The sequence below is a fragment of the Sylvia atricapilla genome, chromosome 6, assembly GCF_009819655.1.
Source record: "Sylvia atricapilla isolate bSylAtr1 chromosome 6, bSylAtr1.pri, whole genome shotgun sequence".
Taxonomy (NCBI): domain Eukaryota; kingdom Metazoa; phylum Chordata; class Aves; order Passeriformes; family Sylviidae; genus Sylvia; species Sylvia atricapilla.
In genome coordinates, this window is record NC_089145.1 from 29043704 (window position 1) to 29100877 (window position 57174).

At 46.4% G+C, this 57174-nt stretch overlaps 2 protein-coding genes across 2 annotated transcripts; one reads left to right on the plus strand and one right to left on the minus strand.

The window, feature by feature from the left end:
- The first annotated feature begins 2941 nt into the window (after positions 1-2941).
- CCDC177 (coiled-coil domain containing 177) lies at positions 2942-5750 on the plus strand. Its single transcript, XM_066321351.1, has one exon. The coding sequence runs from the start codon at positions 2973-2975 to the stop codon at positions 4869-4871; it is 1899 nt and encodes a 632-aa protein (XP_066177448.1). The 5' UTR covers positions 2942-2972; the 3' UTR covers positions 4872-5750.
- A 19201-nt stretch (positions 5751-24951) lies between these two features.
- Positions 24952-53196, minus strand: PLEKHD1 (pleckstrin homology and coiled-coil domain containing D1). The gene is made up of 14 exons (XM_066321352.1): positions 53059-53196; positions 52568-52922; positions 45341-45434; positions 44328-44417; positions 43738-43814; positions 39591-39682; positions 36776-36828; positions 34596-34690; positions 33577-33670; positions 32186-32361; positions 31575-31707; positions 29661-29805; positions 27595-27744; positions 24952-27197 (listed from the first exon to the last, which is right to left on the minus strand). The coding sequence occupies exons 2-14, from the start codon at positions 52714-52716 to the stop codon at positions 27037-27039; spliced, it is 1509 nt and encodes a 502-aa protein (XP_066177449.1). The 5' UTR covers positions 52717-52922; positions 53059-53196; the 3' UTR covers positions 24952-27036.
- Between the last annotated feature and the right edge of the window lie 3978 nt (positions 53197-57174).

Here is a 57174-nt window from a genome sequence, read left to right on the forward strand (position 1 = left end):
GTGCAAATTACTTAAAGACAAAACAAAGAGAGGGAAAACCGAAGCTGAAAGTAAGTCAAAAGCTTTTATCAATGAGCTGTAGTAGATTGTGAAATAGCTCTCATGAAGAGAGGAGAGAAGAACTCAGGTATGGGTAGTTTTAAAGGTGGATGGGAAGAAAGTAAATAATGCATGAGCAACGGAAGGCATACGGAAGAATTTGTTGAAGTGATACAAAAATTTCCACCCGCTCTATCTGTAGTCCAGTTTTCCACTGCCCTGCATCTCTTGCTATCATTAGTAACTGAAAAATGTTATTAAACTGAAACTGAAAAATGTTTATTAAAGCGTAACCTTAGAGCACTGCTCCACCTGAGCACATAGATTTCTAGACATATCTAGCCAACAGAGAATAAGGCTTTGTAATTGTGTCTGGGGAAATGGCTCACTAGCAGCAATCCACTTAAACTCCCCCAATGATTTCCTCCTTCCTCATCCCAAAGCTCCTTTAGTCTTGATGAGGTAGGGATATGACTCCGTGTTTGCATAGTGTACGTTAATGTCTCCTAAAGTCACATCCAACTGCTGCTAAAAATCTCCTGATAAATCCCTTTTTAATTGCATTTGGGAGACCATTTACAGGGCTCCCAAAGATCCACACAAAAACCTGAAAATATCAAGGCCCAAATACAGTCCTGATGAAGGCTGCAATAACAACATGCCAAAAGCTTGGAGGAGCCACCTTACCTGGCATATACACTTACCAGCTTAATACTTCCCAAGAGGAGGGAACATGGCCACAGCTTGACAGCTAAGGTGCTACAGCAAGTATGAATGGTTAGCCCCATCAGCCAGAAGGCTGAGCTCTTCATACAGCAGGGCTGTTCTCTGGCCTGAGGATTTTTCACATGACTAATCACCAAGCTTTATAACTGTCCCCTGCAGACTATCACGATGATGAATGAATGAGATCAGACTAGTAAATATAGCTTATTGGTGGAGTTTGCTCACTTGCTGAATGCATTGTTACCTGGTGCATTTATCAGCACAGCCTTTCCGTACAATATGAAATAACAACCAACCTGCAGTTCCTCAGCTTTCTGCTAAGAACTCCCAAGCCTTTTTGGGTCCTTCTTTTGCTCTGTATCCTTGTCCTGGGCCATCCTGGAAAGTTGTTTGGTGAATATCATATCCTCCATTATTAAAGCAAAGCATATTAAGGTGTACCTGTAGAAGTTAAATGAGAAATTGCTGAAAAACATCAACTTCATAACACAGTGACTAATGGCACATTTACTACTCCTGTCTTCTGCCTGAAAAAAACCAGAGTTGCTCCACTAAGTGGCACAGATGCTCTGCAGCTCCACAAGCAGCAGTGATCCTCTTCTGGCTGAATGATATTTCCAGAGCAAAGGATTTCTCAACTCCACTGAGGCTGTTGAGCCCAGGATTCCTGTAGAAACCAGGGATATTTCAAAGTAACTACAAGCACCATATTCAAAGTGAGTGCTCAAAAAGGTGTACAGTATCGCTTGATGCATCCCTGCATCAAGCAATACCGTACTTACACTAGCACAAAAGGGAATAAGGTTTCATGGCTGGAAACTGCTCTGAAATGAAATCTGAGAGCTTTACCATTCCTTTCCAGCTCTGGCGTGAATTCCTCGGTGGCCCAAGGCAGGCACCTTCAACTCCCTGGGGCTCAGTTTGCCATCTGTAAAACTGGGTTAGCATCTCCTGTGCCTTCTTACATCCCTTTTATCCTTGTCTGAATTAATGGTAAATGCAATGGGCTTGTTTGTGTGCAGGAGCAGCGCAAAACAGGGGGCACGACCGTGAAAGTGCCGCTCATTTAGTGAGGGTATGCAGGGAAAGACCCCTCGGAGGGGCAGGTGCAGGGCAGGACGCACGGATGAAGGGATGCGCACACAAGGAGTAGGGACGCCCGCAGGGAAGGACACTTTCCTGGCGGGCCGGGCGCTTCCCAGCCACCCGAGCCAGCGCCGGGCCCGGCCCCTCGCGGCGGGGAGGCGGGGGCGGGTCCCCGCCCGGCCGCAGCGCTGCCCCCGGCCCGGCGGGGCTGCGGGGCGGGCTCCCCCCGCGCCCGCCTCCGCCCGCCCCCCGCGCGGGGCTGCAGCGGGCAGCGCGGGGCGCCGCAGCCTGCGGGCGGCCGCCGTGCCCGCCGCCGCCGCCCCGCAGGTGGGGGCGCCGCGCGGGGCCCGGGGTGCCATGGAGGAGCCGCCGCCCGCCTGATCCCCGAGGCCGCCGGCACCGAGACAAAGAGCGGGGCTGCGGCCGCGCCCGCCCGGTGAGTGCCGCGGGAGACCGGGGCGGGCGGGGGGCTGCGTCTTGCGCCGCGGGCGGCGGCCCGGGAGTAGGTCTCGGTCCCGCTACCAGCCCTGCCTGACACCCCCGAGCACCCCTTTCTCCGTTCACCCATTTGTGCGCGGACACCCTCGTCCGCCGCTCCTCCAAGCCCAGCGCACCTAAAGCATCCTCGTTCACAGCCCGGGCACCCTCAGCCCAGACTGCCCTCCCGGCCCAGACACACGCCGTGCCCCCACCCAGCATCCCCGTTCCTTGCCGAACGATTCTGCGCCCACTGCCCAAACCTGCCGGGGGACTCTGAACGCCCCCCTCGTCACCCCGAACACCCCCGTCACCCCGAACGCCCCCGCGCGCACCACGGGGCACAGCCCGCGCGTCCCAAAGACTCCCCCACCACGCCCCTGTGCCCGACCGCCCAAACACGGCTCCCCGCCCCGGCCACCCCCTCCCCGGACACCCCCGCCCCGGACCTGCCCCTCCGCGCCCAGCACCTGCCGCTACCCGGCCCGTTCCCGCACAAACACAGCCCGGCCCAGACGCCCCCGGTGCGCACGCCGCCGCCCCCTCCCAGCCGCTCCTGGCCCCTGCCCGGGGACACAAAGGGGTCTGAGGGCCCGCTGCCCGCCCGCTCACCCGCCGCCGCTCTCTGCCCCGCAGGCCGAGCCATGGTGGAGCCGCCGGCCGAGCCTCCCCCGCAGCCCTGCCCGGCGCCCGGGGGGGCAGCGGGGGGAGAGCCGGCCCGTCCTGGAGAGCAGTCGCCGCTGCTGCACCTGGACCTGTACAACTTCGACTGCGCGGCGGCGGAGGGCAGCCGGTACGTGCTGACCAGCCCGCGGTCGCTGGAGGCCTGCGCCCGCTGCGCCGTGCGGCCCGTGGAGCTGCTGCCGCGGGCGCTGGGGGACCTGCTGAGAGAGGCGCCCGGGCGCTCCATGAGGGTGGCCGCCGGCCTCTACGAGGCCTACGAGCGGGAGCGCCGCCGCAAGCTGCAGCAGTGCCGGGAGGAGCGGGAGAGGATTATCCGGGAGGAGAAGAGGCGGATCCTCGCGCCCCTCGGCAGCCTGCCGCCTTCGCCCGCCGCCCGCGTCTCCTCCCGGGCTGCGGCCGCGGCTGCCGGCGGGCCCCGGGCCCATGGCGGGGGGAAGGGCAGGGCATCGAGGGGTGCCAAGGGCAAGAGCCACTCCCTGGACTCGCTGCAGAAGCGCCGGGAGGGTAGCTGGGGCAAGACCTCCTCTGAGTCGGGCGCTTCGTCGTCCTACAGCGGGGAGAGCCTGCGGGAGCGCGGGGGCAAGGCGTGCAGCCGGGGCCGGGGGTTGGCCGCCGCCAATGGGACTCTGCTGGGGCGCAGCTTCAGCCTGGGCGACCTCAGCCACTCACCACAGACTGCCCAGAGAGTCGAGAGGATCGTCAGGGAGGTGAAGAGGAAGAAGGGTCTCTCAGAGGTGCCGGAGAGAGACAAGAAGATCGCGGCACTAATGATCGCCAAGCACCAGGAGGCTAACCTCCTGCGGGAGCAGCGGCAGGCGGCTCATCTGCAGTGGGACAGCCAGCGGCGCCTGGCTGAGCAGCGGAAGGAGCAGGAGGAGAAGGAGAAGCAGAGGGCCCTGCTGCAGGGTCAGCGGATGTGGGAGAGCCAGGTGGAGAAGCGGCGAGGGAGGCTGAACCAGGAGCAGGAGGAAGCCGCCCTGGTGAAGCAGAGGCAGCTCCTGGTGTGTGAGGAGAGGTGGCGAGAGCAAGCGGAGAAGCAGGAGCGGCTGCGGAGGGAGAGGCTGGAGAGGGCCATCAAGGAGGACAAGCAGAAAAAGCTCCATCAAGAGCTCAACCTGAAGGCAAAGGAGGAGGTCAAGAAGGAGCACCAGGAACGAGAAGAGCAGCTCCTGCAGGAGAAGCTGTCCACAGCTGCACAGAAGAGGCTGAAGAAGGAGGTGCAGCTGCAGAAGGAAAAGAGACTGTTCAACCAAGCAGAGAAGCTGAAGCATGAGGCCTTGCTCAAGGAACTGGCCAGGCAAGAGGCAGAAGAGAAGGAAATGCTGAAGGCATCCCTGAAGATGAGTTTGACAAAGGCTCAGGAGAACTATGAGCAGCTTGTAGAGAAGAGGAACCAGGAGCTGAGGGAGAAGGCCAGACGTGAGGACATGCAGATCCAGAGAGCTAAACTGGCAGCAGAGAAGAGGGAAAGAGAGCAGAGGGAGCACTTGGAAGCACTGGCTAGAGAGAGAGAGAGAAGGCTCCAGCATGCTGCACAGGTGGCTGAAGAGGTTGTCCAAGAAAAAGCCCGCAAAGTGGTCTTGAGCCGTCTGGAAAAGGAAAAAGTACAGAAGATGAACAAGCAAAAAGTGGAGCAGTATGAGGACCTACGGCGCAGGGAAATTCTCCTCTCTATAGAGAGGAAGCTGGAGAGAAGTGAGCAGATCTTCAAGGAGAAGAAGACTGTCTTAGAAAATGCCAGGTCTGTTGCTCGAGCATCCTTCCACGTCCGGGAAAAGGTGCGGGAGGAGACGAACATGCGCACCTTTGACAAGATGGCGTTCGAAGCAGAACTGCATGCTCACCTTAGTAAGAAATGAAAGATCTTGGCATGGAGGAGTGAGGATGTACCACTGGTTGTCCGTTATAACGTGACAGAAAAGCTCCTCAGCATGAGCATTTAAAAAACAACAAAAACCAACATCCACCCTAATTTCGTATTTTGGGGGAGCAGGGTACCGCACAAAAATGTGGCAGCTATTTCACATACTGTTTTAAATATATTTTTCATCATGGGTGTGTTTTAAAGACTGACCTCAGTCATCTTTACAGAGAGGAAGCAAGTTTTTGTGTCCTCCACCCCACAAGCACATGCATTTTTTTCAGAGAGGGCTGCAAAATCTGCTTGAAGCCTCTGAGTTACTGATTGATTGTTTACACCAGAGATGACTACAGCTGCACTCTCCAGCTGGAAGTGCAGACAGAGGTTTCTGACTACTAGAGCCTGCTGAATAAGAACTGAAACCACCCAAGCTGATTCTGCCTGGAGTGACAGGCAGAATCCCATAGTTTAAGTTATGGGATTGTATTTTCAAAGCTGCTGCAGTCCCATGCTAAAGGTGAAGGAAGGCTGGAGTACAAAATGCCATATGCCCTGGGTGCCCCTTGTCTGCTGCTAGTACTAAGCTAGGGAAAGCACAGATCAAGGCCATGTAAGTAGACATTATGATCAGAGCTGGGCAGAAGCTGTCTGAAAGTGCTCACAAACACAACTTCATTTTTGCTGTTTGTAACTATTACCTCTCCCAGGTATCCTCACCTCTCCTTCTTTCCAAGTTTCTCTTATAAACATCTGTAGAATTCCTCCTTTTCTTTTGGAGGAGGGAGAAAAGGAGAGAAATTTGTGGACAGTCCACAAACTGATGAGCACCCACAAAAGCCACGTGTTCGCTAAGATGTAAAAATGAATGAACCTGTGGAATCTGATATGGAGGTCACTTGTAAATGGAGATCACCACCCTTAGAAATTCTCAAAACTCAAGAAGACCCTCAGCCATCTTACCCAATTTGCCCTATCTTGAGCATGATGTTGGACCAGATGTTCTCCGGAGTTCCCTTCCAACCTTACAGTTCTCATGAGCTGCATGCAATGAGATGTTCACCCAGCTCTTATCATTGTCTACTGAGCAGGGCAGCATTTCTCTGCCACTGGTGCTAAGAGTCGTATTCTTATATAGAGCACAAGAAAGAGTAGATGCACAAAATAAGGTACATTACAGATTCTCTTAGATGAGGATCATGTCTCTTTTATAAGAGTTAGCTCAATGCTGTTTAGAGGGAACTGAGTCCTTCTGCAGTTAAATAAACCAGAAATGTGAAAAGCCTACCTGTGCCCTGTGCACAGTATTCAAGTACAACAGTGTTCTGCTCCAGGTTTCCACATTTACTCTTTGTTGAGTTGGAGTTGCAAGCACACATCCAAAGCAGGCACTTTGGCTTGGTATTTTTCTGGCTCTGGGCAGTGTCAGCTCTCTGTTCCACCATCCGTGACGCCGTATTGCTCTGGTGGTAGCAGTCAGACCTGGAGCATGGAGGAGAAGCAGCAGGAAAAGACAGGATCTTGTTTCTGTGCGGATGTCTCTGACGTACAACACAGTGGAAGAGACAACCAGAAGAGGGATGACATATGGCACAGACATGCAGTCTTGCATGCATAGATTGCTTACCAGAATTTCCCAGGAGGTAACAGCAGGTCAGAACCCTCCTAGAAGGCTTTAAGGACAGTGTTAAATGAACACTAACAGTAACGATATACCAAATAGACCTTGCAGGTGCCCTGCAAGGCTAAAGACATTACACAAACAATGTTGAAAATGAAGAAGTAGGTATTTTTTTTTATTTTTATAGAACTTGCTCTTCTTTGAACATGGTACAAGTGGTGGTGTTAAGGGCAGGCACCTGAGCAATGTTTGCTCTGTCATTGGCTCATTGTGTAATGCCAGGCAAGTCCTCAGAGGCTGGACTTGCTCCTCTTGATTTAAATGGAAGCAGAGTTGGGCTTTTGGGGTTGCTGGAATTCACAGGAAATAGTAAGACTTGGCTTGGCAAAGCACTTCAAAGACTTGGGACAAATGTTGCTTATAAAGCACAAAGTAATATTTATTTATGTATGTGTTTATTTATTTATTTATTTATTTATTTGAGTGGTTATTAAAGTAAAACATCCCTTGGTGAAAAGCATTAACACCCAAATTTGGTAGCTGTGGAAAGGACAGCTGCATTACTGTTTCCAGCAGGGTGGCTGTCCTCAAAGCAGCAATTAGAACAGTGAAATGAATCCTGCTCTACCACTGGACAAGGTCCCTGAAAAAAACAGATTTCTCCATGTGTTGTCCATGCCGCAGTGATTATGTGTGCCCTTGTAGCTGTAAAGACCTAGAAAAGAGATGGCCAGTGGCCCAAATGCAGCCAGTGCAAAACTGCCCTTGTCCTTGACAGCACTAGAGATGAGATAAAACCTGCAGTGACTCCAGCATAGCTAAAGTTTCACCTGGTTTGTAGCCTTTGGGGCTGCAGAGAGCCAGCATGGAAATGAGGACTTTTGCTTCCTGTGTTGTTGCACTGCAGTTGAAATTCACTGCTTGATCCATTTAGCAGAGGGACAATGGGGAAAGCTGGGAAAAAATGGAAAGAAGGCAAATGGTGGTGAGTGAATGGGCAGGCAGGCTCTCACTGGAGCAGCATGTTTTCCCTAAAGCTCTACTGCAATCTACCTGAGGACTGTCCAAACCTCCCTCTGACAAGGGCATTTCCAGGCGGAGAACATTCTACAGCCCAGGATCTATGTCTTGGCCACTGACTGTAATTACACCTGGGGTCCATCTCTTGCTGCTGACTGAGTTTGACACCTTGGGGCTACAGCTGAACTAATCAACACAAACCTACATGATGGTAATTGGATTGGCAAACTAGTGTTCCTATACCGTGCAGTGTACAGCTCAAGTTTTGAATGTGCAATCTGAGAAAAAATATTTTTTTTCAAAAGACATTAATCTGTGTATGGATATTTTTTATTTCTGTAGTGGTTTAAGTCCATAGTCCATGCAATTCAGTGGAGTTTAGGAGTTTAAAATTGCAGCATGGAAAATTTAAATAAGCAGTTTGGGTGGAAGCATGAGAGGTATTTCTTGGGTCTGCTTATGCTTCTGTTTATTTGAGAAGGAATTCTACTGCTGGATTTCTTTATGAACAGAAATTAGACCGTGGGTCACATGTAAAAAGTATGGCCCTTTTAGATGAGGCTTATTTGGTGTTTTTGCTATTGACCTGCAGGTTAGGGAAACTTAAAAAGCAATCAACATGGAGCAGAAACGCTGACTGAGGAGCAGTTTCTTTTGGCTGAGCTCTGGAGGAATTTTGGAACCTAATGGAACACATTTTGTATGTTCAGAAACTCTTTTTTATGTGGATTGCCTATTTTTTAATGGCATCTGTGCTGAAACTGTAGCCCTTCAGTGACAGAGAGAGTGCCAACAATCTTACCTGTGTGCTTCCTCTTCACCCAAAATTCATCACTAAAACACATTCACTCTGTCAAGATTGAATTTGGCAGATACGTCTAAAAGCTATTAGGAGGAACAGCTGCACCACCACTAGTTAATATTTTACAAGGTAAATTTTAAGCCAGTTTATACTAAGTTCTTTCACCACATGAATAAGAAGGATATGAGGATTAGATTTCCTGCCGTGGTTACCTACTATCTTCCTCTCAGGATGCTTGTGGAGCTCCAGAATCATTCTGTGTTAAAATTTCTCCCAATGCCAGGGGAATTTTGTTCACTAAACAAATGCTGAATATACAGTGCTCACAGGTTTGAGAGGGGACTTAGTTTGATTTATATCTTTATTAAGCCAAGGCTGGACAAGGAGGCATGAGAAACAGAATTTGCAATACACAGCCAAGCTTATTGTATCCTACCTGAGGATGGCTTCTCATTGCTGCAGCTGTTCCATCAAAGAAAGACTTGCTTTCAGCTGTGAGTGTTCTTCTGCTGGTAAAGACAAAAATGTAGTAGTTGAAATGCTATTTGGAACATGGTTTTTTTGGTTTGGGATATTTTGTTTTGTTTTGTTGGGGTTTTATTTTAAAGCAGATGCAGGGAGATGCAAGGATGAGATACAAAGCTAGTTAGATCTGGCACAATTCAGATGGTAACTGTGTCTTCCCACATAGTTCTGCTCTGTGGACCTGGGACTGTGCTGTTGTTTAGTAGAGCAGCCACTACATCCAGGAGAGCAGAGGTGCTCTGTGATCTATTCTCAGGTCACAAAGGCTCCCGTTGAAGCAATCAAATGTAAGCTCTAATGCTTTGCTGAGTCAAGGGAATATAGTTTGTTATGACTGGACTTGGCCGGCGTAGTTGTAGAAGAAGGCTGTCATAGACAAAGAAGAGGAAGACACTGGCTTAGCCCAGTCCTTCTGGAAGTCAACCCCAAGGCACCTACTTTGCAGCACAGTACAGGGGTGTTGTGGTGGGAGCTGACAGAGCCACAGTACAACTACTTGGGGGAGTGCAGCCCCACAAATCCTTGGCAAGCAAAAGCACCTATTCTAAAGAGCTACAGTAATAAATCATAATGATTCTGCTTCCAGGCTGGCAGCAGCTCTCCCCTCCGTTTTGGTGAGATATTACTAGGTGGTGGTTTGAAGAGAAAACACTGGGAACAAGAAAAAAAAAATGGAAAACTCTTCCAACACAATATATCTGGAAACAGATTCTCCATTCATGGAGAGCATCCAGCACTCTGGGGAGGCCAGTCTTCAGTGCATAATGGAATAAGCCCCACATCCCACATGACTCTTAACACTAGGACATGAAAAAAAATCTGTTCTAGGTCTGACTTCTTTGTCATTAGCTCTTTTTTTTGAGCATGTATCTTTACTGTGAAACATTGCCTTGTTATTGCAAGATATTAGTCTGAAAGGACCCAAGTCTTTCTCTGGTAGCTTGGCACACATCTATATCCCTGCCATTCAGCAAAGAATCCTCTGCATTACAAAACCACTCTGGCAGTAAGAATCATCCTGTATTACAAAACCAAACTGCCAGTGCTATTTTGTTCTTATGTGCTTTACACAGCTCCCTGCATCTCGTCTCAGGACCTGGCTGTGAGGTAAACTAGTTATCGCCCCCAGCTGAAGTACAAGCAAACTGAAGCAGAAAGAACTGATGTGGTTTGCCCTGGGCCATGTTGGCTTCCCTGATCTAGCTGGAGCTCTCACTCACGTCCTCCCTAATCCCCATGCATCCTCTAATTAACCTCTCCTGGTTACAATGGAGGGATATCCCTGTGCCCCTGCTGTGGCAGCTCCCCTGACTCCTGATCTGCAGCTGGTGCTTCATGGAGCATAAAGGTCTTAAGCCACCAGCCACCACTTCTGGTCATTGCCCCCAAACCCTGAAACACTTTTAAATGAGGGGGGCTGAAGTTTACATAAGGCTGCATTGGGAGCCCAGGACAGGGGCAGGGTGAGAGGAAGGTCCATTAGAAGAAATGGGCAGGAGCTACAGCTGAAAATGTTAAATGAACAAGTAAACATGGACTGAGTATCCTTATACCATCCTGGCTAGCTAGAATCACTTAATCTCTATATATGACAGCATACAATAACACTTTCTTTCAGCACATTAAACTTACAGGGCCCAGTTCATCCCATTAGTTACCTCTCCAGGGCCAGCAGAGTTATTCCAGGAGTGAATACAGTCTAGATATTTTAAACATTTCATTATTTATGTAAATCACAGTGGCTTCGCAGAGCTTACGCTTTCAAGAGCTCGGTGGAAATTTCCTCCTGCCTGAGCAGTACCCAGGCAATGGGATCGGAGGGTCACATATCAGTTGATATTTTTAGACTGGGTGACAAATTTGTCAATACCCTGGTGCTGGACACTGTGTTCCTGGGTGTTTACAAAGCAATGTCTGCTTAAGCTGCTCAGTGCAGCTGAGGGGAAGAGCAGCTGACACAGAAGTACCTTGTCAGACAGTAAGCTAAACAGTGGGGAGTAAGAGATTTGGCTCTTTGTCTATTGGGTGCTACTGGGAATGTTTTGGTTATTAGGAGGGTGATGCAATAATTTTGTCTCTTTTTTAATCACCTCCAAAGTAAGCTGTGCTGTTTTTGACAGTTATTTAATGATTTATAAGAGACAGGAAAATAAGTGAGGAAGGGAGCACAAAACACAGATGTGTAGGTAAAGCTGAAAGACATTTTTCTTTCCCTCCTAAAAAAAGCTGTATTATGCCAGCAGGTGAAAGTTTTGTTAAATGCCACGTTGTGCACCATTTCTTAGACTCTAGGAGGGGGCCACTCTGTTCACAAGCTTTGCTACTTATATGCCTGTCTCTTGTACATGCCGACAAGATGGCTTCATGTTTACCTCCTAGCAACAGCTATTTCTTCAGATTTCAAGGAAAAGGTGAGATCCATGAGCAGGCACTATTTTCACTGTAGAGGGACCACTGTGCAGCCATCCTGGGTGGACTCGGTCCACATCTGACATGAATCCTGATGGAAGAGTGGTACTTTGTTCTCATCAGGGAATTTCAGCAGCCCTCATCCCGACATTCTAGGAGCCTCTGCACTATTTTCAGCTTCCACCTGAAGCTGTCAAGCTGTCCTTGTTTCCTAGTTTGATCCTGAGGCTCCTGCACCCGTTGCCTGCAGCTAGGTAGCTGGGGAGCTGACCATAGAGTGCAGCCAAGTCTCCACTTGTCTGCAGAGGCTTCAAGAAAACTAATTTGCCCTGCTCTTCCTTGAACTGGGGCACATCTGTGCACAAGCAACTACAGGAACTGTCTGGATTTGGGCTTTGGGTGGCATAGTTTGAAAACCTACTGAAAAATTGGGGTGTTGCTACTGTTTTATATTTAATTATCAAACACCACTGCTCATTTACTTCCCCTGCATTGCTTTCCCAGACAGTGCCATGAATGGAGCAAGCATTAACAACCCTAGAGGAAGTGCTTAGCTGTTGCCCTCCCCACTGAGACCAGTGCTTGGCATGGTAAGAGGTGTCCCTCCTTGCCTGAGAGGGAAGCTTTCCTTGCTGCAATTGTCACTGCATCATGCACAGGTGCTCTGGGGGCAGGCTGGCATCCTAAGATACATCCATCCTATCACCACTATCACCAGCTTCTCCTTATGACCTGAACTCCATCACTAAATTCGTATCTAGCTCATATAGGTCTGCGTGACCTGTCATGACAGGAATTTTAGATATGTTGTAATAGCTCTAAGTCATGATGTTGCTTTTCTGTTATCAGTTTCACCTACTGCTTCTCAGGAGGAAGTAAAGCCAGGGAGGATTGTTTCAGTAAACCAGAGGTGACCTGCCTGGTATCAGAAAATGGTAGGCAGGTAGGCAAGCTGAGAGCTTCAGGGCTTTATGCAACACTAGAACACCTGACATCCTAGGTTAGCTGTAGATATACTCCATATCCCTTTTCATGGTAGCTGTCACTCCAACTTACATCTCTTGGGTGCTGTGAGTCCTAATATTTTCCAGGCAGGAGGTACTCTTTCTTGTAACGGAAGTTTTCTGTATTTCCTACAATTTTTAAAAAAACCTGCACAATCTGTTTGCAGAATCAGGTATTTCGGTGCATTTTACTTATGGTTCCATAAAAAAATTGTAGAAGTAGAGTTTCCTGAAGGCAATGATGTTCACACACGGAGCTACTGTTCTCCCTAAGTGTCTCTGATTAGATTGCACTGTGCTATGCCAAAGATTTCTTGCTGCTCCTGCCGTCTCTGGGAACCTGCAAATCCCTCCCTGCAGACACTGTACCATAATGTAGATACCATGTGAGTCAGTCACAGCCTGCAAGTCCCCAAATGCACAGAAAAATTTTTGTAAGCTACCAAGGGAATTTCTGCAGAGTCTCCTGGAACCCGCAGGGCCCTTTCCCTCCGTCCTGACGCCAGTGCTGTATAAACTGCCACGCTGTACAGTACCTGCTGACCCAGTAATGCTGTCTGAGTCCTCTCCATGGCAACACTCTGCAGTGTCCTCAGGTACAGGGAGGCCTCTTGCAAGCAGGCAAGGCTGGCCAGGGAGTCGATGGATCAGATATATCTGATCAGTATAGAGAATAATTTTTAGCATCAGTTTTTCCATAGGAAAATTGGAGGCACAAAATGACTCCCCAGAAGAAATGAAAGAACGTCTGAAGAAGAAAGAAATAATAAAATGAGTTATTTAAATATCCTTAAAATCATAGGAGACATGGTTTATATGTCTCATGCAACAGATGTACATGGCCAAGCAGCTTCACACATTTAGGTAACCTCAGGGAATGAAGAATGGTGGAAAGTACTTAGGACGTCAGGCAGGAAAGGAATGATGTTTTCCAACAAGAGTTAGGGTTGGCCAGAATGGAAATTTGTAGAAAAACTGTTCTAGACATCTCCAACTATGATCGCTCTCATGCCATTACAACAAAGAAACATGTCCTGGATGCATGGTGGGAAGTAAGGATGGAAAAGAGAAGCCAGGGATAAAGATATACGAGGCTTAAGCAAATGTATTATATAATGAAAATAAGACTGGGACCCTACATGAAAGTCATGATGAATTGTGATTTTTCAAGTCTCCTTTCTGTTGAAGGCTCCTCCATTACAGCAGCAGACAAATGCTTTCTGGAGCGCCCCAGCCTAGTGGCTTTCTCTACCCCAGGTCTGCATGGGTGCTGCTTCAAGCATCTGTCAGGCAGCACCCCACTGTTGGGGGGGTGGGAATGTTGGGAAGGAGCCTGAGCTAAACCACCTCCCTGTGGGCTCCAGGGTAGCAGCCAAGTGTGCCCAGGGTTCTCTGTGAAGCAGAGGGTGATGACGAGCACCTCTTTTAGTATTTTAATCTGGGCTGGCAGAGGAAAGATTTTACCATGTGTCAGTGCTAGGATCAGGAGGATGAGCTAAGAAGAGGTATGTATCTCAGGACCACAGGATGAAGAAGCACTTTTCTACTAAAGTCTGTTTTAATTCTGCCTTTTTTTTTTTTTTTTTTTTTGGGGGGGGGGGGCGGTGGGGCAGGGGAGGGGGGTAGGAGGGCTTAGTTGGGTTTTTGGGGAGGTTGTTTGTTTAGAGTTTTGGGGTATTTTATGGGTTTTGTGGGGTTTTGGTTTTGTTTGTTGGTTTGGTCGGTTGGTTTTGGGATTTTTGTTTCATTTTCTTTTCTTTTTAAGTTGTTTGGTTTTTTTCTTCTGCAAAGACCAAATTTAATATCAAACTGCCAGGGTTTGGTAGAGACCCATAGCATGTCTATAGTCCAGTTCTCATTAGGGAAGTGGATTGCTGGCTGACAGTGTTTTGCAAAGACCAGATCCATACCGCCTGTATTTGTAAGCAACCATTTCGATTTAGCCACCAGACCCGCGATTGGTTCCTGCCTGCTAAGGTCAATTGCCAAGGGCAAGCACATGGTGACAGCCAGCACATTCCTGTGTCCGACAGAGGTGGCACCACAGCCAGAGGTAATCTGAGGATGGGGCTGTTTCCAAAGAGAGTAGGGATCTCGTGAAAGGGAAAAGCCAGATTAAAGGGGAATCATAATCCTCAACTATGCAGTGACAGCCTGGGAAGAGAGGATTGCTCAAAAACCCCAAGGGTCTTCCCTCAAAAATGATAGTGCTTCACTGCTGGCAGAGGTCATGTCTCCATCTTCTCCTTCTCCAGCAGGGGCAAGAAACAGAATTGCAGCAAAAAGCAGAGGACAGAAGTCTGGCTGTGGGGATGAAACCTCCTAGGTGAGACCCTGTCAGTCCAAGCTCTCCCCAGTTTCATTTGCAGACAGAACTCTAAATACCACTAGAAGAGTGAGCTTCAACCCTCAGTTTGTATAGCCTGAAACCTGGTCATTCACCCATGCTCTGATGCATTTCTGCACTTGCTTGGAATAAGGCAGGCTTGTGGGGCTTTCCAGCATGCCAGCTGCATGCTTCACAGCCATATCCCAGCCACAGCTTTGAAGCGGCAGGAAAGGTTGTATCTCATTCTTTCCCAGTTCAAATCAGCAGGATTAGTTGTTTATTCAGGAGTCCCTTCCCCCACTGGCAGGGAAAATAATTATAAACCTTCTTTTTATATATGCCAGCTAGCAGACAGGATCAGTACGCAAAGGGACTCTGTGATTTCTGACATGCCTAAGTCCTCAGACGACTGTGGGGTTTTTGCACCATATGGCTCTATCACTTGACAAAATAGTGCCCTAGATAGGCTGTTTGTTTTCCAGTCTGCCACCAAATTAACTTAGGAGGATGGGCACATACAGCCTCAGTTTCTGCATTGTTCCCACCGTTTCTGAGGTCTCCAGACCTATTTGCAAGCCACTGTATTTTTGCAGCCGCTCCTGCCCCCCTCCAGGACCAGCTACCAAAGGGATTAAACAGGGCATGTTATCTACTGCAGTGGCTTAATCACTAAGCAAAGCACTCATCCCCTGACCACAAGGTCAAGGAATTATCTTCCTGATAGATAACGCAGCCAGGGCTTGGAACAAAATGAGGAGCTGAACTGTCATTGCAAGCCCACAGGCCACAGTTTTTTTGCTGTTTCTGGGAATGTAGAGCTGCTAAGATGCTATGGAAGTGCAGCATTACCCTTCTCACCTGCCCCAAAATGTCTTTTGGTGTCAAGGGATGATAAACATAGCAAAAATGGTATTCAGTTTTGGGTACATACATCTCCCTCTCTTAAACACCCCTTATTCCAAACTTGTCCCTCTGAGAGGAAGAGGTTTTGATGGCTGGATGTTTTTGGCACCATGTACTAAAGGGACTGACGACCTAACTGAGCAGTAAGACTGGGCCAAAAGAGAAATTGCCTTGGGGGAAACATACATATCTAGAAATACAGTTTCAGAGGCCATAGATTCTACACATCAGTTTCAGCAGAAGGTGGGAAGTCCTATTCCCATGTAAGCTGGCCTGTTAGGGCAGAGCTGCAGGGCCTGCCAGCCCCACAGCTCACTGCACTGTGAGAGGGCAACTCCCACCAATGGAGGAGAAAGTTCTTCATTTGAGATTTAAATACAGAGAGCCCAGTCTACTGCCACCATAAAAGAGTGAGGAGAACTCCTGACACAGAGAGCTGCAAAGCAAGGTTCTTACTAGGCACTGGCACATGTGTGAGTGCCTCGGACCCCTCTGCACAGAGCCAGGCAGGATAAGCCATGGTCTCCTGCCTGGGGGCTGCCAAGAGCAGCACCTTTTCATAGAAGGGGAAGGTGTAAACTGAGATTACAGAAAAAGGCTGAGAGGATGAGAGTCTACTTGAAGCTGGGTAATACAAATAGTTTGCAGCTTTCCAGATGATTTCCTCACATACATGACAAGAACTCCAGAGGAGGACTCTTCATCTCTACAACAGTCTAGGTCCTGAAGACTCTGGTTGAAATTACACACATGCTAAATCTTCCTTTGTTGTGCCTTTCAAAAGCAGCCAAGCAGTCAAATGACATCTTCTCACCTCCCTCAGCACATCCTGCCTCTTGCAGTCCAGCTGCTCCCTAAAGGGCATGATTGTTACCGCTTGTCTGTGAAACATTCACACCCTGCCAGGTCTGTGTGCCTTACCTGCGAACAGCAAGGGCAAGAGCAGCCAGGGGCACTGCTCTTCTCCATCATCCCACCAGGAGACGCTTCCTGCAGCACTGGTGTGGAATGTGAGAGAAGCAGCTCCCACCTTAAAGCACAAGATTAACACGGCTTAGCAAATTTCACCGTTCTTCAGCTATAAATACAAACTAAAAGTGTTTTTTATTACTTTATCTCAGAACAGGAAGGGTCTGATTGTCTCTGAGATGCCTGTCTCTGTTAAGCTTCGTGGATCCTCCAAAGAGGTCCCTGAGGTTATGTGCATGCTCTTCATCCTCCTGAGACAGGGCACAGATATCAGAGCCCTTTCCATACACCCACCTCAAACCTTACAGCTAAGGCACAGCAGAGACACAGGCAGGACTGGCAGGCAAGGTAAGTAACCTGCCTGCCCTGCAAGGGGCCTGGATGAGCTAGCTGCAAATAAAGGTCGTTTTTGCCTAGCTCTTATCTCAGGCAAAGGAGACAACATCCCACAGTCTCTGTGGAAAACAGAGTGCTAATAAAACTTTACATTTTCCACTCAACTGCTGCTCCTCGGCTTCCCTCACTTTCCCGTCTGCATTTCTCTGTGCCTTTGAGGAAATCTGACATTTTGTATTTTCTACATTGTTCTTAATTAGGAAAAAAAAAATCTCCTTCCATTAAGTGACTCTCAAGAGCAGAGACAGGGGGACATGCACTGAGAATCATCTGCCTTACAGTCTGCCAGGGCCCCTCTCCTCAGTGTCTCTCCCATAGCCACTGTCCCTGCAGCCCCAGGATCTACAGAAAGCACAATTCAAGCCTCAATATCACTTTGTCCATAGCAGAAAGCTGCTGCATGACCCCTTCAGAAAAACCACATCTCTCTTCTAGAGCATGTGAAGGAAACGACCCCTTTTAACCACATGGAAATCAAGCACTGCCCTACCTGTCTTGTGCATGCTTCTCTCCACAGGGATGTGGCTGTGAAATGCAGCTAGGTACACAACCCAGAGCTTGTTCTGGCCAAACTACAAATTGCTCCCCAGAAGGGGAAATTGCTGCACAGGTTCACCAGGTCAGCTGGGGAATGGCATGAGCTGCCTTCTCCTCCCGTGGAGCTCCAGCCTGGCGCCTCTACTTACTAATTTTTCCATTTAATTTTCATCTCCTCCTTACAAGTAGACTTTAATCATTACTTCTCTACATTTCTACCATGCTCCAGATGACAGCATGGCCACCAAAAACAGGACTATCTCTTCCAGAGGATTCCCCAACCTTCAGCCTCCAAAGGTTACTTAGCCTGGATAACAATTCATCTTTCCCCCAAAATGGTCCACAGATGTTTAGATACAAATAGCTCTTGGAAAATATATGTAAGTAAATATAGCTCCTCCAGCAGTAAATCTAAGAGCCTGAGACAGTAACTGTTTTCCTTCTCCTCATTAGTGGTACCAGATCCTGCTGTGTGAGATGGGCTCCCTCCCATCAAGCCGCCTGGTTCCTCTCCTTCCCCTTGCTCAAGCACTGCCAGCTGGGTTTGCCAGGTTTCCCTTGGGAGACTCCTCTGCCTTCTGCCTCTCAGTGTTCAGCCAAGCCTGCTAGCCCACAGGCTCCCCAGCCAGCTGCTGCTCCTGAATACCTCCTGGAGGGTCTGTGCTGGATGCGTATAGGCATGTGTTGGTCCAGGCAGGAGTAACTGCAGGTGGGGAAATCCCCAATGTATGCCAAAGATGGCATGCTGCAGATCTTGTTCCCAAGTCTTTTTTGCCATAGATTAAGAATGGCACTAAAATTCACCCTGTGATAAGTAGGTGAAACATACTTGTCTGTGGCAGGCAGAAGAGATTAGAGGCTGTTTTCAACAAATCTCTGAAGATTAGGGAGAAAGGAGATTCCATAAAGTAAAATCTGATTTGTGTTTGGCACAGCTGTCTATCTAAAGATAAGTACCCACATCCCACTTGTGTACAATTCACATTTCTCCACACAGCCTCCAGAAAGTGAGCTGAAGTCATGGCTTTACTGCTGTAACTAACATCCCTAACATGGCAGCTGTGGTATCAGGGCTGTGGGGATGGCAAATACTGACCCATTTCTCCTTGGAAAGGAGACACGATTAATTTCACGTTACCTTGGGAACTCACACCCTGCCGTGGCAAACATCACACAGACAGGCAGAGAAAAAGCTGAATATAGTCCTGTCTGTCCTACTGTCTTCTGACCTTATACAGCACAGCCTCCTTCTTCCATAATTGATGTCTCCTGCTGCAGAGGCAGCCACAGCTGATTCTCTGGCTATCCCATTACAGCAGGAGAAAGTGCAAGCCCATTATTCTGCAAAACAATTCAAATTAATTCAGCCTTAAAACAGGGAAGTCCTTCTTTTTAACACCACCTCTCCCTTGCTGCACTGCAGCTACAAGAAGTCAGCAGCTCCATCCCTCCATTTTCCCCATGAACCCATTGTCTGGGACACACACGCCATCTCCTCCAAGAAAACAGTTTCCTGTTTTTTTTTCCAGGGACATTCAGAAATACTTAAAACAACCCTGCTGCATGTAAGAGAGATGTCTTTCCAGGGCTCTTAGGATATAGCTGCAGTCTGCTAAATTATGCAGATAGGAAAATGTTGAGGAAATTTCTGGCACACCAGCTGTCTGACCTGACTTATTTACACAATGCTAGAGCTAGGAAAATGCACTAGTTTTATAGCCCTTGTGATTTGAGACTGTTTTTCCAGGGAAAAGCAGCAGCAAGGAAAAGGGCACATCAGGTTTTCTATGTGCTTAGCTTCAGAAAACCCGAGCCTCATGTCCCAGCCTCTGCTCTGGGACAGGCAGAGCCCCCTTCCCCAGCACAGGAGCTGCCCAGCCGTGATCACAGAGAGCTGCCACCACTGACCCTCTTCCAGGGCAGCTGGGAAGGTGCTCAGTCTTTAGCAGGTCGCTGAAAGCCTTGGAAAGACTCAGGCCACCGTTGACCTGGCAGCTGTGGAGGCACAGACGTGTCTCTAATGCAGGATTAACAGGCTGCTGTCCTTGCCAGGGCTCTTTGCCCACACACAGCTTTCTCTGTGGGTCTGGCAGTGCAGCTACAGTAGAGACACAGCCTTCAGAGCTACCTTCAGTTGCAAAATACACCAAGCTTCATCTGAAAGTAAAACTTTCTGGTCTGCTCTCTGCCTCTGAGGAAAAACTGGAAATTACTTTTGGACAAATTATTTTTAGGGAAAACAATAAAAATAAACTAAAAACAAGCTGATTATTAAATATTTCTTTGAATAGATTCCTCTGATTGAAGGTCAGGTGGAGGGAACTGGTTCCTGTGCCTGCCCCTCGCCCCTGTGAAACACATTGAGACAGGACCTGGCACAAAGACTCCGAAATGGCTCCTGCTGCATGTCTGAGGTGAAGGGACACCCAGCACCACCCTGCCCAGCTCTGTACCCACATGTGGCACTCAGCCACGTGTGAGGTGGGCTGTGAAGCAGGGAGGGAAGGTGCCTGGTTAAGAGCCCAGGCTGTTCACTGCCCATCACTGTGCATTTTCTGCATGAAATGCTCAAGTCAGAAAGACTTTGGAGGAGGATGAATAACATTTCTAGACAGGAAGCCAGTGTTATGAAAAAAGCATGAGCAGCTATGAGGGCGTTGTCTCACCTCCTTTGCACTCCAAGGAGAGCAGCACCCCCATCTCCACCACAGCAGAACTGTCCTCCCACTGTTCCTGTTGCTGCAAACCCCACCAGGGCTAATTTCCACCTTGGGGAGACAGCCCCAGCTGGCCAAAGAAGAATAAACAGAAAGCTGAGGGAGCAGCCTGGAGGGGAAGGTGAGGAACAGCCAGCTTACAATCCTGTTCAAAGCTAGGGAGAGCTGGATGGACAGGAAAGGGTGTATGGCCACTGTGTAAGGCAGTATTTGTTTGCTATCTTTGTGATCCTCTTCAAGTACAGACAGGATGGAAACTCCAGCTATGGGCAGTGCTCCAGAACCAAGGCCCAGAATTTATTTCAGGTCTGTTCCCTCCTGTCTTCATTCCTTCACGGACACTTCATTCCTTTGCAGGGTTCTACCCACAACAGCTATTCGCTTCCCTGCTAGGACTGTTCTTTCGTTCCCATTCACCCAGAAAGCAACTGTTCCCTCTTGCCCTTCTCTCCTTCCCTGGTCTGGGAATGAAGCAGAGCCCACACACAGCCCCCCTGACAGCCAGGCTGCACTTAGGAGCTGAACCAGGTGCTTATAGCAGAGCACTATGGGGGCCAGGATCAGACACTCTTCTCCCTACACCCCTGTTCCAAGCAGCCTTTCCTAAGGCTGGCTCACTAAGTTGCTTCCTTCCATTCTGCTGCTGGAACCTTGGTGGTGAGGTCTGCCTCAGCCTGCTGGTATCCAACAGGCCTGAGGTGGCAGGAGCAGCTCAAGCTGTGGGCATGGGGCTCTCTGCTCATGGGTGGCAGTAGAGCTGCAAGCTGAGCTCATGTCCACTTGCAAGGGGAAGCCAAAGACTCCCATGACATGGAGATGCTGTGAGTATGTCAGGCAGGGCATCATGCACATCCTTTGGGGCATTCAGGTCTGAGGGTTCTCCCTGGATCCACAGCCACCACCATTGTTTCTGAACAGGCTACAACTCAGCAGCAGCTGGGCACAGCTGGAGGGATTTTTTGTGTAGCTAGCAGCCGTCAAGACTAATTCTATGATAGCACTAGGAGCCAGCCACATGCTAAAAGTGGACTAATTGTGCACATTCTCTTCCAGTTCCTTCAGCATCAGTCAGGGCAAGGGACTAAAATATTTCCTTTTCCAAAGACATTAACTTTCCTTTACTGCAAAGCTTCAAGCTTCAAATACAGTGTATCCCTACTCCCTCTTATCCAAGCTTGATATATGTGATAAGCACAATGATTTTACCCATCTGTGATACCTTTGAATGGCTGAGAATTTTCTGTCCTCATTTGGGAGCCCACGTTCCCCCTACACAGGCAGGAAATATAGCTCTGCCTGCACATTCTCTCTCTTAATCTAAAATAAGTTCCACATTAAACCACACTTTATCTGTATTTGTGTAAGGGAGGAAACTACTGCAAGAGAAATTTAGGAGGAGAACAGAAAGAAAAGCAGTCTTCACTACCATTCCTCATATCCCTTCATGAGTTGCAGCATCTCTGAAGTACCACATGATCAGAGAGGGATCTAGAGGTTAGAGGAGTTTCTGAACATCAAATCCCTTGAGAGTTACAGGAATTTCCAATCTCTTCCAGTCCATGTTTAGATACCCAAAACCTTTCCAGCTCCCCTTAGCAGCCTCTGTGTAAAAAACCTACCCACAAATAATAACCATAACAATATCCTTGAATCACAGGGATCATATTCCTTCATCAGAGGGCATGCCTCATGTCCTGGGGAGAGGGAATAAGGGCCTTAGCTGCAGACTCCTTTTCTCTGAGCACCTCTGGTGGACCCCTTGGTTGGATTCAGTGAGCTTTTTGCTTACTGGGAAATCAAACAGCTCTCTTCAGGTTATTGAAATGCACTTGCCACGGCACACACTTGGTTTTTGAAACACACTGACTATTGGCAGTGCTCCAGCTTTTAGTCACACCTGCTGCACTCCTACCTTTCAGTCTCCTTCCTCTCGAAGCCTCCTCACCTCCCCATTGCCTGCAACAAGCATATGGTGTTCCATTAGCAGAATCAGGAAAGGAAAGGAGAAATTAAAATGGTGGCTGCTCCCAGTCAAGTTGCAATCCAATCAATCTCTGGCAATCTTTGCATTAAAAGCCTGCTCCTCTACTTTGCTACAAAAGCCACAGCATTCTCACCTTCTTGCTGTGTCGTTTTTATTGCTGGTAAGATTAAAAGCACAGCCCATCTCTGCCACCCAGGGACTTTGAATGCTTGGTGAACTGTCCCAAAGACAGAGCATGCTATTGCCCTGGTCATGGCTGTGCTTTTGGCAGTGAGTGACACAAGCCTTCAGCCTTACTCCATCAAGGCTGAGAGCCAGAACCTCTTTTGAACCTAATTCCATTGCAGGGAGTCAGTTTTCTTACACCCACCACAAACAGCTTGTTTTCAAACCCCCTTATTAGCATGGAAATGTCAAAAGTATTAATTCATGTTTTGCTGAACTTAGATAACCCCCCCTCCAATAAAAAAAAAAAAAAAACCAAAAAAAAAAAAAAAAAAAAAAAAAAAAAAAAAAAAAAAAAACACAGAACCTGTTTTCCTGGTGTTGGAGAGGCAGGGGCTGCATCTCTCTGGGGCAGCCGCTGATGTGTGGAGGAACAGGGAGCTCTCTCCCACCCCAGAATTAATGATGAAGAAACCAGTGAGAAGAGCAGCTCTAGTAGAGGACATATTCTGCCATTCTTGGGTGGTTTCCACAGAGAGGGCTGAGGCAGTGGTGCAGTCAAGAAGAACTCAAGGGTAAGCAGAGTTCACTTAGTATTTTAAGCAATGCAAAGTTTGCACTTTTCAGGATACAGCAAAATAAGAGCACCCGACCCTGCTAAGTTATTTATTGCAACACCTCTGAGTTAGCAAAAGGTGCCTTTGGTACCCCCACAAAATGGCCTTTACAATTTTTCTTCCTCTGAACTGCCAGATCTGCCAACACTGAAAAAAACCCCAAAATCTGTATGTTGGTTCAGGCACTACAGTGTATCCTGCAAAGAGCAGGAAGGACTGACAGACCCGACTGAGTACTTGGTTGGATCTTTCTGCATTTTGGCTGTGGAGTTAAGCTTGCAGTAAGAAGTAGGTGTTACTTAATACAGAAAAAGGGATGTTATCTCAGGGCACAGAAATGCACTACAGGTTGTCCAACAAACCACACATAGTGGTTGAACTCATGGTGACTGTCACCCCAACAGGCCACTTCAGACCTGGCTCTCAGGCGACTCGCTACAACAATTCCTCTGGCTCGGTCATTTCAGCCATTCAAAGCCATGCTCAGACTAGGTAAAAAACTGCAGAGTTGTCCTTGTGCATGAGGACAAAGATGCCAGAATTAATGCATCCTTCACAGGATGCAAGGAATATCAGGTGCCCAGGCAAGCCCCTGCCTTTCAGAGCATGGGCCACTTCCCAGGGAGCAAACCTCTCCTTGCTAGATACAACATGAGCCAGCTTCTGTCCCTCTAATAACCACAAAATGTGACTGCACTGAAAAGATTCAAAACAGACCATTCCTATGGAAATCTATCATCTTATTTCCATAGAGATATATTAATATTATACTAATGCCTAAGCAGAAAGCCTACCTACTATCTGGAGCTTAAAAAAAGTCTTTGTCACTGAAGACTGATACCAGCCTATGTCACTTGTGTGCCATGCACAGCAATGCACAACACGCACCAGCGACCATTTATCCTTTATTATTGACTTCTGACCTCGAGGGCAATTTCCATTTCTTATCCACTTTCTCTGCTTTAGAAGCAGCACAGGTTGGGGACAGCAGGGCTAGAGCTGCCTTCCTTTCTCTGACATTTACTTCTGTGCAAGAGCAAAGCCTTGGGGCGGTGGGCACTTCAGCAAGAACCACTCTTCTTCACTAGAGAACTGAAATAGCCTGTGCATCTTACAAGGAGGGTGATGTTAACCTTTAAATCAGTTAACTGAATCTTTAACAGGAGCCATCCTTCACACTGTGAAAAGCAGCCAGGACAATGCAGAGGAGAATCAGCAGGCTTCACACTTGGCAGTGTCTCTGACAGGAACAACAGGGAACATCTTCAGAGGGAAAAGAAGTTCCCAGGTGTTACCCAGAAGGTGGAGGTAGTGAAGAATGGCCACAGGCTTTTCAGAGCTAGTCTAGTTGTTCTGCAACTCCTGAAATGAAATCTTAAAGGCGGAAACCATCCTATATTTCCTTCTATCCTCAGACACAAGAAAACAAGTTAGAGAACTCTTCTCATTGGAGGAAGTTATTACCTCATTCCCAGTTTTCCCAGCAGAAGAAAGCAATCTAGGATATATTACTAGTGGAGGTTATTTGAACAGAGGTGAATTGCTCCCTAAGCCATTTTCCTGTTACTGCATTGTGTAAAAAATACGCAGAGAACATTGAAATCAGTAATTTCTGTGTCCTTTGAAAGGAGACAGTCACTTAATTAAGATGCTGTGGTGCACAGACACAGCTCCGTGCTGACTCTGCCAGGGAGATTACAGAGTAGATTCCTGTGCAGCAGGGAATGACTGATGGGAAGCATCTCCTCACAGGTGGCTCAGGGCACATCTTGCTGGTCACACACAGAGTTGTTCACTGACTTCAGGTAAGCAAGTAGGAGCTTTCTACTTCAGATGTGATACATTCTGCTTTAACTTCATACACAAATTAAAAGTGGAAGTTGGTAGCGAGAGTGAAAGCTTTTTACATACATCCATCCAGTCCTTCTGAGAGGCGATGTTAAGCACGTAACACAACTCAGCGAAGCAGAGGAGCTGTGCTGGCAGTAAATGAGAGTGTCACAATGATTTGTTTGAACTCCTGCAGAGACAATTTAACATCATTTTGGTGACAGTGCATCAAGAACACTCAGGAATTCATTCAAGTGTCAGCAGAACTTTTATTTACTTATTGCTGTTAATATGCACAGTAAAGGAAGACCTGATGTGGCTACCTCCTGCATACAATACTTTAGAAGAGTCAGATATTGTGGCTTTGGTGGTAATAGAACAAAAATGCTGTATTCACAGGCCACAGAGTGATTTCCCAACTGCCTGAATTACAGATGCATTGCCTAGCTATCCCTTACTTTGTCTCTTCCAACATCACCTCATATAGACCTTGTAACTGGAAAATAGCTCGAGATTATTTGGGAACAGCATAGAGGGAAAAACTATTTCTGTATTGCTTTATCACAGCCCTTCAGCCTTGTAGGAGCGAGAATTCATTTGTGGCTTTCTAGCATATAAACACAAGTAGATAAACCACAGAAGGATCAGGTATGCTAAGGAAGGATGGGAACAATCTTCTACCATATGACCTATTATAACAAAAACATCATTCTTCAAAGCTGGGTCCTCTGACTGGATGAAACTCCCAATGCCAGCAGAAGAATACTAGTCAGGAACTGACTGAAATGGGAAGTACAGGCTGTGCTTTCAAAGCTTTTCCTTTGGTCACATTAGAGTGATTCCATCCAGGAGCATTACACTGTCACAAGATGCTCCTCTACCCAGCATTAACCTTTCTCCTCTGGCTGGTAAGCCAAGGCTTGCTTCCCAGCCTCATCCTTGATTTGTCCCTAGGAACAACAGTAAACTGGTAGAGAATTATGTAGATGGCCAGAAGCCAAAGGCTGTGAGTGGACACTGTCACAGTCTGAATGGGACAGTAGCAAGCAACTACCTGTGTGTCACTGGATATACATAATACCCAGGGGTCCTGATGCCATGAAAGGTACAGTAAATCAGCACTTTACCACCCCCTAACCCCTAAATGTACTTCTAGTGCTAACTTTATTCACTTTGTATTGTCTGTTTCTTTATTTACCAATTAATATGCAGAAGAAAACAGGCAATCACTCCTCGTGTGCTTATCCTGTGCTCTGTAAGCACCAGGCAGTGCTGTTTCTACAGCATGGGTAATTATTAGCCAACTGCTTGCTTAAAATAGGTGGGAGAGGCTGCAAGGGGTTCCACAACAAAGTGACTCCTCTCCTGTACTCCTCTTCCACAGCCCTGACAGCTTGCCTGAAGTGGTAGTGGGTTTTGTTGCTGGACAGTCCTCACCCTCCTGCACTCCAACTCGTTTTACAGAGGTGTTGAGGAAGCCATCAAAACTGAGTCTTCACACTGAGGAATAGACAGCCAATAGCTAACACCTTCCCTAGCACATATTCCCCTGTTCTGACACAGCTAGATGTCCCAGTGCAAAAAATGTGCAAAGGTGGCCCTAAAATGTTCTGCCCACCACAAAAACAACAGAACCCTCCCTCCCAGCTTGCACTGATGCCATTGAGTTACCTATAAGATCTTCTCTGTACATGATCCTTCTTGGACCCAAATGCACAGCATCCTCCTGTTGTTTTCATCTTGTGTTGTTGCTGTTTGCTTGAAATGATGTAGCACCAAGACAAAAAGTTTGGCCCTGTGATTGATACTTTTGCCTGTGCTTGGGAGGCTGGGACTGCTGCAGTCTTCAGGAAATGCGCTCCACTGAAGTACTGATTGACTGAGGGTGTGCAGCAAGCCTCCTCCGAGAGGGGATCAGGCAGAGCAGGGTGAGCTGTGTTCAGCTGAGGAGATTACACTAACTGGAACATAGGCTGCTAAAGGCTTCCTCAGAAGCACTTGTGTTTGGCAGACACACTAGACAGGGAAGGAAAGGAGAGGCACTTCCTAAGCTACGGTCTCTGGTTCACTTTAACACCGAGTGTGGCATCTTGGCAAAACACGGCTTAATGTAAGCAGCTGAAGCAAACAGGTCTGGAGTGACCAGCAGAGGTGGTCTGCCAGGCTGCAGGAGCACTCAAACTAAAGCAAAGCCAATAACTGAAGGGATTGCCCACACACAACTCCCCCACCTTCCCCACCAAATGCCAAATCTCCCTTCTGAGCCCAGTGCCTGTAGGCTGTAACTTTTGCAGAGCTGAATGACAGGTTAATCTCAGAAGCCTCCTCCCAAGAAGAGTCACTTTTTGTCCGCTGAAGCAGAATCCTTTTGTGACCTCATGATTTGATAGATAGTTTTCCTAAAGCGCTGGTCCCGGCTCAGTCTTTTGGCTGCTTCTTTCAGCTCTTCAATGTTTTCAGCTTCTGCATGTGAGAAGATGAAGGACTGGGACTGTTTCACTGAAACGAGAACAGCACAGAAAGGTAAGCACTCTCCATCAGGGACACAAACTGAAGATAAAACTTCACTAGAGTTCACAAGCCATGTGACCAACATGACTGACCCTAACTCAGTCTGTGATTAGGCATTCTGATGAAGTCATATTTAAGCATGTTTTTTTAGGAGCTCAGGACTGTCACAGAAATTTAACTTTCAACATATAAAGAAGTGGGCAACAAGTACACAGGCTCAGTGCCTGCTCTCTGGGAAGGGAAGCTCCAAGTAGCACTGTGGCTCCATTCTACTGCTAAGGAACATGAAACACAAACAACATTTGCAGACTTTACTGCTCTGCCAGCCCCATCAGCCCACATCTGCTCCTGCAGGACATGAAGCAGAAGGCTGCCCGACACCCACTGTCATTCCACGAAGCGCTGGTTCTCCGGCAGCGGAAGCGGCAGCTCTTTATGCGGCGAGTGGCAGCCTTGTGGATGTACACAGAGTTCTTCATGATCACAGGCATCTTGGCCTCCAGCTCAGCGTTGCGGATGCACTCCTCAAAGAACTCTGGGGAGAGAACACCACTGTAACCCTGATGGGACAGACACTCCAAGCAGTGAACCTGTCAAAGGGACTGCACTCATTGGGCTGAGCCAGGTAATGACGGCCTTGATGAACAACAACCCATAAAGCTCCAGAATATCATCAGAAAGAACATTTTCAAAGTGACAAAAACCTCCAGTTCCCAACAAATGCATACTCATTCAGAAAGAACTGTGGCCATCCATTGCACATCAGTAGTTCTCTCAACTGCTCATGATTAAACTGCCAAAAGCCTTTGATACTATGATAAAACTTCTCAACTCTGAAGCCTTGCTCATCATACTTTCTTTGAAGGGCTTCTAAAACCAGTCAGGTCTAACTGGGAAAGGAAGGTGTTGGCAACACCAGCACAGACACACGTCCTGGCCACACATGGTGTAAGGGATTTCTTAGTAGCATAGCAAATACTAGCACATAGTTACATATATTATGGACTCCAAGAAAATCCCCGTGTCCACACTCTGACATTATTCTGCCCTGATCTGCCACACAAACTGCTTTTTCTGGCCCATTTCCTCTCTTATGGTCTTGCTGTTCAAAGGCATCTTGTGCTAGTATGCCCAAACTCTTCTATAAAGGGCAGGGCAGAGCTGCAGGAACCACTTGGAAGGACTGAGGCAATCTGTGCTGGGACTAATGTTAGGGGAAACACTGCTGGTCCCTTATCTTCTCTAGTGCTCTGCTCATCAGTACATTTTTACTTTTTTGAAGAAAACATCCCCCAAAATCTAAGGCTGGAAATATCAGGAGACATTCAGTACCAGTTACTCACTTACACCCTGTGAAGCTCAACTTGAATGCTGAGCTCAACACATCCTCTCTTTAGCTCTGTTTTCTTACCATGGCTCTGAGCCAGTAGAACTCTGAAGTTCAGAATCAAGCCTGTTTTCCTCCATTTAGAAATCTTATGAAGAAACTACTGAATAATACTTGTTTTATTTAAATATATAAAATTTAAAAGTATGTGAATAGATTGAAAACTATTTATACATTTATTTATCCCTATTTACCTAACAGTGCTCAGAATATTACAGGACTGTTTGACTTTTCCATATTGGCCTAGTACATCCACCCTTCACTGAAATGAAGCCTTAACTGTACAGACACAGCATCTTCATAAACGCTTCTCCCTGCACTATAACTTGAGCATGAAAACAAGCAAGATTTCACTCAAATGAGGCTGCTAATGTCAGTTCCTAAGCCTGACTCAAGCCAAATGCCGGGGTAATGCCCCCCAAGAGAACACAAAAAGACCCAGCACAACCAACCAAAAAAAGGCAAAGGAATAGGGATAACCTGTGAGGAACATGAGTCTTACACCTGACCCGTGCACTGCAGTGCTGGGCTGATGCTGTGATTCAGCTCTGAGTAAAGATCCAAACTTCACCTTCTGGGTTACCTTATCAGCACATTGCTACAGCAACCATGGGCCTCCTTAAACTGGTGATGTTCTTGTAACCAAGGCTCAGAAATAAAGCCTTGAGGGGAATCAGAGGACTCCTTACAACTCAGCCCTAGTCAGTAGTCATTTTTTATAGCTCTGCCACAGCTATATCTGCCACAGCTTCCCTATTTGACATTTTGGAAAGTATTTGCTCATCTCTAGGTTTGCCTTCCACCCAACAGAGAAGGCTGGAATAATTTCAAGCTCCTTTGAGAGGCTGGAATTATTTCAACCTCCTTTGAGGGCAAAACACCAACTACCTGCACAGCACATTATGGCTCCTCAAAGGGGAGGTGTGATGGAGGTACAAGAAGTTGGAAGATCACATTTATGTGCAGCTTTGCTAATTTGGAATCTTCTCTTTGTGTCTGGGAGGCTAGGTAGAAATTTCCTCTTAAGTTTGTTCTTCAGTAGAGAGGATGGATGACTAACTTACTTCTCAAGTTACTGACATCTGCTTTCATTTTCTTCTCTTTCTCCTTGTTGCAATTCAGAGAGTTTAAGCCTTGCTCCAAGCTCTGCAACGCTTCCTCAGCTTCTCTCAGTCTCTTCTCCAGATCCATGCGTACCTTCACTTCAGCCTGAGGAAGAAAATAAGAATTGCTGAAAAACAGCTTCTTTCTCAGTAAACATCCTAGTAACTCACAAGGTCTGTGACAGACTTGCCATAGATGAAAATGTAAAGACAACACTGATGGAAATCCTTAGAAATATTGCAAGGCAACATAAAGTCATTTCTCATCTCTTCAGACAGAATCTGAAGTTCAGACTATTATAGCAATTCTCCTTTACTCTGACTTCATTTTTCACAGTTTTCTTCCCATTGCATAAAACATATGGAATCAGAGATGGTATTTTAACACACGAATTTGTGCTAACACAAGTACTTGCAACTGAGCAGGAACAGAAGGACATCAATCCAGCTGAGACAGACTGAGATAAAGGCAGACAATTCCAACAAAAGGATGTACAGTGCTTAGTTTCAGAAACAAAACACAAGAGAAGTTAGAAATACAGTACTAGTTTAGCGAGTGAGAAAGACTACACAGCTTAGGTCAACTTAGCTTTAGTCTGGCCAAGTAGGTTACAAGATAAGAAAATATTGGAGGTACAGGAAAAAGAATAACTCTGGGTTTTGTTTTTTGACAAAATATTTGTATAAAGAGGTTGAGTGTCCAACAGCCAATTAACATAACCTTTACATTATGTAGATTTAAATAAAATACCATACTTTGTCAAGTTACCTTTGCATAGATTAATGTATTGTCTGTTACAAAGGAGGGCTGGTCCCTCAGCTGAATTCCTCTGCTTTTGAACCCAAGTTCTTGCAGAGGTTACTGTAGATTTAAAACTCTTAAGGTTGGTTTTCTGAGCATAAGTGAGGAGGGAAGATGTCTACTCAGTTCTGCAACATCCATATTAGCATTTCTTTGAAATCATCTTTATTCTTGATTGTGTCTACTTTCCTCTTTTACTTTTTTTTCTTCCCTCCATCTATAGATTATGCTTTCACAGTAGCAAATTAAAAGTCTTGTGCTGAGTGGATTAATCAGGCTTCAGGATACAAAAATAAATAGTAGTACTACACAGATATAAGATGGCAATTTCATATGTTACCATGATATCATAGTGCTATGGGTAGGAAGGGACCTTGAAAATAATCTCATTCCAACCCCTCTGCCATGGGAAGGGATAATTTTCACTGGACCAGGTCTCTCAGTGCTCCATCCAACCCAGTCCTGAACGCTTCCAGGGATGCAATATCCACAACTTCTCTGAGCAACTTTTTTCAATGCCTCACCACCCTCACAGTAATTTCTTTCTAATATCTAGTCCAAACCTCTCCTCTTCCAGTTTGAAGCCAATCTCACCTGTTCTATCACTATATGTCCTTGTAAAAATTCCCTCTCCAGCTCTCCTGTAGACACCTTTAGGCACTGGAAGTGCTATAAATTTTCCTTCTCAGACCTTCTCTTCCCTAGCCCAAACAGCTCCAACTCTCCCAGCCTGTCTTCACAGGAGAGGTGCTCCAGCCCTCCAAGCACTTTGGTGGTCCTCCTCCGGGCTCACTCCAACAGGCTGATGTCCTTCCAGAGCTGGATGCAGCAGTGCAGGTGGGCTCTCACCAGAGTGGAGCGGAGGGCACCTCCCTCACCCCACCTCCTACTCCGCTTTGGATGCAGGCCAGGATACAGTTGGCAATATGAAGCACAGCTAATGAAGATTCATGGCCACAATGTGAGAACTAAATAAAACCAAGAGTTTGGCTTGATAGGGAATGAACTGAAAGAGAAAAATGGAAGACACTCTGAGCCCAGGGACAGCAATATGTGACATATGCAGGGGATACCTTGAGGTCTCTCTCTGCCTGCTGTTTCTCTGCAGTCAGCTCCGAGAGCGAGTTCTGCAGCGCTTGCGACTGGGAAGAGTAAAACTCCCGCTCCTCCTCCAGTGCTCGAGACCGCTCCTCATTCTCCTTCATCCTGGTGCATGGCACAGCAAAGAAAGATGACCATTCCCACCCCAACACAACTCACAGGAAGGAAAGGAGCTCCTGATGGGGCATGCTGAACTACCTGACTTTGTCCAGAGCAAAGAGATGCTAACAGGAGCACTGTGTGCTCCATTCCTATAACATAGGCATTGCTGCAGAATGCCAGGTGGAGAGCTCTTGAATGGAACGTTCTCAACTCCCAGATGAGGCCCAGGAGGACCAAACACTCCTTATGGACAGGCCATGAACACCTTCACATGTCCAAGTCCTGGTCTGAAAGGACCAGGCCCAATTGGGAGCAAGTTCAGCTGCCCTGCCTCACCCTGTCTCCTTTGAAGGATTTGTAACTCCAACCACACAAGGTTCCAGACTTGTCTAGTGTTGGCAGTCAATAAGCAAGTTAGCAGACAGTCACATCATTTAGCACCACTAAGCCTGAGCAGAGGTGACCTCTTTCCCTACTTCACCTTTTCTCTGCTAGGAGTTTCTCCTGCAGAAGTTGCTGCATCTTCTCTTCAATCTGTCGCAGGCTGCAGTGCAGTCCCCAGATGGGGCTTTGCTCCTTGCTGGGGCTGGTTGGTGGGACCTGGCTCTCATTTTCTTCCAGCATCTCCAGCATTTGTTGTTTTTCCAGAGAGAGCTCCTTGAAGGAGGACAGAGATTGTGAGTACCAGCCAAGTCAAACATTTCAACTCCTGTTCCTGCCTGGTTCTCCCTTACTAAGTGCCTCCATCCTTACCATCCACATGCTTCAATACAGGTTAAACACAAGAATAACAAAATTTGGGTTTCATTTCGTACCTGCTTCATAGGGAGCAAGTCTCCACCATAGCCTTCGCTACGAAGAGGTGAACCAGCTGGCTCCTTTTGATGCGATATGCTAGTAAGGACACAGCTCAGGGACTGGAGCCTTGGGCTTCCCTGGTGCATCACATATGCAGGCAGCTTCCCTGCCTTCCCTGCTCTGCTTGCTCCTTATCAGGAACTGGAGGCACCCCCTCTGTGGTACTCCTAACTGTGGGCAATAGAACACATCACGCTGTTTGCCCCCAAAGCGTTCAGTGTGCAGTCAGGGCAGGAATGGTATTTCCATAGCTTTCCAGTGCTTTTCTCATAAGTGCGGGCAAGGAGAAGAGCTCAAAGGAACAGATTTTTGGACAAGCTTGCAGGATTGGACAGAAACATTAAAGATGACCTTGCAGCTTCAGAATGCCAACTGTGTGGAAATATCACAAACAATATACATTTAGAAAAGGCATTTTCCACAAATCCACCAGCAAGGAAGGATTTTAATATATCAAGACTGTTTCCTAGATTCCGTTTCCTTGGGAATCATGCTCCCTTCTGTGAACAAAGAATGCCCCTCTGCTGTTTCAAATTCCACCAGAAGGTGCAGTAAAAAAAAAGCTCATCACAGACTACAGTCATGTTGGCTGGGAGGGACCTTCCGGTAGGCTCTTGTGCAGCCTGCTGTTCAGAGCCAGTCTGTCAGCATAGCAGGACATGGTCAGCTGTGGCTGTTTACAGCTTGAATACAGTCCACGATGAAGGTTCCTCAGCCTCTCTGACTGACTGCCTGCCCATCTGGTGAAAATTCTCTCCCTCCTAAACTACAACTGATTATGGCTATTGTCCTACCACTATATCACCTGGTACTGCTGAGAAAATCTTGGTTCAGTTATGCTCTGTGTCATTTCTCATCCTTTTCTGAAGGGGATTTTGGTGTTCGTATCAGCTACCAAATGAAGCTATTCATCTGCACCGCACTTAAACTCTGGCTTGAGCAGATGTTGGACCCATTCCATGGGACAGCATAGCTTTCAGGCCAAAATTCTATCACTCAGGAGCGGTCACTCACCTCTAGGGTGTTCTGTAAGGACTGTGTCAGGCTTCGCAACTCTTTCTTTTCTTCCTCCACTCCTTTAAGGGAGCGGGCTGTGAGCTCCAGCTCCCTAAAGAAGCAAAAAGGGTGACAGCTATTGGAGGGGAGCAATAGCCCCACAGACCACACCCAGGCTGTGCAGGCTGTGGGTCTCCTGGGGCAGGACCTGCAACCATCGGTTGGCACAGCCAGTCCTGGAGAGGCAGGAGTTTGCCAGGAAGCATCACATCCTGCCTTGGACACACTACAGGTGTTCAGGAACGTCACTGTGCCTCCTCATCATCAAACCCAGCCCAACAGTTACTGTGCTTCTCCAGCAAGGGCAGAGCCATGGTTGCAACTGAAAGAGCTCAGACAGGGCAGACACATCTAAGCTGAGCCTATGAGAACAAAAATGGTTTGCAAAACCACACTAGCTTTTCTGAGATGCTACTGAGGGAGAAAAAAAGAAAAAATAAAAAGAGAGCAATAGCAAAAAATGCCCTTTCAACACTCGGGGCAAAGCACTTGGATCCTTCTATTTCTAAGTATATTTGCTGCTCATATGTTCCACGGTTAACTTTTAAAATGACAAAACTTGTCTTGGTGAGGCAACATCATCATACATCCATTGTCATTCAGGTGATGGTGGAAAACCAGATCCAGGTGTCTGGACCCCACATAGCTGCTCAGTCAGTTAAACTAATTGCCTCTCTGACATCTTCTCTTGCACCTGCCATTGCCATGCCACCCCAACTAATCTGGGGGTTGCTTGTGTCTCAGCCCTTTGAAATTAAATTGCTGGAGGCCCGAGTACAAAATGAAGCAGCTAAGCTGTATTCTATTGGTCACAAGCAATAGCAAATACAGGTAAAGAGCCCATAACCATTCCTGTTTTGGTCAATGTAGCATCTCCTTCCTACTTGCACAAAGGATTTTACAGACTGTTTTGATTCCCCACCACAGTGGTACTTTTGCCCGGTCTGGGAGTTGTGTCCTTCCCCCTGCTGCTGTACCGTCTGATCTCCTCCTGCTCCAGCCGCAGCTCCCGCACCACTTCTTCAAAACGCTGCTTCTCTGCTTCCAGGATCTGGTTCAGACGCTCAAGCTCCTGCTCCAAAGGAGAAGACAGGATTGTATTCTGCCAGCACAGTTAGGAGAGGCTAACTCCCTGTTAACAATGCCTGGGACTTCTAACATGGCATTTATCCCAAGCTGTGTAGAGCTGCAGGGTGTGTGATTCCACCACACTTTTGTCCAGGGGCAAGTAGAAGGATTTGAGGTTGGCTGAGGTTTTTCAGACATCCAGAAGTCTCAGCCAGGTTACCAAGCACCTGGAAATCTCAGACATGCTCCCTGCACAGGTCAGCTCAGCCACACATATACAGAAAGTCCAAACCTCCCTGGGAATGCTGGACTCACATGTATGTACTATTTTCAGGCACCCACACATGCAGATACAGAAAAGCCAGACAGCCTCAGAATGCAGCAGCCCCAGAATTTCTCTGCCTGAAGTGTGATACTTCAGAAAGGCCAGCTCAGCTTTTCTTCACACCCCCACCGGGGCAGGAAAGTACAGACGATTCAGTTACAGCTTTGCACAGTTTAATCAGCCTGTCACTATCTTTGTGCTGATAAAACCATGCTTAGAGAACACCAAATACCACAAGCTGTCCTTCACACAGTGAAACAGTCTCTTCCCCTAGTCCAGAGGAAGCAGTTGCACTGAGACCTACTGCAAATGGAGAAAGACAGGACCAAAATTCAACAAGGGTCCCTCTCCTGGTCAGGTCACCTTGCAGCCGCAGCTGCTGTGCAGACCTCCTGCTACAGGCCCATGCCAGTGACAAAACAGCACTGGCACTGGATAAATTAATGAGACTCTTGCTCCATGCTGCATGTGCACAGTCCAAGCTACTTTCCCACCATATTGCTCTGAAACCTTCAGGCTCCCCAGAGGGTTAAAACACAGTTCAGTGAGCTCTGCCTTCAGTCCTTCATAGCACCAGACTCCTTCAGACTAACCCAGTCTCATCTGCTCTTTGTGGGCAATGGAGTTACTGTGCATGGCTTTGGAAGAGCAGAGATTTGTTCCAAGATCTTCAGACAAGGTCCTTTCCCTCCCTGTGGCTATGGGCTGTGCAGCAGGCTGCCTCACCAGAGGGGGGAGATGTCTCTCTGCAAAGGCAAAAGGAGCTTAGCCCTAAGCCAGTGTCCAAGCCACTTTTGGATTTTATGAAATTGAAAAATCCAGAAATGTATGCAAGAAATATATATGCCTAGGTCAGCATTGCCATCTTTCTCTAAGGAGAGGGAACAGTCATTTTGGATTAACTGGAAAAGACCATGAGGCACTTTGCAAAGTTGTAACATGGTGGTCTGTATCCACAGTGTAATAGGACAAACCATTTTGCACAGCTATCTTGCCATGGCTTTGTGATGGTGCTATAAAAATCAGTATAGATTTGGATCAGTAAATATAGGGATGTGCTACTTTTATTATATTAAGCAATTATAAGTTAGGAATAGTTTGAAAAGCAATTATAAACTTGATAAAGCAACCTGGCCTAGAGGAAGATGTCCCTCCCTGCCCATGGCAGAGGGGTTGGAATGAGATGATCTTTAAGGTCCCTTCCAAACCATTCTATTCTAAGGTAAATTAAGGTATAACAGTCACATCTGAGGGAGTGCTTTCTTGATATTTTCCCTGGTGCAACATTTTTTATTCTCCCCATCTCTGTTGTGTCCACAAAACAAACCACATTGGTTTTTGTGCTCCTTTTATCTCACAACAGTATCTCTATGCTAGAACAATGTTTGTTTACTTGCTTTCTAACTGTGGAGATAGGTCTTAATTGCTACAATCTTCCCGAATCTGCCAAATAACAATTGTGTAATCCAATCTAGTGAGTATGAATTTAATTTGATCTTCCTCCCTGGTCCTCCTGGATTCATAATGGCAAGCCTGCTGCATGGACAGTAACAGGGAAAGGGAGCAGGGATACACCTCCATGATCCATCTCATGGCACACGTCTTATTCCTTTCTTCATCCACAGGACCCAGAAGTTGGCTGGAGGCTGCTGTGCCTCCACCAGCCTCTCTCCCTGAATGCTGACATGCCTTCAAACCAACAAGTCCCAGCCTCCCAGCCCTGACACAAGGCAATTGAGGGAAATTGGCTTGTGATGAACTCACCTCTTTTTGCTCCCTCTGCAGACACAGCTCTTCCGTTTCTTCCATTAGTTTATCTAAGCAAGCACACAAAAAAAGTCCAAGCACAGAGAAAAGCATTTTATATCCTCAGGATATTTACAAACAAGAAACACTGACTTTTTGGAAGCTTGAAAATGCAGCATTCCCTATTCTTTTGTGTGTATCTGTCTGGGAGGCTCCAAATGCTGAGATGGCACTAAAGGGAAGTTCTGTAATTTCCCTTCTGCCAAATAACCTAATAAACAAGCATTTTGCTTTGTACTCCATCTAAAGTTTCCTCTCAATGTTCTTAAAGAGCGTTACTGAACTATCCTTCACCATCTTCTAGCTGAGTCAGGAAAATATTCTTATCTCTGCTTCACAGATAAAGAGCAAGGCACAGAACGGTCAAGCGAGTGCACAGAGATACAACATGCAGCAGCAGTCAGTTTTCCTGCAGCTCAGTGCCCCATCCTCACCTGCCTAGTCTATCATCCTCCCCTTAGCCCTCTGGACAGCATTGCCAACTCCCTATTTTCACCTTGGGATGTCCCAGCTGAGCCCAGAAATTAATCCCTAACTTAGCCACAAAACTTCTGCTGTACAGAGCAGTTCCCCTCAACATCAGCTGCTCTTGTCCACTGAAGACACACAAGCCCAGATGAAGAGGCTGTGCTCTGGTCCTCACCCTGCAGCCTGGTGCACCTATGCTGTGCTAGCTCCAAGCTCAGAGGCTCTGCCTTGGGCAGCCCTCAGCCACAGAGCCCAGACAGAAACACTCCTCATGGTCAAGCCTTGGGTTTAGCTCTCAGCTCTGCCACAGGAGCAGGGGCAGATTGGCTGTAGCACTTCTGTCTTCCTCAGGTGAGTGAGGTGCTACTGGCTTCCCTGGTACTGAGGACCTGACAAGATTGCTGCTGCTGGCAGGGTTACTACTTCTAGGAGGAATGCAGACCTCTACTTCCTGCCCAGAGCAGGGCTCCTGGTGCCAGAGAAATAGTGTTACACTACCAAAGCTCTGCTGAGCACCACTGCTGCCTTTCTTACCCTCTTCCTCCTGGCCAGAATCCAGCACAGATGCATTGTAATTACACAGAGGCTCTCCCACCTTCCCTCTTCTGCCCTTCCTGAGGGGTCCAAGCCCTGGACTTGATGGGCTTCTGTAAAATCTATCTATGACAGTGAAACCTGGATCCCAGCTGGGTGAAAGATAACTCGGTGTGGATTCAAGAAATTCCTAGTGTTCCTCCAGAGAACCTTGACTTGCTTCCAGGAACAGTGCCTGACCTCAAAGCTTGACTACAGGATGGACACAGATCATTGAAGGTAAGGCTAATGAGGCAGAAGCCTCATTATATAGAAAGCCTCACTTATATAGAAATAGACAGTTCCTGTCAAAAGAAAGTAACAAACTGTGACAATTGACCAGCTCTGAATGTTCTTGTCATGGACCAAAGAATGCAGTGAAAAATATATTTTATATTCCAAATATCTCCTGTTTGCCACAAACTGCGTATTCCGTTATTCCTCCACCACCTTTTCTTTTATCATACCAAAGACCTCTTGGATCCTTCAAGTCCTTTCCTTTGCTCTGGTGGTTGCAAAATAATGTTTTGATGAAACTTTCCTGTTTCTAATTTTCCTCCTGTTTCTGTCCCTTCAGGTCCTCCTCTCAGCCTCTTTTTCCTCTCAGCATCCCGTTATTCCTCTGTCAGGTGTGGAACCACTTCTTCTTGCCTCACATACGAGCCCATCTGTCACCCCACATGTGTGAATGCACAGAATAATAGACAGAATAAACATGCTGTGATACTTGAGTTATGATCACTGTTACATGTGAGACCATGTACTGAGATCAGCCCTGACCACCATGGATGCAGAAATACAAAAAGCTCCTTAAGATTCCTCCAATGGCTTGATGATTTGGAGTAGATACCATGCTCAAGGCATCACCAACCTGAAGCACCCAAATTTCTGCTACCTTATTTAAAGCACATAACTCTCCAGACAAGTAAGCCACAGCCCCCAGTCAGAAGGTTTCTTAGACTTGGGGAATGCTGTAGCTCAGGGGGCATCTGGGTTAAGAGGGCTACTCTCCCTTGGCTCTCCTTATAGCAATGTGGGGAAGAGATAACTGGACCTCTCACAGCAGTCAGAGCATCCAAGGTATCAGGCCATGCAGAGGCTGGTTCCTAAATAGGAGATTGGATTACATCATTCACTTCTCTTCATACCCAAATTATTTTACGTTCATCTGGAGCAACTGTTCTTTCTCCACTGTCTACAGAGAGAGCACTGACAAATTAGCTACTGCCATTAGATACCCCAAACAAGCCCATGTAAATACTCCCACTTCCAGTATGAACAGTGTGAGCAAATACAAAGAGCAAGTAGAGTAAGACCAAAAAAACACCAGCTAGGTGAAGAAAACTCATGTATGAAAAGGTGTGACCAACCTCAGAAGTATCAGTCCAGTCTGATTCAAGGAGACAAAGCTATTGTCTGTTTGCCTGTGAGAAGCTGAAACCAACACATCCAAACCTCTTAGGGGTGGCAAATGTTTGTACAGATGAGCCATGGAAGACTGCAGCATGCTGGACAAAGCACATTCCTCCTTCACACTACACACAGATGTTCAGATCCCACCTTAACTTCTGCATGTTGTGACTCTCTTCAGATCTGAATTTCAGCTGCTGACTACTCAAAAGCTTCATCCAGAGAAAACCTGTAGCCGCTTGGCTTGACCACACTGACAACTCCAGAAAAAGCAAAATTACAGTTTTGGCCTTTATGGATTTTCAGAGTAAGAGTTTCCTACCTAAATATTCCTGTTTCTCCTTGGCCAGCTGTAGTCCTTGAGCTTCCAGGCTCTCAATCATGGCTTCTCCCAGCTGGGCATTCTTCCAGGTCCTAGGGAGAACAGACACAAAGAAGGCAACGTAAGAGAGCTAAGGGTCCCACAGACTAGGACAGGGGACTCAGCCTAGCAAACTACCAAGGAATTTAGACATACAGACTCTCATCAGTTGGAACCATGATTCTCTAAAAGTTTTCTCCACAAAAGAATTTGAGAATTAAACACTTTATAAAGCATAGCTGAAAAAAGGGCCTGTGGAGCATTACTGACTGAGTTGACACACAGGCTAGGCTTTAATACAGATATTAAACACCAAGGGCAAGGACACAAAAAAACCAAAAATAGAACCAGAAATGGAGTTTGCTGCTCATTTGTATTCATGTTTCATTAGAAAAAAATCTACACATATAAAATGCGTAACATTAAAATGTACATAAAATTGATTGCAATCTGTTTATATAGATGTGCATACAGGAAGAGCAATTATTGTCCAGAAACTCTGTCATTTTTGTTAAATCCTAAGGGATCTTATAGATATTAAGTATTTGTAAAGGACTCTTTGTGAACAATTTGAAATTGTAGCTTTTTGGAAACTGTTAATTGGGCAATCTCTTCTTTCAAGGCAAGCTGTACCTTGTCTCTTATAAAAGTCAGATGAATAAATTAAACACACACCACCTCAGGGACAAGGCAGCTCACAGCTCCAGCAGCCCAAGCTCTTTGCAGATATATGTGGTTTTTGTCAGCTAACAAGGCTATTTCTAAACTAGAGAGGAAATTAGAATACTAATTTAAAAGGTGCTGTTTTGCCCACAGGTAGACATCTTCATCTGGAGTGAGAACATGTGGGTGTGAATGTATTTTCTCACTAACATTCCCTGTTACAGGATGAGTCTGATCCCAGAGAAGCAAACAGGTCAAGATGAGAGTGGAGGAAATAACAGAGTTTATCATATGATTACATAGAGGGTTTCAAAACATCTGCAGCATTTAAGGCATCTGTTTATAGATTCACCTTTTCAGTGCTCCCTCCCTTCTCCAGACTAACAAGACATTTCCCTGTCTGTTACTCAAAGGTTACTACACCCACTGCTGCCTTAGAAAATGCACTCGTACCACTGTGTGGCATCTTAGCTTTTATTCCTTCATCTGCTGGAACCAGTGCCAGTGTAACCACAGCTACAGGGAGGTACCAGGCTATGACTTCAGCTGAGGGGCAAGCAAGGGCTGCTTTTACTCTGTATTTCTTGCCAAGAGAGTTTTCATCAGAAAAAGCCACACTGCTTAAAGTATTGGACGGCACAGAGCCAGGAAGGCTCATGGGACAAGTAGAAAGCACCTGCCTGAAAAAAAATCCATCCCCAAAGCTGTAGAGAATCTCCATCACATATACATCTCAGTCACTGTCTGTTCCAGTCCTTCTGCAGCACTGGGAATATCTCTTTAGCTCTGGCTGCTTTTTACCTTTCTTGGGAGCACCCACAGCAAATTTTTGGAGACACTTAGCACTTCATAGTCTGCAGGACATAAGTACTGTGTTACTATTTTTCTCCTGCATTGCCCACCAAGTTTACTTTCTACCAGTTGAGGGAATGCTGCTGTGGACAGAGAGAGGTGATGTGTGCCCTTCTCCTCCACTGGCAGCAGCAGAGCTTCTCTTGGTGGGAAGAGAGCCTGGCAGTGTGGGAGTCAGGGCTTTGTGTATTTCCAAAAAGCTTTCACAATCTGGCAAGCATGGTAAGTCCAAGGCACAGCACTCTGGAAGTGTGGGAAGCCCATCAGTTCCCCTCTGCACTGAAGAACCCATTTCCCTGTCAGGGCAGGAGCCTTGGAAAGGAGGGAAGAACTGCAGGGATGACCAAGCAGACTGTGATGACAGAGGCAATAACCAGTTGTGCAGACACATACACATGATCCACCCAGATGGAAAGAGGCAGTGAACAAAACTGAAACAAAGGACAGAGGATACTTCCCAGCCTGGATTTGGTTTTTCCTCCATTGCCTATTTCCATATTTCAGTCTATGGGGTTTGTTTTGGGCTTTTTGGTGTTTTTTTGGGGGGGGGAGGGTGTTGTTTGTGGGGTTTTGGTTTTTTGCGGATTTTTTTGGTCAGCTTTAAATAATGATGAAAACAGCAGGATGATCCCAGCTAACTGCCACTGGCAGTATAATCTCCATCTAGGAACAGAACATTCTAACAGATTGCCTAGAATAATTCAACTGTATTCTTTAAGCTTTTCTACTCACAGCAGATCAATTTATTGGCCCATGCTGGCCTTTCTGACTGCTCTTTAGTTCCCAACCTGACCCTGTTAAATCACATAATCTGTGCTTTTCCTCACATGCAGGCTACCACTAGCACTAATGAGACTGGCACCAGAGCTGCACCACTCTCTGATGCAGCAACAGAAGCAGAGAGGGGAGGAAAGGTGCTTCAGGGGGATTTTCAGCTAGATGCAGGTGGTCTGCTGTATGATAGCAGCCACTTCTAGCTTCTGCTTTAAATGCTACTGCTGGAATATTAAAGCATGGACTAGAGAAAAGGCTGGCTCTGAGACAAATGCAGCAGTGGAGGGCTCACTTGAGCATACTCCTCCTGAGTTGTGCTGCCTTCCTTCTTCCCTCCCGTACACACCTGAAAGATGAACTTGGTCCCAAATTATTGCCCCTGGCAATAGTTGATCTTAACATTGGCAAAGGCAAGTGCAGACCTGTGCTATTGAATAAAAAGCTGCAAATTGCTCAAGGGCTAACTCTGTGTCTGTCACTTCCCCTCTGCAGTGGCCAAGGCTGCTCGTGCCAAGTGGGTGTCAGAGCTCTGCCTTGGGTCCTGTGTCCCATGGGACTCCTGCTCCCATGAAACTTCAATGGACAGCTTTGTGTTGCAGTTCATAGACTACCATGGAGGTAACAGCTTGCCCCAGCACCAAAGCTAAGCACACTGTGGCAGCACAGCATTAGGTTCCCCATTAATTACAAATTGACATTTTGAGCCTCAAAACATTGACATTAACTGAGGTGTTGCCTTAGTATGTACACATACATGCACACACTGGTATTAAAACTTAAACAGCTTTTGTTCCTACAGTGACAAGAGACCACACGTTGTAATGCAGCCAAGGAAGGGCAGAGCAAAATGCTCATTGCTTTAAGCCTCATAGCCTAAAGACACAGGAAGTTTCTATATCTCATTTGGGAAAGTCAAATCCCTGTTTAAGTGTTATCTCTTCCTGCATCTGCTGAGACTTAGAAGAAGCCTGCTCTGGTTTTGCAGGACAGATACTCGTTGCACTGTCAGACTCCTGGGTGCTGGGGGATTGCAGAGCTGGAGGCCAATAAACTGCAAATCTCTGTCCAGCATTCTCAGCAGAGTGTGAACCAGTACTGAATGCATACAGCAATTAAACCCTCTCACCCCTGCAGGTGGGCTGGAAATGCTTTGCTAACACAGCATCTCCTGGGATTTAGGCTGCCTCCACATTTCACAACTAAACTGTTTTGAGAGGCCAAATCCTGCTGCTGCATGGCCTGAGCACCTGCAGATCTGGGCAGAAGGAATGCACACCCACGGACACAGAACTGCACCACAATCACAGTTATTGATCAGTACTGTGCTGTGAGGTCCCTGCACATAGCAGGACATAGAGCCACAGGGGCAGCTGCTCACTAGATTCATGTCTTGCCTGTTCTGCTCTTACTTCCTCCCAAATTCATATGGAGAGGTTGTCTGACCCCCATTTCTGTCAAGCCTGCAAACCTTGCTTCCCACACCAAATGGACCAGGAGAGCTCCTGTTCAGACCCAGATCCCACCTCTCTGAGGCATGAGAGAAGGACAGCAGATAGAACTCAGTGTATCAGCATTTGGCAGATGACAGCCTCAGGTGGTGAACAGAGAGCCACACTGCACAACAAGGTGGAATGCTTTGCATCAGTTTTAGAGCACTCCCCTTCAGAGAAAGGCTGGGTCCAGGAGACAAGTGAAGCTCTCTCTGTTTTTGAAGAGCTTGTCTGACTCCCCATAGCCCTTCTAGTCAGGCTTCTTCCTCTTTATCCTTGACACATCTACAGAGCAGATCAAAGCAAATAAGGAATAGAAAGAAGCTTACACTTTTCCAGACTCCTGTAGCATCTCCAGCCACTGAGCCTGCTCAAACTCTGATTCGGCTGCTAGAACAATGTTACCCTGGAAGAGGGGAGGGGAGGGATAAAAAACCCAGATTAGAGAGGCTGGTGCCTTATGCACCTCTGTGCACTCATGGCATGAACTGGACACAGCTCTGGTGGGAAGGGAGCCCACCACAGCCTTCCACCTCCACAAGAAGCATCACACAGGAGCAAACGCCACCCAGGCCTACCACACATTGGGAAGTGTGCACACAGCAAACAGTCACAGTAGGAATAATGCTGATAGGGCAACATGAGCTCTAGGGCTCCTGAGAATCTGTCTGCTGGTCTGCTAGTATCATAAAGCCTGGTGCCAGAAAGTGCAAGTTTCCTTGTTGGTTGTCAAAGCAGCAGTAGCAAAGCCTTGAGTGGACTTGGGATACCAAGTCACCCTTGCTCTCAGGATAGTCTGTCCAGAGAGGGTTCGCATACCTTGGTGGGGAGGGAAAAGACTGCCAATCCAGCTCTGCTCATCAGTATTAACCTGTTCTGTGGTGTTTGGAGCATTTTAGAAGAAAAGAAATCTACTTACATGGAAGTCTTCATGAGAGATTTTTATGGCATAAGGCATGTTGGCCTCTTCTTTAGGCTCCACAATGCAGCCTCCCAGGGGTATGACACCCTGGAGATAAACCAGAGCACTCTAATCAGTCAGAAAAATAAAGAATAACTATCTGCTAACCAGGAGCTGAACTTTCATCCTCAGTCACTTTGTTGGCCCCTGCCCTGTCTTGGCAAGGAGGAGCAACACATACAGTTCTTGAAAAGAAGAGGGACTCATTACCCCCAGGATACCCTCAGCCAGTATCTGGAAGGGGGTAAAGATGGCAGTCCTGCCTTCAGCAGGGAGGGAAAGCTGTTAGCTAGAACATGGAAGCAGAAAATGTTTCATTAAGGAGAAAGCGATCTCCCAATAGGGACAAACATTGCAGATCCAGTGTGGCATCTACCATGAGAGAGGCTGTGCATTCATTGCAGTCAAAACCCCACATGTGCTGTGTGGGGCAGACAGGCAGCTGGCTGGGTGGGTGAAATCAGCACCTCTGGAAACTCATGTGGTACACCAGCCTCCAGTGACTAGGGAGGACAAAAGCAGGCTCAGAGCACAGGGTGCCCCTGTGGAGCTCCAGAGGCCACCCAGTGCTGACGGCAGGTGGGCTATCAGCTGCTGACAGGTGCAAGTACAGGTTTGGAACAAGAGGCAAAGGGAGCTCTCAGCTCCTCCACCACTGGCTTTGCCAACAGTATTTTTACAGTTGCAGATTAGTTGACTAGATCATGAAAACAAAGGAATAGATCTACTATTAGGTAAAAAAAAAAAAAAAAAAAAAAAAAAAGGGGGGAAAAAAAGTAATGTGCCTGCTGAATCATTAAATATCCTGAAAAGGTACCAACAGGATTCTCTCACTTCTGAGGCTTCCCTGGACCTGTGAGATGTCTGGGTCTTACTGTGACTTACCTCTTCATCTTTTGCTGGGCCCATGGAGCAAGGGGGAGGGAATGCTAGAAACAGAATAACTCTCTCCTTGTGCAAATGCTGCTCACCTTGGGATGGATATTGAAGTATTTATTGCTTTCAAAACTCTTCTTCTCACTCTCAGCATAGTACAGCAGGAAGCTTTCCTTAATGATGAAGAACCTTTAAGACAGAGAAGGGAAATACATTTTGGTGAAATGGAGGTTTGTTGTTCACAGCACACGAAAATCTCCACCTAGCTAAAGTGCTTTCTGAGCAGGAGAGTTTACTGCTCCCACCTAAGCCCAAGGTGAGGTGCCTCACTTCTGCTCACAGCCAAGAGCTGCTGCTTTACAGCAAGTGCCTTGTTCAAGTGCCTTGTGCTTGCAGCTCACCCCAGCAAGCACACAGCAGAGCTGAGGGCAGACCACAGTGCTGCAGGCTCACAGGGCACTGGGACAGCGCTCTGTGCACACAATGGGACCGCAGACTGTTGGCACCTCTATGTGTGTGCCCTCTCTAGCTCATGTGTTGAATTCGACCTAGTGGAGAGAGCTGCTCTTTCATTCAAGGGTCTTTTGCACGGGCTAAGACCAACTAAATGCTTATTTTGCAATATGGTGCCTGGCACCCTCTTCCCTCCCATCTCAGTGTAAGGCAGAAGGGAAATGTTTCCACTCTAACAGAATCACAGCCTACCATCCCCAAGCGACTCTTGAGGCAAAAATTGGCCACCAAAGCACTCAGGAGCAGAAATAAATTTGAAAGATATTTTTAAGCAGAGCACCTGGCAAACTCTCCTGTCACTGACCTTCACAACTACAGAGGAAATTGAATATTTTTTTCTCACGTGTAACATTAAAATATGCCTTGTTCTGCTCACTTAGCCTCAGGTATGCTCTGGTGATCATTGTACAGTGCTCACAAAATATCACAGTTTCTGTAAGCCAAGCCCCTAACTTACTGGAGTGTGTCCTCAAAATTAGGATTAAAGGAGTGCCACCTTTAACTTATTTTGATTTTTGAAATGTCCCTTGGAGAGTCCCTCCTCTCTTCAAAATTGAGGATGCACGTACTCTGCAGGCAGTGGAACAGGGGAGAGATACCTGACTTAGTTTTAATTTGGTCTAAATCTCTGCAGCACTTAAAAATTATGAAGAGCAGCTGAAAAAAAAAAAAATGGGGACATGTCAAGTAGGGAGGTTTCAAAAGAGTTAAGTGACAAAGAAAATGCATTGTTCTGTTCTGTACATGTTTTCTGACACAAGAAAGAGGGATTTGGGCAGAAAGTGAAAGACAAGAAGATGAAAATTATTTAAAAATGCCTTTTTACACTTTACAAAACACAGCTGTATAAACTACTCTTATGTGGTCCTGAGGACAAGAGATCATGAGGAAACTGGAAAGGATAAGGTGTTTCTGTGAATGATAAGAACATTCCCAAGAAACTCTCCTGTTTCTGGGAGGGAATAAGAGGAGACATCTATAGGCAGTGCTGCCCACTTGTGCAGCCTGGGCATTCCTGCACCATTCCTTGAAGCCACCATTAGTAATGGGCTACAGGCCAAGGGGGCTGATCCACAAGGACAATTCCAATGCCTTCATGTGCCCATCTCCCCTCAGTCCTCTTCTGAAGTGGATGGGTTGTCAGATCCTGACTAGAAGTCCTGCCTCCAGCACAGATGAGCACAGCAGTCTGGTACCAGATTACTTCCAAAAGATAAAAAAATATATTGAAGCTAGCAGAGAATTATCATAATCATAACAAACTAATATACATAATTGTTATTAATAATTATGCTCATCATTTTACTTGGGTGAAAACTTTGGTGCTTCTGTCAGCTTCTGTCTCTTGCTCTTCTGCTATGGCTCTGGCAACACAGATGAAATTGCCAAATGCCATGGAAACAGAAGCCACAGGTTATTGGGGCAATAAAAAAAATGCAAAACAAAACTAAACTTCTGAAAATCTGCAGCAAACTCAAGCTCTGGACCTACTCTGTACCTTCTCCAAAGTGTTTAAAAGGGACAGTCATTGAACAGGTGCATATTTACATCCAGAAATCTTCAGAATGTACAAACATCCGTGGCAGTTATTGTTCCCCAATTTTTTTCTTCTCCTTGCCCTCTCATTTATACCTGCTCATGTTGACATCAGAGGTGGGGAGAAGCAGGCACTTTGCCAAGGCAAACATCAGAGACCTCCAGAGAGCAGACAAGACTTGTTCCTCTTGTCCACATCACTTCTGTGAACAGCAGCCCTGTGCCTTCCTGATTAGTTTTCCCTCACATCTCTGGTCATTAACTCCATAAGAAAGTTTTCCTTTGAGTAGCTGCATCTTTCTGTTGTCTCCAATTCTATGCTTAGTTCAAGGAGAGCTTCATTTTTTAGAGAGAAATGTTGCCTTATCTGCACAATAAATACAGAAATAACATCTTAAAAGAACAAACCTGCCTGCCCAATGGCCTGTGTTTGGTCCAGTGAGTCAGAGGGAACCAGATACTGTGGGCACAAGTATGAATCTGGAGATGCCAAAAGTCAACACACCACATGAAACAGAGAAAGTCTACTCATCACTTTCAACACTCTTTTCAGTCTGACTAATCTCAGGAAACATTTGCCAGGCAGGTAAAGATATCGATCTTTAGCTCTGTGTGATTTTTCTTGTCAAACGTTAACCCCCAGTTAAAGCCAAGGTTTAGTTTGTTACATACGTTTTATTGCTCAGTGCTGATAATCCTCATATTATATATTATGCTCCAATGGAAACCAAAATCAAAGCAAAAATAAGAACAAAACATAGCACAAATCTCTGAAGACTGATGTCTCTCACAGATAAATGAAATTTTAGATCCATGACCTCACAGATGTGGAGAGAAAATACAGGGATTTGGAATGAAAATATACAAAATAAGAGTTTAAAAATAGTAAGAACAAAATCCTGCTGCAAGTAATGAAGGAAAAACATTGAAAATCTGGTTAGCTTGTGCACATAGTGTATTTATTTTCAGATCATATCCCCTCATCTATCCTTATTTGGAAAGCAACACCTGAGCAACCAAGACCATCACTTTAAATGACCTTCAGGACAAAGTCTCTATACAACAATCCATGGACAATTGATGCAGCATGGTGAAAAGAGGGATGAAGCAAAAGAATTGAGGAGAGAGTTACAGGACTCAGGAGCAGGTTAAAGACTAAAGCAGCAGCCAGGTGAGTAAGAGCAGAAAGGGAGAAGATGGCCAAGGGAGAATGGGGAGAGACACCCAGTTAGGACTATGACTGGAGGACTGGAGACACTGAACATGTGTCTGAATTAGGCAGATGTGGCAGCAGGAGAAAAGGGAGTGCTGTAAAAGCAGGGGAAGATTTTGAATACAAACAAGAACCCCAAACAGAAGCAATTTAAAAAGAGAGCAGAGTTCAAAACCCTGGAGAACAGCAGCAAAGGTGTGAGAGGTGAGACAGGCTGGCACAGCCACAGTCCACAAGCAGCACAGGTAATATACATTGATGTGGTCAGCTGCCCGTCCCTGCTGCTGGATCCTGCACTAAGGAACCACTGAAACCACAGTGTAATTAAACCAGAAGAGCAGAGGAATGGTAACGATTTGAGTGACTCGGATGTAAAGCAGAAACAGCAGCTCTGTACTGCACCGATTGAGATACCTGATCTCTGTGGACTAAGTGCTCTCTTTGTATCACGGAGGGCTAATGAAATTAATTAGCTAATCTTTGTACAAGTTTTTGACATGACAATGGCCCAGATGAAGTAGTTACACTATAAAACTGCAGCTGTCTCCCTGGTCCTTTATTCCGACGGTGTTTCTCTTGGCCAGGGACACAGGCAGCGAATCCCGTTTACTAGATCAGCCCAGTGCTGTATCCCCGGGGACAGCTCAGGAAACCGATGGGTAAATGATCTTTATCAGCATAAAGATCAGAGTCCGCAGTCTCTCCTGACAGCTCCAGGCTTCCCTGCAGCCTCCCGGCAGCCGGAGCACGCCCAGCCCGGCAGCGAGCGGGAAGAGGAGGATGTCTCCTGACAGCAAGCTGTAAAATGGGAAGATGACAAGGACGAGAGGGAAGCACACGCTCTCGCAGCCCCGCTGTCTCGGCAGCTCCTGCTGCCCTGTGCTGCACGCACAAGCTGCGCTGCAGCTGCGTGATCCCCGGGGCGGGGGGGCTCTGAGCAGAAAGCACTCCTAAACAATTCTCTTTTTCATCTGTCCTGTGACCTCACGCAGTGACTGTTAGTGGTCACTGTGGAAAACAAGGTTACGTGCCTGCTTTGCAATGCCGCAGACAGGACTGGTTCAAGAAAAGACAAAATTTTCTGTCTTAACTGTGCTGTGTTTCCCTCCTTCCAGTCTGTCATCTCTGAAGGATTTATAGAGAGATAAAGGCATATTTTGTGTTTTGTTCTCTCCTGTTTTCAATGTCTTGTGCTTCACGTTGCTTTTCTGATGCTCAGTTGTTCACCAAGCAGATGCCCCTTCCTGGCACTGTCCCATCGAACCTCAAAGTCTCAGACATGGATGGTGACACTTTGGAGCCTGACATTTCTATATGGAATTGAGATTGTTCATAGTAAAGAAGGATATACCATTTCCCCCCGCTCCTGGAAAGCTACAGCACCCTGTCCATGCCATATCCAGGGCAGGTACACACATGATGCAGTTCACTCCATCCTCTGTGCCAGGCTGCTGCCATTGCCAATAAAACTTTTGTAGTAGGAGAAATTAAATTGCTTATTATGCATTGGAAGGAAGAATGGGGTGCAGTTGTTCAGAAGAGGAGGACCATTAGTCAGGAGCTGAGAATATGGTTTTCCAAAGCCACTCCAGCAGTGACCCAAGCTTAGACTGGTCAAAAACACCAATAAACTCAGGAGACAGTTGCTTCTCTGTTGGAAGGATATTACTTCACAAAGAAAGAAAATTCATATTAGGAATAGATTTTCCTTTCTTTAAGAGATATGCATTACGATGCTGCTAATGGCATTTCAAAAATCAAGCTCTGAAAGGCAGCTTGCTCAGATGTCAGCCCTGGCAGGTAAACACAGTTACACCAGTCCAGTGCCAGAAGCATCCAGCCCACTCTTGGACAGCACCTGAGGCAGCACACAAATATTTGGGGTTCAGAGCAGACCCATTGCATGGGCAAAAGAAAGGACTGAAAATGCTCCAGACAGCTGCCACAGGTCAAGTCCAGCTGTTTCCACAGGTGCCATCAGATCTAGCCCTGACTAAAACAAGGCTCTGCTATCCTTCCCTGCATAACGTCTACTGTTGTGAAATTCCAAAACCTGGGATTTCCATCACCAAAGTACTGAATATCATGCCTGGACAGTTTTCCTTGATCTCCTATCAAGTCAGATTTCATCCTTCCCTTAAACAGTTGCTTTTCTTCTCAGTTTCTCCAGAAGCATTGCTGCTACAGTCAAATGAATGAGAGAAAGCCAGTAAACATCACGTATCTCACACATCGACCCATCTTCATGGCTGATGGCCTGATGAGATCAATCCTCCCCTTACACACTGTTTTATCTCCCATATCTTGGAAAGACTTTCCTTGGGAGTGGGAGTAGTACTGTTGCCCAGTATTTCAGGACAAAACCTACGTTTATCAGATATCTGGTCCTCAATGACATCAAGCAATAGTCTTTATTTTTTTTCTTTTTTTTCCTTACTTTAACTGGAATGGGAAACATCTCTTATCCTTTTCATTAAAAAAATGTACTTGACCAGCTCTGTGTTGCTGGGCATGGGGGGAAGAGGGGGAAATGAATGAATGAATCACTCTTTATCTCCCCATAATGATTTGCTATAATAACATGCAAGGTTATTTTACTTTAAAGCAAGTTTCTCCCATGATAAAATAAACAAATGAATCAATGAAACATTGTTCCTCCTGTTCAAGTCTTTTTACCCCAATACTCACTTCCTTCCAAACCCTACAGATTCTGTGTTCAATTCTCACTGACCTGTGTCTGGTCCCCAGGACCCTCAGCTGCTGTGCTTGCAACTAATCTTCCATATCATCCCTGCCCCACAGACACCTCCCCTTCTGTTCCCAGCTGCTATCACTAAAATATTTACCACTTGCCGAAGGTGGGGGTGACTTCTAGGAATAGAACAGCACTAAATAAATAATGACAGAGGGAGCAGAGATGGGCCATTTGCCTGCAAGAAATTTTTATTAGGGAGAGCCTTTTAAGAATGCCTTCTCCATGGCAAATTACCTTCCCCTCTGTTATTCTGTCCACTTCTTTTCCGTAACACAATCACATTAGTTTCCAGACATAATTCATTTATTTATCAATATTTGGGAGCTGAGTAGGCAGCATCAGCACAAATTCTTTTCTGGGTGAAAATACATTATTCTTGGCATGGGGATAAAACCCGCACACAGGTCAAAGACTGCTACAAACAGAAAACTGTTTCCCAAGTAATGTTTTTTTTTTCAGGCTATGCCATCTTCACAGACTGGGCAGCACTATGGTTACTACAGAGAGCAAAGCTGGGAAAGTGGCTTTAGAAATGGATTGTTTGTATCTACACTGCAGACTGCAGCAAAGGTACTTACCCACAAAAGGCAAGTGACAGAGATTCAGTCATTTGCATAAAGAAACTGCATCAACTCCAAACTTAAAACTGAACCCCTACTTCAGTATTATAAAACATACTTCTGTTCTTGGTTAAAGGTTATAGCAAATGCTTTCCAGCTCCAAACTTCCTGGATACTGACAGACAACACACAGCAGCTTACAACTCCCTAACACCAGATGGGTGAGAATTAAGAGCTACCTTTTCCCCAGGGAAGTGTCTGCATGTGCTGTTCCAAGCACACTGCCACTGTCGGGCAGCACAGCAGTGCTGGAGCTGGTGCACAGACCCCTGCAGACCACACACACACACACAGACCCACATGCAGTCAGCTCAGCCCTGCCATCCTGCACCCAAAGGACTCAAAGAGCTTTGAGTGCTAAAACAAAAGGTCAGGCAGTTTAGGGGCAAAACAGATAAGCTGACTTTCCTTTCATGAAACTATCATAATTATCCAGAGGAGGCAGCTAGTCTATTCCCACCCTGACATACACATAGCACAAGGTCTGGACAGATAAAGAAAAGAGCACAATGGGGTGCCACATGTGTAAAGTAGACTCAGAACAGCAGGGAAGCTATGCCCCAAGTTTTACCCCTAGCCTCTGCCTGGCTGGCTGCACTTGAGGAGTCAAGCACTCAGGCTAAGTTATCCCAGAACCCTGAGGCTTTGTATTTCACCAGAGCATCCCTCAGCAACTGTGGCTTACCTCCTGGACCATTTGGCTGACTGCCTCCCAAAGGGTCTCTTCCAGAGCACGCCGTACAGCTGCACTTTGGTGCTGATGTCCAGAGCATCTGAATCTGCCTGTTCCATGGACGGAGAAGGGGATACAGAACTGGATTTTGAAGCGAACATTATAGATGGATCTGGTTCTAACTCGCCCCCTCCGCGTGGCAGCTCAGGGAATCCGATTAAATGCAACGAACCAGCAGGATGTAACAAGCCCAGCAGACAGAGAGACTGGGCTTTGGTTTGAATCAATAACTTGACTGCTCAGCACTCAGTCAGTAATTCTCTCCCTGATGCACAGATGATGAGAGTTTTCTCATTGCGTATTACTTCTTGATGCATTGCAAACAGCACACATCCCAGCCCAAGGGAAAAAGAAGAGTGAAGAGAGTCAGACATCAGAAACACAGAGAGGCAGAAAGAGCTCATCAGAAAGAAAGCTCTCAGCAATAACATAAGCCAAAATACCTCTGCACCAGAGCCAGCTTGGAAGGTTATTTCACTCGACATTGCAGCACTCCATGCAGAAATTAGGGCAAGATGGATGTTTTACTGACAGGCATCTGACACATATTCCCAAAATCTTGCGCTTGGAGACGGGTTCTTCTCATTTGTCCTGAGGAAAATTGGGGCAGAGTGAGTGGGAGCCAGCAAGTTCAATCAGACTCCCTCTGTCATCAGGGAGGGTGAGGGGGCCTTGCTGTGCCAGCCTGGCACTGCTCACCTGGGGAGAGTTCACGTGGCTGCTGGGTTTGGACTGGGCAGTGTCCATACTGCATGCCTTGCTCTGCCTTAAAGGGCCATTGCTGATCAAAGTTACAGCACAAAATTCTGCCTGCCTTCTTACTTTGCTGCATCTTGGAGAGGTGGCAAGAACAGCCTCTGCCCTGCCTCTGAGATACCAGCTCCTTCTTGGCCCCAACACAGACACACAGGAATATGTGTGTCTGTGACACAGACACACAAGAAGACACACAGCTCAGGCCCATGTTCATCTCCTGCTTAGTACGCCCACAGCAAGATTTTTAATCTGCTTCCCCATGTCCTTGTTCCTCTCTTGAAACCCTTTCTCCCTGAACAGATACAAACACAGTTCTCTATAACAATCAGTCTTTTGCAATGCCCCCAGGAAAGCAGTTTACCATCACATTGTTCTTTACTGCATCCGGCCTCCCCTCCAGGATTAGAATTTAGGGAAGAACCCCAGCTGCTAAAGCATCTGAGGTTTTGAGATATCCTATAACCAGTACAGACATGTACCTGCTGTACAGCATGTATGCCACAGATTCTGAGGTGTATATTCCTGATGTAACCTGTGCCACCCCATGTGAATAGATTTTGATGCTGTAAATGTTGGATGTCAGCCCTTCCCAATGCAGTTGTTCAGAAGAGACACACTGCAGACACATGAGCCTTTCCCATCCCCAATCAGAAATCTGGAATGTGCTATAGGCTAGGTCACACCACAGGACATGGGATCACTTAGCTTTATACAGTCAGAGGCACCTGCAGAGCATCTTAAAGAAAGAAGATGCAGGCAGCCCACCTCAGGCTCACAGGCTGCATTCAATATTAGAGAAATTAGAGATGGAGAACCCTGACAAAAGTCACAGTTGATCAATAGATGAGAGTCAGCAAACTCCATGATTTGTTACTTTCTCTCACCCTGGCTTTGACCAACCTTTTGGTCCCAGACAGGACATGACCCATCTCAGGGTGACACAGGGGCAGAGGGTGGAGAAGAGAGCAGCAGATACTGCCTCCATCTCACCTGAGCTCTAACTCTTGAATATAACACTGCATTGCAGAAGAGAAGCATTAATGCTATAGATGCCATTCCGTACACAGCACCAAAAAGGAAATACTCCTCATAACCAGGAAAGGAAACATTTTCCCTCAAATTATGGTGCACAATGAGTAAAAATCATTCTGGGCCTTACAGCCTCACTCTACTCTATAAATGTGAGTGAAAAGCCACAGAGCTCCCATATAAAGATGATCCAGCACCCTGCCATTGTGCTGCACGAAAAATGCAAAGATCTGACAGCAGTGACCTGCCATGAGGAGACAGATTTTCACCCTTTATTTATTTTTCATTCTTTCTTATTTTTATCTTATACAGACTAAGAGAGTAGAGAGGTGTTCTAGCTTTGAACATCAAAAAGTGAGGGTTTTTTTCCCCCCTCTGGAGGCCTCTAAGCCAAGCAAGGCACTGAGTAGTTACAGAAAGTTCTTTAAAGTCAACAGATCAGGGGAAAGAAAGAGCAACTTGCTTTTGTCAAGTGACAGGCCAGCAATGCTAGGGCAGTAGATAGCAGCAAGGTGAATTTTGTAACTGCTGGACACAGCAGTTTGTCTGGACATAGTAATTTGTAGTAATAGTGGCTCTTTTAACATTTCATTTATGTGTGTACTAATCAAATGAACGAGAAACACAACTGTTCATCCTTGAGAGACAGCACTGGACCTCTAATCAGAAAACCTTTGTTTGGAGCAACAGGCTACACTGGTATGGCAATTATTTTGCTAATATTTTGTCTTTATTTTTCCTACACATCTAACCAATAAAATTTTGCTAAAAATAAACATTTGAAGCAGACAGCAGTGCAAGCTATATAGAAGTAACAGTTCTTATCAGAATATCCTGAGTCAGAAGAGACCTACAAGAAGCATCAAGTCCAAATCTCAGCCCTGCACAGGAAATGCCCAAGAATTACTCCATGTGCCTCCATCACAGGCCACCCTCCAGCTCGAAGATGACCCCCTTACAGTTCAAGGGGAGACATACTGGGTAACTTCAGCTACTGAAGACGCTTGTATATATATTTTTTCTCTTTTCTTTTTTTTAAGTGAAAAGTTATACCCTCATATTCTGGGCAGCCTGACAATACTGTGTTATGCAGAGAAGAACAAACTACTTCTTGGGCTGGGGCCAGTAAGTTGAGAGGGGATCAGAGCCACTGCAGAGCTGGAAAGATTCAGCTCTTACCTTCCAGTAAGGTAGATTCCCTTTCCTTTTACAGCTTCTGGTAGGTTCCATAGCCATTTTTAACCCTAAGAAACATTAGCAATTATGGGAGTTATTAGCAGCTACCCAAACAGTGTGGAGAAGAAAAGTCCAGCTCCAGTTTCACTTCTGATACATCTTTCTTGCAAAGACAAAATGTCACATGTACTCCTTAAAGTGATGCTCCAGCTTCCTAGGTTTATAGCTGTGTGCAGAGGCTATTTTAAGTAGAAAAACAACTACCATCAAATCACCTCTAGTGAGATACACTAACAGAGCATATGTTTCTTTTGCACAATGATTAGATTTTCAATGTCAGATGGAAAGTCAGAGCTGTTCTGCAGAACTCAAAGAAAAGTTACTCAGCAAACTACATTAAAGTCAAGTGCCTCTACAGATTTGCAACGCCATCAGACATCACCCTTACAGATGTATAACCCCATCTGCCATCATCCTGTGGTAAGAATTACATGGTCTCAGTGACCTGTTCCAGCCAAAGCCCTTCACACACACTCAGATCCATGCTGGATGGCCCAGGAGTCATATTAGTCCAACTGTTTGCTGTTGATATAGTGCCACTGCAGAAGACTTAGAGGAAGACAAAAAATAAGACAACAGTTTACTGAAGCAAAGGGATCTGATAGCAAGCAGCTAGGCTCATAGCTTGGGTTTTGGGAGACAGCTTTCTCAGGAACTGACACCAAAGTCAGTGACTATTTCTCTCAGCATGAAAAGATAAATTTTTTTAATCCTACTAAGATAATCTCCTCTGGAAGAAAACTCATTTACTCTGGTGATTTATTTTGTTAAACAAAGATTTCTGCTAAAAAGCCATTTTTCAGAATACAATCAGTGGTTAGCTACCTTTGAAAGCTTCCTCCAGAAGACAGCCCACAGGTCTCCTGCAAGGCACCAGTTTTTCCCCCATCAAGACTAAATACCACAACATTATCACATGGCTGACAAACAGAAAATGCTTGAAGCTTCAGTAGTTAAATAGGCTGTTTATCTGACTGAGGTTATCCTGTGCAGGGCCAGGAGTTGGACTTTGATCACCATCGTGGGTCTCTTCCAACCGAATATTCTATGAATCTAAGCATGTAACTTGATTTCCCTCAGCCACTCATATGTTCCTCATATGTGACACTTGTACTAAATCCAGAACATCACAAGAATACATATGCCAGGGCAGTAGTTTGAGTACCATGGGCAGCCAAAAAAGTCCTGCAAAAGAGAAGGATTTGTTAGCATTTCCTTGGCAGAATAATGGAAGGAGGAAATGTAATACCTCTACATACTAAGACAGGCAAACAATCAGAGAACCACCAGCACATTTCAGATGTGACAAAATAGTCCAGAAAGAAGCAAATGAGATCCAGGGCTGCCCATTCAGGAGTTCTTTAGCTGTTTCAACACTAGTAAGAATATCTGAATTCTCCAAGTTTCCAAAAACAGGTTAGCTCCTGGATTTCTATCCACAAGTTGTTTCTCAACTGCAAAGATCTCAATATTGATTGCAGTCCACCAATTTCTACCCACTTTGTTCCCTTTGGTCAAAAGAAGGAAAGAATTCACAG

Coding starts and splice junctions, on each gene's coding strand:
- CCDC177 (XM_066321351.1), top strand. CDS start 2,973: ATGGTGGAGCCGCCGGCCGAGCCTCCCCCGCAGCCCTGCCCGGCGCCC.
- PLEKHD1 (XM_066321352.1), bottom strand. CDS start 52,716: ATGTTCGCTTCAAAATCCAGTTCTGTATCCCCTTCTCCGTCCATGGAA. Junction 36,829..39,590: donor GGAGAAACAGGAATATTTAG/GTAGGAAACTCT, acceptor GTGCTTGCTTAG/ATAAACTAATGGAAGAAACG. Junction 31,708..32,185: donor AAACTCCTAGCAGAGAAAAG/GTGAAGTAGGGA, acceptor GCCATGCACCAG/GATGAAGGAGAATGAGGAGC.